Raw genomic sequence first — 54,222 nt, forward strand, 5'->3', positions numbered from 1 at the left:
GAGCCAGGGTTAAACATTGATACATCTCTTTTGCTAGGCAAGAACGTAATTGGTTTCTCTCACTGGGTTTATGTGTTTGTTCTCTGGTCATCTGACTGGTCTTCGGTTGTCTTATCTTATCCGTGACTGAAACCAGGCTGAACCCTTTGTCTCTCCTAGAGCGTATTCCTGATTAAATTACAGCATGACGGGGTGGGACAGAGGGGTTAGGCTTGGGTATGTTTGAGAGATTGATTGTGGACCTGCCATGTCCACAATCAATCTCCAGGTCAAGCCAGGGTTGAACAAAGTTCAAACTGAACATTATTATTTTTACATGACAGGGCTGTTATTTGTGCATGACAAAGCTTGATTGGTCACACCACCATTGTTTCCAAACTGAATACATAAGAGGAGAAGTCAGATTTCGCCACTATCATAAACTAAGGAAGTGGGCGGAGCGGTCAAGAGGTGGAAACTGGAGACAGTGGTGGTGGATCCCAAGAGGGAGGGGTTAAGCTAAAATGTATGTAAAATGACTATTAAACTGAGAGGTGGAAGGGAGATGCTTTGCAAACCACCTCAGATCTATTGCTTATGTAATAAAGTCTATCCTAATTTTTTTTTTTACTCGGAAATAATTTGGTTCTTTGTTCAGTATATTGATGAATTTGCCACAACAAGCCCCGTGACAAAATTTGTAGAATTTCAGGAAACTAGCTTCAAAACTGTAAAATGTTCTCTCTGCCCCATGGCAAAATGTGGAGAATTTCAGGAAATTAGCTTTAAAAGAGCAACATTTTGTCCTAGGTGAAACACTGCAGTGCAGACATGATGCTGGTGCTTTATTTAAAGGAATGGGAAATTGGAAAAGCTGCAATACATTTATAAATACCAGTAGGCTCAACTCAGATACACATCCTTTTGAGCTAAACTGTTACCCACTGCTGGTCACATCTCATTTCAAAAACCATATGGATTTTACAGGTTGATAGTCCAACTGTATAAACTCTCATTGAAATGTAATGTAGTAGTCTGTAGTGTAATATGGACAGGAAAACTGAAGTACACTCAAGGAAATAATCTTGTGGTTAAAGCACCTAAGTGCTTTTGACCAAAGGGTTTTAGTGTGGTTACAATATTTATACGGTAGAAGTTGATCTTCCTGAATAATTAGAAATGATAGAGAGATGGCAGCAGGTATAACAAGTGTGTAGGAAATATACACTCAGGAGGACATAAGTAATCCAATTGGGTCAATATAGCATGCAATTAAATATTTCTTAATGTCAGTGCAGTATCATACGAACAGCTTTCCTGATACCCCATCTGGGTTCTCTCTCACACACACACCCCTACCTTTAAAGTATAGTACAACAGTCCTCTCTCACACACAAAACATATTAAGGGCTGGATTCAATCCATATCGCAGAAGTATAGCGGAAGATCTGCAATAAATATAAAAGGTCATTTCCGATTGAGCCGACACAGCGTTTATAGTGAATGCAGTCTCCGCGAACACGGGAAAATAGCCTATAATTGTCAATCGCACTATAAAGCGGATCTTCAGCGCTACAGACTGAATAGAGCCCCAAATTCACACAATCACTTGAAACAGACGGTGATAGCCAGGAGGTAAGATAGATGAGCTAACCTGAAAATACAGGAGTTTGCATCCTGAGAGAGCAAGAGAGAGAAAGGCTTGGGTATTGATCTGTGTAAGAATGCCGTTTTACGCCATACGTTCTCTCAGCAGGTAAAAAAAAAAAAAACATCCTTATGTACTGGAAATGTATTGCTACACAGTGTTGCCCCTTTTGACTAGGCCTATATGATGTACATTAGGTTCATCATTTAAACATGAAAAAGTTATGCTCAGTTCAGTTATGACATCTCTATATTTCTAACACTTAATTTATACCATAGTTTATGAGAAAAGGGCAGTCTCCAAAGGGCAGATGCTAGATTCAGTGAGTGCTAAGCCTGGAGAAGTGCACGCTGAAGATGTCACAGTCAACTCCATAACCTTTCACAGGAGCTGGTTGCAGCACAGAGCAGTGATCATGTAGTAGGTAAATTAATTTGTTAAGCAGATGACATCAAATATTTTTGGGGGACCTTGTGCTGTTATTGCTACACATCTGAACATGGTTGTGGTGCAATACAAGTCCTGTTTACATTGGATTGCTATAAAGAAATATCTAAAAATTGAACACAATCATGGCCAAGAGATAATTCCCTTTTTTCATCAGAACACACAGACAGACATCAAACAATAAGATGGCATCCTCTAATTTCTTCTCAACTGTCTTCAGTTGGTTATTTTCCTTTTAATAATGTAGGTAGGTAGAGGTTGTTTCTCTATCAGCTTCCAAGCGGGCGGGGGCACCTCTGGTTGCTATGACAACCAGGTCAGAGGTCAGGGAATCGACTGGGGTCCTCCTTGTAGTTTGCTGGGATGGAGAAGAAGGACTCCTCAAAGTCATCGTAGCGGAACTCTTGGAAGGTGACCGTCGCTGTGATAGTGGGGAACACAGGGATGTCTGGAACACAGAAATAGGAGGGGTTGTTTCCAGCGTTTAATATTTGTCAGTTTCTTAATAATTTCACTTTATTTTTTACTTAGAAATAAAATCAGCCACACCCCTTGACTTTTTCCACATTTTGTTACGTTTCAGCCTTATTCTAAAATGGATTTAAAAAAATAATCATCATCATCAATCGACGCACAATACCCCATAATGACAAAGCAAAAACAGGTTTATAGAAATGTTTGCAAATTTGTAACAAAAAAATAATGGATACACATTTACATAAGTATTCAGACCCTTTACACAGTACTTTGTTAAAGCACCTTTGGCAGCGATTACAGCCTCGAGTCTTCTTGGGTATGACGATTGGCACACCTGTATTTGGGGAGTTTCTTCCATTCTTCTCTGCAGAGCCTCAAGCTCTGTCAGGTTGGATGGGGAGCGTCGCTGCACAGCTATTTTCAGGTTTCTCCAGAGATGTTCGATCGGGTTCAAGTCCCGGCTCTGGCTGGGCCACTCAAGGACATTCAGAGACTTGATCCGAAGCCACTCCTGCGTTGTCTTGGCTGTGTGCTTAGGGTCTTTGTCCTGTTGGAAGGTGAACCTTCACCCCAGTCTGAGGTCCTAAGCACTCTGGAGCAGGTTTTCATCAAGGATCTCTCTGTACTTTGCTCCATTCATCTTTCCCTCGATCCTGACTAGTCTCCCAGTCCCTGCCGCTGAAAAACATCCCCACAGCATGACGCTGCCACCACCATGCTTCACCGTAGGGATGGTGCCAGGTTTCCTCCAGACGTGATGCTTGGCATTCAGGCCAAAGAGTTCAATCTTGGTTTCATCAGACCAAAGAATCTTGTTTCTCATGGCCTGAGAGTCCTTTAGGTGCCTTTTGGCAAACTCCAAGCGGGCTGTCATGTGCCTTTTACTGAGGAGTGGCTTCCGTCTGGCCACTCTACCATAAAGGCCTGATTGATGGAGTGCTGCAGACTTGGTTGTCCTTCTGTAAGGTTCTCCCATCTCCACAGAGGAACTCTGGAGCTCTGTCAGAGTGACCATCGGGTTCTTGGTCACCTCCCTGACCAAGGCCCTTCTCCCCTGATTGCTCAGTTTGACCGGGCGGCCTGCTCTAGGAAGAGTCTTGTTGGTTCCAAACTTCTTCAATTTAAGAATGATGGAGGCCACTGTGTTCTTGGGGACCTTCGATGCTGTAGAAATGTTTTGGTACCCTTCCCCAGATCTGTGCTTCGACACAATCCTGTCTCGGAGCTCTACGGACAATTCCTTCGACCTCGTGGCTTTTTTTTGCTCTGACATGCACTGTCAATTGGTAGAGCATGGCGCTTGTAACGCCAGGGTAGTGGGTTCGATCCCCGGGACCACCCATACGTAAAATTGTATGCACACATGACTGTAAGTCGCTTTGGATAAAAGCGTCTGCTAAATGTCATATTATTATTATATATTATTATATTAATTTAGAGACTCATAGCAAAGGTTCTGAATACTTATGTAAATAAGGTGTTTTAGTTTTTTATAAATTTACAAACATTTCTAAAAACCTGTTTTCACTTTGTTATTATTGTGTGTAGATTTATATATATATATATATATATATATATATATATATATATATATATATATATATATATATATATATATATATAAAATTTTATCCATTTTAGAATAATGCTGTAACGTAACAAAATGTGGAAAAAGTCAAGGGGTTTGAATACTTTCCGAATGCCTAATGAATTTATTTCAATTGACTGATTTCCTTATATGAACTGTAACTCAGTAAAATCTTTGAAATTATTGCATGTTTCGTACATATTTCAGTGTACAATAGATTCATACCAAGCTTGACTGGAAACCCAGGAGGAAGCTTCATTTGAACAAATTCTCTGAGTTTGTTGAAATGCTTGAATGGGGCTATGACCTCCAACACATTCAGTAACCTGGAAAATGACAGAAAAAAGGGTCAGTGCCAAACCCTTATTTTCAATTTATGTATAAATTTTTCTAACAGTACATTACTAGCTTAGATCCTATTCAATCAAACTTAAAATGTATCTACATTTAAATCAGAACCTGTGTGCACAATAATGATAAATACATGGACGCTTCCAATAGCACTGCAGTCAGTGGTGAGACTGATGAGAGATTACTAGCCAATAAGAGGAGGGATTCTACTCACGACTCAATGCCCAGAGGGAAATCCTGGCTCATGGCTACAGTCGCTTTGAAGTTCTTCTTGCTCTCCTTACACACAAGCTCTCTCCCAAGATGAGGTGCCCTGGGGATGAACACACACACTTATCCACTAAGTCAGCATCATTGGCGTATACGTTTGGAGGTAACGATCTTCAATGAAATAACTTATCAATAACTCAATAATAAACAGTGGTTTGAAATTCATCCGTACATTAGCGTCATCTGTGACCTTTCCTAAAAGGAATAAAGCAGGGCTTACTTTCCGTGCTCTGCAGAGATGTACTCCTCCCAGGAGATAGTGTTGGGGTCTGGAGCCGTGAGGGACAGCCTTCTCTGAGGCTGAGGGAAAGACAGAGAGGAAGAAGATCACATGTAGGCTTTCTTTTATGCATCATAACCACATATCCATATTATTTGGTATTTGGTATTTTATTAGGATCCCCATTAGCTGTTGCAAAAGCAGCAGCTACTCTTCCTGGGGTCCACACAAAACATGAAACATGACATAATACAGAACATCTTGAATTTGTTCTGGATTTGGGGACTGTGAAAAGACTCCTGGTGGCATGTCTGGTGGGGTAAGTGTGTGTGTCAGAGCTGTGTGTAATTTGACTATGCAAACAATTTGGGATTTTCAACACATTCATGTTTCTTATAAAAAGAAGAAGTGATGCAGTCAGTCTCTCCTCAACTCTTAGCCAAGAGAGACTGGCATGCATAGTATTTATATCAAACCTCTGATTACAATGAAGAGCAAGATGTGCCGCTCTGTTTTGGGCCAGCTGCAGTTTAACTAGGTCTTTCCTTGCAGCACTGGACCACACGACTGGACAATAATCAAGATTAGACTAAACTAGAGCCTGCAGAACTTGCTTTTTGGAGTGTGGTGTCAAAAAAGCAGAGCATCTCTTTATTATGGACAGACCTCTCCCCATCTTTACAACCATTGAATCTATATGTTTTGACCATGATAGTTTACAATCTAAGGTAACGCCAAGTAATTTAGTCTTCTCAACTTGTTCAACAGCCACAGCATTCATTACCAGATTCAGCTGAGGTCTAGAACTTAGGGAATGATTTGTACCAAATACAATGCTCTTAGTTTTAGAGATGTTCAGCACCAGTTTATTAGTGGACACCCACTCCAAAACAGACTGCAACTCTTTGTTAAGGGTTTCGGTGACTTCATTAACTGTGGTTGCTGATGCGTATATGGTTGAATCATCAGCATACACGGACACACATGCTTTGTTTAATGCCAGTGGCAGGTCATTGGTAAAAATAGAAAAGAGTAGTGGGCCTAGAGAGTTGCCCTGTGGTACACCACATTTTACATGTTTGACATTCGAGAAGCTTCCATTAAAGAAAACTATTTGAGTTCAATTAGATAGATAGCTCTGAATACACGATATGGCAGAGGTTGAAAAGCCATAACACATACACTACCGTTCAAAAGTTTGTAGTAGTACCTGCAAAACACCAGTCTCAACATCAACAGTGAAGAGATGACTCCGGGATGCTGACCTTCTAGGCAGAGTTGCAAAGAAAAAGCCATATCTCAGATTGGCCAATAAAAATAAAAGATTAAGATGGGCAGTCTGAGATATGGCTTTTTCTTTGCAGCTCTGCCTAGAAGGTCAGCATCCCGGAGTTGTCTCTTCACTGTTGACGTTGAGACTGGTGTTTTGCAGGTACTATTTAATGAAGCTGCCAGTTGAGGACCTGTGAGGTGCCTGTTTTTCAAACTAGACACTAATGTATTTGTCCTCTTGCTCAGTTGTGCACCGGGGCCTCCCACTCCTCTTTCTATTCTGGTTAGAGCCAGTTTGCGCTGTTCTGTGAAGGGAGTAGTACACAGCGTTGTACGAGATCTTCAGTTTCTTGGCAATTTCTCGCATGGAATAGCCTAATTTCTCAGAACAAGAATAGACTGACGAGTTTCAGAAGAAAGTTATTTGTTTCTGGCCATTTTGAGCCTGTAATCGAACCCACAATTGCTGATGCTCCAGATACTCAACTAGCCTCAAGAAGGCCCGTTTTATTGCTTCTTTAAATCAGCACAACAGTTTTCAGCTGTGCTAACATAATTGCAAAAGGGTTTTCTGATTATCAATTATCCTTTTAAAATGATCAACTTGGATTAGCAAACACAACGTGCCATTGGAACACAGGACTGATGGTTGCTGATAATGGGCCTCTGTACGCCTATGTAGATATTCCATTAAAGATCAGCCGGTTCAAGCTACAATAGCCATTTACAACATTAACAATGTCTACACTGTATTTCTGATCAATTTGATGTTATTTTAATGGACAAAAAAATTGCTTTTCTTTCGAAAACAAGGACATTTCTAAGTGACCCCAAACTTTTGAACGGTAGTGTACGTTTTTTCAACAACAGGTTATGGTCAATAATATAAAAGGCTGCACTGAACAGTGCAGCTCCCACAATCTTCTTATTATCAATTTCTTTCAACCAATCATCAGTAATTTGTGTCAGTGCAGTACATGTTGAGTGCCCTTCTCTATAAGCATGCTGAAAGTATGTTGTTAATTTGTTTACAGAGAAATAGCATTGTATTTGGTCAAACACCATTTTTTCCAACTGTTTGCTAAGAGCTGGCAGCAAGCTTATAGGTCTACTGTTAGAACCAGTAAAGGTCACTTTACCATTATTGGGTAGCGGAATTACTTTGGCTTCCCTCCAGTCCTGAGGACAAAGACTTTCCTCTAGGCTCAGATTAAAGATATGACAGATAGGAGTGGCTATAGAGTCACCTCAGTAGCTTTCCATCTAAGTTGTCAATGCCAGGAGGTTTGATAACAATAATTGTTCCACCTCTCCCACACTAACTTTACAAAATTCAAACTTGCAATGCTTTTTTTTCCATTATTTGTTTTTTTATGCATGAATACGATGGCTCAGTGTTCATTGTTGGCATTTCCTGCCTAAGTTTGCCCACTTTGCCAATTAAGTAATCATTAAAATAATTGTCAACATCAAATGGTTTTGTGATGAATAAGCCATCTGATTTGATGAAAGATGGAGTTGAATTTGTCTTTCTACTCATAATTTCATTTAAAGTACTCCAAAGTTTTTTTCCATCATTCTTTACAGTTAGGGAAAAAAGTATTTGATCCCCTGCTGATTTTGTACGTTTGCCCACTGACAAAGAAATGATCAGTCTATAATTTTAATGGTAGGTTTATTTGAACAGTGAGAGACTGAATAACAACAAAAAATTCCAGAAAACGCATGTCAAAAATGTTATAAATTGATTTGCATTTTAATGAGGGAAATAAGTATTTGACCCCCTCTCAATCAGAAAGATTTCTGGCTCCCAGGTGTCTTTTATACAGGTAACGAGCTGAGATTAGGAGCACACTCTTAAAGGGAGTGCTCCTAATCTCAGCTTGTTACCTGTATAAAAGATACCTGTCCACAGAAGCAATCAATCAATCAGATTCCAAACTCTCCACCATGGCCAAGACCAAAGAGCTCTCCAAGGATGTCAGGGACAAGATTGTAGACCTACACAAGGCTGGAATGGGCTACAAGACCATCGCCAAGCAGCTTGGTGAGAAGGTGACAACGGTGCGATTATTCGCAAATGGAAGAAACACAAAATAACTGTCAATCTCCCTCGGCCTGGGGCTCCATGCAAGATCTCACCTCGTGGAGTTGCAATGATCATGAGAACGGTGAGGAATCAGCCCAGAACTACACGGGAGGATCTTGTCAATGATCTCAAGGCAGCTGGGACCATAGTCACCAAGAAAACAATTGGTAACACACTACGCCGTGAAGGACTGAAATCCTGCAGCGCCCGCAAGGTCCCCCTGCTCAAGAAAGCACATACAGTGGGGAGAACAAGTATTTGATACACTGCCGATTTTGCAGGTTTTCCTACTTACAAAGCATGTAGAGGTCTGTCATTTTTATCATAGGTACACTTCAACTTTGAGAGACAGAATCTAAAACAAAAATCCAGAAAATCACATTGTATGATTTTTAAGTAATTAATTTGCATTTTATTGCATGACATAAGTATTTGATCACCTACCAACCAGTAAGAATTCCGGCTCTCACAGACCTGTTAGTTTTTCTTTAAGAAGCCCTCCTGTTCTCCACTCATTAACTGTATTAACTGCACCTATTTGAACTCGTTACCTGTATAAAAGACACCTGTCCACACACTCAATCAAACAGACTCCAACCTCTCCACAATGGCCAAGACCAGAGAGCTGTGTAAGGACATCAGGGATAAAATTGTAGACCTGCACAAGGCTGGGATGGGCTACAGGACAATAGGCAAGCAGCTTGGTGAGAAGGCAACAACTGTTGGCGCAATTATTAGAAAATGGAAGAAGTTCAAGATGATGGTCAATCACCCTCGGTCTGGGGCTCCATGCAAGATCTCACCTCGTGGGGCATCAATGATCATGAGGAAGGTGAGGGATCAGCCCAGAACTACACGGCAGGACCTGGTCAATGACCTGAAGAGAGCTGGGACCACAGTCTCAAAGAAAACCATTAGTAACACACTATGCCATCATGGATTAAAATCCTGCAGTGCACGCAAGGTCCCCCTGCTCAAGCCAGTGCATGTCCAGGCCCGTCTGAAGTTTGCCAATGACCATCTGGATGATCCAGAGGAGGAATGGGAGAAGGTCATGTGGTCTGATGAGACAAAAATAGAGCTTTTTGGTCTAAACTCCACTCGCCATGTTTGGAGGAAGAAGAAGGATGAGTACAACCCCAAGAACACCATCCCAACCGTGAAGCATGGAGGTGGAAACATCATTCTTTGGGGATGCTTTTCTGCAAAGGGGACAGGACGACTGCACCGTATTGAGGGGAGGATGGATAACAACAAAAAGTTCTACAGTATTAGTAAAATTGTGATCGATACATGTGGATGATCTTGTTCCTGTAGTGTTTGTAAACTCCCTGGTAGGTTGATTAATAACCTGATAATAGCTAGCAGCTAGGCTAGCTGCAACGCCAAATAGTTCCTCAGACCCGTCCTTGGTCGGCAGGATCACTGGACAGAGACTAGCAATCCCAGCAATTGATGCCAACTGTGTCGCGGGATTATGTGTACCAAAACCACACCTACTCCTGAAGAAGAGACTAAAGACCCAAAGCCTCCCTCCCTCCATCCAAGTCCCTCCCTCACCTCATAGTTCTGCTCCACCAGGTTCCCTCCTTTGCTCAGGCTCTCCATGATGGCCTTGTTCCTCAGGATGTCCTCCTCACTCAGATGCTCCCGGCGCTTCCTGGACTCCAGCACCAGGCCATTCACAGAGTAGAAGTCAGCCAGGAAGTTACCAACCCTCTCCTGCAGAGACAGACACAAGCCAGATGTTTAATAAACTCTGGTGGCTGCGTTATAAACGACACCCTATTCCCTATACAGTACACAGCTTATGATCAGAGATCAACTGTATTATTCCCTCTATATTCCACTGAACAGGACCCAGGACTGGGAAGGGTGCTTACGGTCTTGTCCTCCCTGAAGAGCCAGCCGATCTGACTGCGGGAGAAAGTGATGGACTTGGTGGACAGGGTGGCAGAATAAACGTCGCTGCTCATCAGGATGTCCACCTCCTCCTCAGTCTCCATCTCAGACTCCTGCAGGGACACATCAGTGAATTCTCATGATCATCATCACCATCATAATGACATCACAGAAATCAATAGGTCCCATCTTTATGGGTGACATGGTGAAAGGAGAACTTCTACACACTTTAGATTCCAGATTTTTTTTTGGATCTATTGTGACAATAGCTGAGCTTTCAATCAACCTTTGCCAGGGCAATACAAACATTTGTGTGAGGTTGATTGGCTTGGAGGACATGGTACCAGACCATATAGCTCACCTCGTGGTGTATCCGCTGGTACACCTTCTGCTCGTTGTCCAGGACATAGAAGGACTTAGAGGACGGAGCGTCTCCGTTGAAGATGAAGCTGAGGTCTCCTCTCTGACACTTCATATCTGAGAAGTCTATCAGAGTGGTGTCCAGTCTGTCAAAGGAGAAGAGAGAGAGAGGAGAGAGAAGGAGAGGGATAAAGAGTAATGGGTTAACTCTGGGAGGTGAGTGGTTGCACACACCAGCTATAATCCTCACAACTTGTAGCTGGCGTCTGTGTCAGACGTGTATTTGATTCCATACCTGATGTTGAGCCCCTGCTTGTAGATCTTGCAGTTATCAGATGGCAGAATCCGGGAGAGCAAGGGCACTATGAGACAGGAGAAAGATAATGTAATGATCCACAGTAGTTTACGGATAAGATTAATTAAGATAAACTGCATAGATAATATGTGGTATCATTATGTGGTATATAAATGAACATGGCCGTGGCTAGGCCCTGCATGGTTTTAAAGGGATAGTTATCTACTTCCCCAAAGTCAGATGAACTCATGGATACAATTGTTATGTCTCTGCGTCCAGTATGAAGGAAGTTAGAGGTAGTTCCGCGAGCCAATGATAACTAGCTTAAGGCAAAGACTGGAAGTCTTTGGGTACAGCTTTACTTCCAGTCTTTGCGCTAAGTGTGGGGCACGTCCTGAGGGATCAGCAGGGGGGTCCCCTGTGCTAAGCCTGCGCTAATGCCAGTTAGCATTGGCTCGTAAAACTACCTCTAACTTCTTTCATAATGGACGCAGAGACATTAAAAAACAAAATCCCAAACTATCCCTTTAACAAATCCCTTAGCCGGGACAGCGCCACAAACCCTCTAAGCAATTAACACACCACACTCACAGCCAGGATAGAATGGGAACAGAACAGACTAATTAGATTGGAGAATGAAACTACTTGGTTAAGGTGTCCTCCACTAAGAATAACAATGAATAGAGAGCGTGTGAAAGGAGATGTAGGCTCGATGCAGCTTGTTATTTTAATGTATTGCATATCATGTACCGTCGACTCACCCCAACTTTGAAAGTCCCAGTGAAGCTCCAAGTAGAAGTCACCAAGCTATGAAGATTTTTTTAACAAACTTTGTACATTATTATCTTGTCATGCAAGCCACACACTATCAAACAAAATGCACAATATTCCTTTATAGCTGTAAATTGTTAAAAACATTTAAAAAAGGGGACACATTTATTTTGGTGAGAAGTAGGTGCTGTTATTTTGGACAGATGCTGAGGTTGGAGAGAAAGGGTAAAGAAAGGTATGGACAGATAGTGGTAGTGAACTGATACTACTACTAGGTACGGATCAAACATACAGTGGGGTCCGAAATTATTGACACCCTTGATAAAGATGAGCAATAATGAGTTTATAAAATAAATAAATTCAAATACTGAGATATACTGTATGCAACAAAAAAAACTGAAATGATATTCTTTTATACTAATTAAATTGTTGAGAGAAAGAGATTTTGTTTAACAAGTAATATTTCTTACCTCAAAAAGGTAGGGGTCCAAATTATTGACAGCCTTAAAGATTCTTATAAATGAAGTTGTCAAAAGTTTAGTATTTGGTCCCATATTCCTAGCACGCAATGTCTAGATCAAGCTTGTGACTACAAACTTTGAGAAAAAAAGTATTACTTGTTAAACAAAATCTCTTTCTCTGAGCAATTGTATTAGTATAAAATAATATAATTTCCCAATTGTTTGGAGCATACAATATATCTCAGTATTTGTATTATTTATTTTATACAGTCATTATTGCTCATCTTTATCAAGGGGGTCAATAATTTCGAACCTCACTGTATGTCAAATAGGTTCAGACACTTTTGGAAATATTGAATTTATTCCACTGTACCGGCAAAACTAAATTTAGCGCAGCTCAAGTACTTTGACATAATGTATGGAGTGCACAGATCCTATGTATAACCGGATGCTGTAGTAGGCTAGCCCAGTTGGCTGTCAAAGCCTCACCTCCTTCAGCGCTCTCAGCAGCTTGGGCCTCTTGTCCGCCACACTCTCTCTGGACTGCTGCTTCAGCTTCCGCAGTATGGCTGTGACTGAGGATGGGAGAAGAGGGAGATCACAACAAAGCCATAGCAAGGTACTGATATACAACACCATACAAGACATAGCCAATATATTCCATAGCCTAGATATTCTATATGTGCAAGTTTCTACCCTGAGACCACACACACAGCAGAAGGGATTACACTGGCAGATGATCTTGCAAAAAGCAACTTTCAAAAGCGTTACACAACACTAAACCTAAAAGAAGATGAGCTTTGTAAACCCACGCGTCAATGACAGTGAGAGTTGTGAGCCAGAGAAGAAAAAGGAGATACCCAGCCAGTCAATGACAGAGTGATAAATCATTCAACCAAGTGATTTACTGTAACAGTAATCCGATGGGTTTTTGCCTGATACTACCTGTTGCACACAACAAGCTTCCATTCCTCCTGTCACAAGGGGATTGATGGCTGATTTAAGATTAAATCTTCAACCCTGTTACAGTCAACCCTGTTACTTTATTTGGCACTTAATAGACACTTACTATAGTCATGTTTTATGTAACCTCTTGAGATGGGAAAGTTGAACATGTGCTCTTCATGACAGAATGTTACAATTATGTGAGAAAACATATTTTTCCACCAAGTTACACTAACCAAAAGGGACTCCTTTCGTGGAACGACACCTCTCTCTTTCTGCATCTGTCTCTTATACTGAACAAATATATAAAAACGGAACAATTTCAACGGTTTTACTGAGTTACAGTTCATATAAGGAAATAAATAAATTAGGCCCTAATCTATGGATATCACATGACTGGGCAGCGGTGCAGCCATGGGTGGGCCTGGGAGGGCTTAGGGCCACCCACTGGGGTGCCAGGCCCAGCCAATAAACATTTGTTTTTCCCCACCAAAGGGCTTTATTACAGACAGAAATACTCAGATTCATCAGCTGTCCAGGTGGCTGGTCTTAGATGATCCCGCAAGTGAAGAAGCTGGATGTGGAGGTCCTGGGCTGGCGTGGTTACACGTGGTCTGCGTTTGTGAGACCGGTTGGACATACTGCCATATTCTCTAAAACGACGTTGGAGGCGGCTTATGGTAGAAAAATGAACATTAAATTATCTGGCAACAGCTCTGGTGGACATTCCTGCAGTCAGCATGCCAATTGCACGCTCTGTGGCATTGTGTTGTGTGACAAAACTGCACATTTTAGAGTGGCCTTTTATTGTCCCCAGCACAAGGTGCACCTGTGTAAAGATCATGCTGTTTAATCAGCTTCTTGATATGCCACACCTGTCAGGTGGATGGATTATTTTAGCAAAGGATAAATGCTCACTAACAGGGATGTAAACAAATGTGTGAACAAAATTGGAGAGAAATAAGCATTTTGTGCGTATGGGAAAATTACTGGGATCTTTTATTTCAGCTCATGAAACATGGGACCAACACATTACATGTTACGTTTATATTTTTTGTTCAATATAATAAGCCCTAGTATTCTCTCTTTTTTTTTAACCATTTCTTATTGTTGTTGGATTGTCGAGAAGGAACCTGCAAGTAAGCATTTCGTTGGATGATGTATACCATGCGTATCCCATACATACGACTAATACAGTGAGGGAAAAAAGTATTTGATCCCCTGCTGATTTTGTACGTTTGCCCACTGACAAAGACATGATCAGTCTGTAATTTTAATGGTAGGTTTATTTGAACAGTGAGAGACAGAATAACAACAACAAAATCCTGAAAAACGCATTTGTCAAACATTTTATAAATTGATTTGCATTTTAATGAGGAAAATAAGTATTTGACCCTACTGCAAAACATGACTTAGTACTTGGTGGCAAAACCCTTGTTGGCAATCAGAGGTCAGACGTTTCTTGTAGTTGGCCACCAGGTTTGCACACATCTCAGGAAGGATTTTGTCCCACTCTTCTTTGCAGATCTTCTCCAAGTCATTAAGGTTTCGAGACTGACGTTTGGCAACTCGAACCTTCAGCTCCCTCCACAGATTTTCTATGGGATTAAGGTCTGGAGACTGGCTAGGCCACTCCAAGACCTTAATGTGCTTCTTCTTGAGCCACTCCTTTGTTGCCTTGGCCGTGTGCTTTGGGTCATTGTCATGCTGGAATACCCATCCACGACCCATTTTCAATGCCCTGGCTGAGGGAAGGAGGTTCTCACCCAAGATTTGATGGTACATGGCCCCGTCCATCGTCCCTTTGATGCGGTGAAGTTGTCCTGTCCCTTAGCAGAAAAACACCCCCAAAGCATAATGTTTCCACCTCCATGTTTGACGGTGGGGATGGTGTTCTTGGGGTCATAGGCAGCATTCCTCCTCCTCCAAACACGGCGAGTTGAGTTGATGCCAAAGAGCTCAATTTTGGTCTCATCTGACCACAACACTTTCACCCAGTTCTCCTCTGAATCATTCAGATGTTCATTGGCAAACTTCAGACGGGCATGTATATGTGCTTTCTTGAGCAGGGGGACCTTGCGGGCGCTGCAGGATTTCAGTCCTTCACGGCGTAGTGTGTTAACAATTGTTTTCTTGGTGACTATGGTCCCAGCTGCCTTGAGATCATTGACAAGATCCTCCCGTGTAGTTCTGGGCTGATTCCTCACCATTCTCATGATCATTGCAACTCCACGAGGTGAGATCTTGCATGGAGCCCCAGGCTGAGGGAGATTGACAGGTCTTTTGTGTTTCTTCCATTTGCGAATAATCGCACCAACTGTTGTCACCTTCTCACCAAGCTGCTTGGCGATGGTCTTGTAGCCCATTCCAGCCTTGTGTAGGTCTACAATCTTGTCCCTGACATCCTTGGAGAGCTCTTTGGTCTTGGTCATGGTGGAGAGTTTGGAATCTGATTGATTGATTGCTTCTGTGGACAGGTGTCTTTTATACAGGTAACAAACTGAGATTAGGAGCACTCCCTTTAAGAGTGTGCTCCTAATCTCAGCTCGTTACCTGTATAAAAGACACCTGGGAGCCAGAAATCTTTCTGATTGAGAGGGGGTCAAATACTTATTTTCCTCATTAAAATGCAAATCAATTAATAACATTTTTGACAAATGCATTTTTCAGGATTTTGTTGTTGTTATTCTGTCTCTCACTGTTCAAATAAACCTACCATTAAAATTATAGACTACTAGACTATTAGTACTGCCCCAGTCACACTGGTCAGAGTTTGGCTGACTTTGCGTGTCCTTGCTGTACTGTGTGGATGGAGCCAAGCTACTGTCTCCTCCGCTCCCCTCCCCGCCCACTGCGATCTGACCTTCCCATCCCTGACCTCTGTCCCCAGTCTGCCAAAGCATCCCTACTGCAGGACTGGAGCCGCATACTAATACATGCTGGGGTGACAGGGTCATAGCTCTAACCCGCTCAACATTTAACAGGGAATTTAATAGAAGGGAAATAAAGATTTGTACATTTCTTTTCAGTATCTTTGGGTAATATATTTTGAGGTATATGATTTGCCTAACATTTACAATTACTTGCTTTGGATTTATTATAAACTAGCCCATTTATAATATTATTTCATATTATGCAGCTTATGATTTTTCTTTTGCTAACAAGGCATTAAACAGAAAAAACTGAGCAAGCTAGTAAAGCCCATTCAATCCTCTACACTACTCCCACCATTAAAAAAAACAAAAACAGGGACACTCCACTTTACATTTACATTTTTACATTTTAGTCATTTAGCAGACGCTCTTATCCAGAGCGACTTACAGTTAGTGAATACATATATATATATATATTTTTTTATACTGGCCCCCCATGGGAATCGAACCCACAACCCTGGCGTTGCAAACGCCATGCTCTATCAACTGAGCTACATCCCTCCCGGCCATTCCCTCCTCTACCCTGGACGACGCTGGGCCAATTGTGCGCTGCCCATGAGTCTCCCGGTCGCGGCCGGCTGCGACAGAGCCTGGATTCGAACCAGGATCTCTAGTGGCACAGTTAGCACTGCGATGCAGTGCCTTAGACCAATGCGCCACTCAGGAGACATCGCTTAACTGGCATTCCTAACAAATCCACATAAACAATACACATAAAATGTAACCTATATTAAGACCTCTAGTTTACAGTGCTGTGTTAAATGCATTAGAAGCATGGGCATTAAAGTGAACAGACAGAGAGCCAGGGCGCCAGCCAGCTGTAGAGCTGCTCAGTGCCCCCTCAGTCACACTAAGCCCTGGGCCAGGCTGGGTTCCAGGACGTCTGGAAGCAGACAGAGCGTGCAGAGAAAATCCCCTGCTCCCTGCATGGCTTTGGCTGGCTAGCTGGGCCAGCCTACAACCCAACTGCTCAACAGCATCAGAGAGCAATCGGTCAGTCTACAGCCTAACAGGACCCGGTTTTCATGAGCTGAAATAAAATATCCTAGACATTTTTCAAACGCACAAAAAGCTTATTTCTCAAAAATATTGTGCAAAAATGTGTTTCCATCCCTGTTAGTGAGCGGGGCCATGTACCATCAAATCTTGGGTGAGAACCTCCTTCCCTCAGCCAGGGCATTGAAAATGGGTCGTGGATGGGTATTCCAGCATGACAATGACCCAAAACACACGGCCAAGGCAACAAAGGAGTGGCTCAAGAAGAAGCACATTAAGGTCTTGGAGTGGCCTAGCCAGTCTCCAGACCTTAATCCCATAGAAAATCTGTGGAGGGAGCTGAAGGTTTGAGTTGCCAAACGTCAGTCTCGAAACCTTAATGACTTGGAGAAGATCTGCAAAGAAGAGTGGGACAAAATCCCTCCTGAGATGTGTGCAAACCTGGTGGCCAACTACAAGAAACGTCTGACCTCTGATTGCCAACAAGGGTTTTGCCACCAAGTACTAAGTCATGTTTTGCAGAAGGGTCAAATACTTATTTTCCTCATTAAAATGCAAATCAATTTATAAAATGTTTGACAAATGCGTTTTTCAGGATTTTGTTGTTGTTATTCTGTCTCTCACTGTTCAAATAAACCTACCATTAAAATTACAGACTGATCATGTCTTTGTCAGTGGGCAAACGTACAAAATCAGCAGGGGATCAAATACTTTTTTCCCTCACTGTATTAGTCGTATGTATGGGATACGCATGGTATACATCATCCAACGAAATGCTTACTTGCAGGTTCCTTCTCGACAATCCAACAACAATAAGAAATGGTTAAAAAAAAAGAGAGAATACTAGGGCTTATTATATTGAACAAAAAATATAAACGTAACATGTAATGTGTTGGTCCCATGTTTCATGAGCTGAAATAAAAGATCCCAGTAATTTTCCCATACGCACAAAATGCTTATTTCTCTCCAATTTTGTTCACACATTTGTTTACATCCCTGTTAGTGAGCATTTATCCTTTGCTAAAATAATCCATCCACCTGACAGGTGTGGCATATCAAGAAGCTGATTAAACAGCATGATCATTACACAGGTGCACCTTGTGCTGGGGACAATAAAAGGCAGTTTTGTCACAACACAATGCCACAGATGTCTCATGTTTTGAAGGAGCGTGCAATTGGCATGCTGACTGCAGGAATGTCCACCAGAGCGGTTGCCAGAGAATTGAATGTTAATTAACCATAAGCCGCCTCCAACGTCGTTTTAGAGAATTTGGCAGTACGTCCAACCGACCTCACAACCGCAGACCACGTGTAACCATGCCAGCCCAGGACTTCACATCCGGCTTCTTCACCTGCAGGATCGTCTGAGACCAGCCACCCGATGAAGCTGTGGGTTTGCACAACCAAAGAATTTCTGCACAAACTGTCAGAAACAGTCTCAGGGAAGCTCATCTGCCTGCTCTTCTTCCTCACCAGGGTCTTGACCTGACTGCAGTTTGGCGTCGTAACCGACTTCAGTGGGCAAATGCTCATCTTCAATGGCAACTGGCAGGCTGGAGAAGTGTGCTCTTCACGGATAAATCCCGGTTTCTACTGTACCGGGCAAATGGTAGACAGCATGTATGGCGTCGTGTGGGTGAGCGGTTTCCTGATGTCAACATTGTGAACAGAGTGCCCCATGGTGGTGGTGGGGTTATGGTATGGGCAGGAATAAGCTACGGACAACGAACACAATTGCATTTTATTGATGGCAATTTGAACGCACAGAGATACCGTAACGACATCCTGAGGCCCATTCATCCGCCACCATCTCATCATGTTTCAGCATGATAATGCACGGCCCCATGTCGCAATGATTTGTACACAATTCCTGGAAGCTGAAAATGTCCCAGTTCTTCCATCCATGGCCTGCATACTCACCAGACATGTCACCTATTAAGCATGTTTGGTATGCTCTGGATCGACGTGTATGACAGCATGTTCCAGTTCCCGCCAATATCCAGCAATTTCGCACAGCCATTGAAGAGAAGTGGGACAACATTTCACAGGCCACAATCAACAGCCTGATCAACTCAATGCGAAGAAGATGTGTCGCGCTGCATGAGGCAAATGGTGGTCACACCAGATCCTGACTGGTTTTCTGAGCCACGCCCCTACCTTTTTTATTAAGGTATCTGTAACCAACATATTCATATCTGTATTCCCATTCATGTGAAATCCATAGATTAGGGCCTAATGAATTTATTTCAATTGACTGATTTCCTTATATGAAATGTAACTCAGTCAAATATTTTTAATTGTTGCATGTTGCGTTTATATTTTTGTTCAGTGTATAATACGGTATAAAACCATAGTTTGTCTGTCCCTGACGAGAGGGATCATAGTCCCGGTATAAAAAAGGTTGAAAAACACTGCTTCAGATAGAAAATACCCCAGATCCTTACTCATCTGTCGGTCTCCATAGCTGATGGCCTCTGCCAGGGGGCTCCAGCCCTGGGCATTCTTCACCTTCACAGGGGCATTATGCGCCAGGAGCAGGAGGGCACACTCTGCAGCACAAAAAAACACACACAAACATTACAATTTATCAAACATCAACACGCTACTTTTAGATTAATTAATTGTTTTTGTTTTCAAGTCTAAGCCAATCACCCACCTCCATGGTCTTTGTACTTGGACGGTGAATTCTCAATACTGTAGTTAATGATAACAGTATATCACGTCAAGTAACGAGACGTCTACTGACCCAAAGGGCGTTCGATATGGGACCAGCCGCTGCCATGCTACTATGAGACTACTAGAATATGTAACACTGCAATCTGCAGAGGTCAGACAGGATGAGCTCAGTACAGCAGGACAGACAGGGAATTTATCCCAGAAGAAACCCACATGGAGGATTTACTAGAGGAGAGCTGGAGAAAATGTTGATTATGTAAAAAAAAAAAAAAAAACCTGGCAGGTAGGATGACTTGGTGACATGCCAGATGTGGGGCATCATGCCCTGCAACATGGCACATTTTCCATGTCATTTCCTGGCCTTAGGCTTATGGTGCTTTCAAGCTAACTGGGAACTCAGAAAAAAACTAGGTCAAATCATGACATCAGTGATCTTCAGGTTGGAGCTCTAGAAAGATTCCAGAGTTTCCGACTTCATTCTGAGTTGGATGACCGTTCGAATAGATTTTTCCCAATCTGAGCTGTTTTTTATTCCTAGTTCCCAGTTGTCTTGAACACACTTAAGTCGGAGATTTCCAAATTCCCAGTTGTTTTGAATGCGGCATTAGGCCAGAGATGAGAGTATGAGCAAAAAAATCCTGTCAAACTCTGGTGTCATGTAGATGTTTAGAGGAAAGTAGTACAGAAGTACTAGTCAGTCTGCTCCCAATGGGAAACAGTTGTTTGCATGTCTCGGTCCTGTTCAAATAGGTCTATGTATGTTATTCTCCATATCAGATATTCTTGATCACAGAAGTCAAAGCCCTTACCTTTGTGACCCATCATCACAGCTAAGTGAAGAGGTGTGTTTCCTAGAAAGAGAGAAATCGACCAGTTATGAGATTATTGATGTCACAGCTAGTGCAGGTGCACATGGACAACACAGGTTTGGTAAGCAAGTGCTGACTATGTTGGTCACAAAATTGTCAACTAAAATGTAATGGATGCAAAAGTAGAAGTGATAACCTATGTGATTTCCTAACTCAATTCCATGTACTAAGTTTGGGTTACCATGCACACTCACCATGCACATCTTTCTGGGAGATGTTCTGGGTCCGAATGAGTGAGGACAAGCGACGCACATCTCCTCTGAACACGCATTCGTGAACAGGAATTTCCAAATTCAAGTCCTCATTACCATTGGTCAGAATGATGGGGTTCTTGTTATAGTCATCGATGATGGTGCCAACTGATTGATTGGCATTGATGTTGTTTGCATTGATATTCGATAGCTGCTGCTGCAGTACCATAGGTTTCACCGTCTTGTTATGGTTCTTGTTTGATTTGTACGTGATAGTGGTACCGTTGGGTGTTGAAGAGGTTATTGTCCCATTTGTAGATTCATCATATGTTTCCATTAACGTTATATCCCCATCCTTACTAGGCTTGTTGTTATGGTCTTTCCGCAATGTGCGAATCTTTTCTCCGGTCATGATTTAACGTTACTAGCTACCTAAGATTAATATTGTATTATGTTGACTGGTTGTCAATGACAGCTGCAATATCTACCTTACTAGCTAGCTATTTACCTAACCTAGATAGCAGTTTTTGTAGCATATAATGGATGTGGGTGCGGTGTTACAACAACAGAAACAACACACGTAAAAACAAAACAAATGGAAAATATACTCTCACGATTGTTAACATTCGATTAAGAATGGAAATACCAAATTATTCGGCTACATCCTCGATAACACTCGTTTCAAAATGTCCCCATTGCATCTTGCAGTGCGGTAGTTTGCTTGCTAACGTTAGCTAGCAAGATTAGAAACCTTCCGATTGAAAAGCGTTCTTATTATATTTCAGTGGTGAAAAGACCATCTGCCATCTTCCGCTTAGTATCTCGCGAGAATGACAAGCATCAAAACCACATTGCCTTAGGTATCGCGATAATTAGTTGAATAGCGTCTTTTATTTTCTAGAAACACTAAATAAATATTTAACGAACACAAAATATATTGTAATAAACTCGTGATGATACATGCAATGTAAAATGACCACCGTAAGGTATAATTTACAGTATTTGTTCTCAAACTTGAATCTGGCAATATTTTCGACGCCTACTAGGGGTCTTGTATTAACACATCTACGTCATCTAGACGCGCCATGTTTTTGTTGTTTGCCAAGCTTTCAGAAATTTTCTTTTGAAACGCAATGAAATAATGCCTCCAAAGAATAAGCAGAAGAAAGTGATAAATCAAGATGAACTGCGTCGGTTAATGAGAGAGAAACAAAGGCAAACGATAGATAAGAAGAAGCGTGTCGAATCCCCTTATGCCAAGTACAACAGTCTTGATCACCTTAGCTGCGTACTCTGCAACGAGCGGGTAAAGAATGAAATATTGTGGCAGACTCACGTTCTTGGAAGACAGCACAAGGAGAAAGTTGCCGAGCTCAAGGGGTCTAAACAAAGTCCTACAAGTCAAGGACCCCAGCCATCGCTGAAAAGGAAAGCATTGGATTCTGAAGACACGAATGGGAGGAAGTCTAAACCAGTGGCAGGTAACGAGCAGGCATCGACATCCGGGCTGCCTGATGATTTCTTTGCGAAACCTGCCCCGCCGGGGCCGAAGAAACTAACTGGGATTTTGAAAAAACCGACATCTGCTGGACTGAGTCTTCTGGCCGGAGTCTATAATGAAGACGATAACGAAGAGGAGGCTGGTGACTCTTCTGACCAGAGGGCAGCCTCCAGCTCGGGTGTGCTGAAGGGGGCACCTGCCCCAGGACTCCCAGCTGATTTCTTTGACAACAGCACCATTCCAGCTGTCCCAGCTGCCTCTCATTCCGGGTCTATCCTCAAACCAGATGAAACTGAGAAGAGTGTGGAGAAGAAGGAAAATACTCCTGAAGCACTACCAGAAGGCTTCTTTGACGACCCAGTGAGAGATGCCAAAGTCCGCAATGTCGACGCTCCCAAAGATCAAATGGATAAGGAGTGGGAAGAGTTCCAAAAGGAAATGCGGCAGGTGAACACTAAATCAGAGGCCATTGTAGCCGAGGATGACGAGGAGGGACGTTTTGAGCGTCAGATTGATGAAATTGATGAGCAAATAGAATGTTACCGGAGGGTTGAGATATTGAGAGATAAGCGAGATGTGGTGAAGAAGGTTGTGAAGGAGAAGACCGAAGACCAGGAAGACTCCAGGGGAAGCGATGAGGAGGATGAAGAAGAGCTGCTCCACTTGTTGTCAAGGGACTGGAGGGCCAAAGGGGCCCTTGCTTAAAATCCCTGGGGCCTTTTGACCCTATCAGTGTCAATGTTTCTCCAGATTGTAAATAAAAGAGCAAAGTTGCAAAGGAAGCAGCTTCTTTCCTCTCTCTATGTCAATGACAAACCTTTGTTGAGGATATTGAATGTCTAAAAGTGTTGTCTTCTACAGTTACGTCTATATAACTTGCTCTTGTGGTAAATGCCATTTTTCTACTGTCACACACATGCAGAAATCACCATGTGTATGAAATACTGTACTATCATCACTCATAAAAATTTTTTTGTTGGGAGCCAAATCCTCAATTCTCATTCCTGGAGCCCTCTCGGATTACACACAGCTCAACACCAATCAACCCCATGATTAAATGCAGACTAACATAGTTTCTGCTGTGGTTGCACAACAAATATACAATCACAGCTGAGACCAAATACACAAACAAAAACCATTTACGCCTGTCTCTTCCTCCTTATCGGAACCTTGGAGCATACTGGTAGGCCTACATGATACACAATACTCTAAAACAAAAACTAGAGTCCTTTATAAAGAACCTAGACTAGAATACTATCTATATAACATTTGAAAGTATGGAAACTAAACAGATTGTCAAATCCTTGTAGTCCACATTTTCATTTAATTATTGCTCACACAACACGTTCATACAATTCCCACAGTATCCCCAACGCAAACAGCTTTATAGGGACAATATTCCTGTGGAAATCAAAATGACAATTCAAAATCTGTTTGCCCTCATTTTTTGTTCCAGAATTCCACCTGATTATCCTGCAAAACAAAATTACCCTCAAACAGTCCTTAATGTTAAATCGATAAATTAGACATTAATGTTACATTATGAGCAACATGCAAAGCACAACTTAATACAATCATTTCCCTTACAATGTACGATGCTGAGGATTTTCTACAGACCTCTAGCTATATAAAGCAGCCCCCCACCCCCACACTCCCAACAAGTCAATCTTACAGGATGCCATATTAAAAAGTCTACCATATTTACATAATACAACAGTTGAGTTGACATGTCCTGATTTGTAAATTTGCATTTTATAATGTATGAAAAATGTATGCACTCACTAACTAAGTCGCTCTGGATAAGAGCGTCTGCTAAATGACTAAAATGTAAATGTAAAGGCCCACAAAAAGTGACAAAGTTAAGAGGGACCAGTGCTTCTATAACTACCTGTTACATTATCACAGCCAGGGGTGCCTACTTTGGTCTCTTCATCTGTACTACACACAACACTAATATACAGCAAATTGAAGCTAACACTCCACTTGTATAAATCCATTAACATTGTATTATTTCTACAGTGGGGAAAATAAGTATTTAGTCAGCCACCAATTGTGCAAGTTCTCACACTTAAAAAGATGAGAGAGGCCTGTAATTTTCATCATAGGTACACGTCAACTATGACAGACAAAATGAGAAAAAATCCAGAAAATGTAGGATTTTTTATGAATTTATTTGCAAATTATGGTGGAAAATAAGTATTTGGTCAATAACCAAAGTTTCTCAATACTTTGTTATATACCCTTTGTTGGCAATGACACAGGTCAAACGTTTTCTGTAAGTCTTCACAAGGTTTCCACACACTGTTGCTGGTATTTTGGCCCATTCCTCCATGCAGATCTCCTCTAGAGCAGTGATGTTTTGGGGCTGTCGCTGGGCAACACGGACTTTCAACTCCCCTCCAAAGATTTTCTATGGGGTTGAGATCTGGAGACTGGCTAGGCCACTCCAGGACCTTAATGCTTCTTACGAAGCCACTCCTTCGTTGCCCGGGCGGTGTGTTTGGGATCATTGTCATGCTGAAAGACCCAGCCACGTTTCATCTTCAATGCCCTTGCTGATGGAAGGAGGTTTTCACTCAAATTCTCACGATACATGGCCCCATTCATTCTTTCCTTTACACGGATCAGTCGTCCTGGTCCCTTTGCAGAAAAACAGCCCCAAAGCATGATGTTTCCACCCCCATGCTTCACAGTAGGTATGGTGTTCTTTGGATGCAACTCAGCATTCTTTGTCCTCCAAACACGACGAGTTGAGTTTTTACCAAAAAGTTATATTTTGGTTTCATCTGACCATATGACATTCTCCCAATCCTCTTTTAGATCATCCAAATGCACTCTAGCAATCTTCAGACAGGCCTGGACATGTACTGGCTTAAGCAGGGGGACACGTCTGGCACTGCAGGATGAGTCCCTGGCGGCGTAGTGTGTTACTGATGGTAGGCTTTGTTACTTTGGTCCCAGCTCTCTGCAGGTCATTCACTAGGTCCCCCCGTGTGGTTCTGGGATTTTTGCTCACTGTTCTTGTGATCATTTTGACCCCACGGGTGAGATCTTGCGTGGAGCCCCAGATCGAGGGAGATTATCAGTGGTCTTGTATGTCTTCTATTTCCTAATAATTGCTCCCACAGTTGATTTCTTCAAACCAAGCTGCTTACCTATTGCAGATTCAGTCTTCCCAGCCTGGTGCAGGTCTACAATTTTGTTTCTGGTGTCCTTTGACAGCTCTTTGGTCTTGGCCATAGTGGAGTTTGGAGTGTGACTGTTTGAGGTTGTGGACAGGTGTCTTTTATACTGATAACAAGTTCAAACAGGTGCCATTAATACAGGTAACGAGTGGAGGACAGAGGAGCCTCTTAAAGAAGAAGTTACAGGTCTGTGAGAGCCATAAATCTTGCTTGTTTGTAGGTGACCAAATACTTATTTTCCACCATAATTTGCAAATAAATTCATAAAAAATCCTACAATGTGATTTTCTGGAATTTTTCTCTCTCAATTTTTCTGTCATAGTTGACGTGTACCTATGATGAAAATTACAGGCCTCTCATCTTTTTAAGTGGGAGAACTTGCACAATTGGTGGCTGACTAAATACTTTTTTCCCCCCCACTGTACAGGAGTTAATATTTCAAGGTGATTCATTCTCAACTAGTTAAAAGAGCGTGTTTATAGCCCGTCAAATCTTGCAGACTTGAAAATTGCTAAAATAAAAATACAAATTATGGTTGGGTTAAGGATACGTTTAGTCTCGGTGTTACATTAAAATTAAAATGCAGAAAATAACGCAAGACATTCAACAAAACAAGCAATAAGCAAAGACGAACTGAACTTATCTAAATGGGAAAGTTTGTGTGGTAAGTACTACATTCTGATAAGTTATATTTTGGTTAAGTCATGATGTCCCTATTCAACTATTCATTTGACATCAACTTCACTGGTCATAAATGTAAAAAAATTGTAAACTGTTTTGTCAAATAATAAGAAACATCAAACCTTGGATCTGGGTAGCTTAGGTCTGTAGGGGGGCATGCCAGTGCCCCTGTTCCACATTCAGCTTGTTATTAAATACTCTGTTCAATAAAAGTGCAGCCATCATTACTGTGAGGCACTCCACATACACACACAACAGAGATCTCCTCTCCCTGTTCAATACTGTGCTCTGCAGCCTCTGCCACTTCTTCTCACAGACCTGCAGCAGCTTTCAGTTCACCCAGTGAGAACCTCTGGTCCCCATCTTTGTCATAGCGTTCCAGGCTACGGGGGTCTGATGTTTCTGTGTCAAAGAGTTTCCTCAGGACTTGGTAAGACATTCCCTGAGAGGCGGGGTCGGTCCCTGAGCGCTCAAAGAGCTCATTGAGATCTATTGGAAATAGAAGTTTCAGGTAATTGTTAATTGGCCACAAAATAAAATGCACACATTCCTTGCTCAAGTACACTGTCAATCAGAGATTCATATCTGCATTTCTCCTTTATTGTGTACGCAGGATACTCTGTATATGACTAAGATGTCAATGTATGATAACATATATGAAACTTCATAACTAAAAGTTTATCCAATACCTTTCAAAGAGCTGACTCCAGGAAATGACACAGTCTTTAGGTTTTCTCTTCCAGACTCTCTCTTGGAGCGGTTTGGTGTCAAAAACCGTGGACGTTTCGTTGGCTTTGAACCTGTGGAGGAGAAAGAACAGGACAAAGTCATCCACAGGTAACATTTTACTTCACTATACTTATTTCTTATGAAAATGTAATTGACAAATAAGCTTTCCTGTCTGATCTTATTTATACCATGTGTAGCTTCTGAAGCTGCTGCTTTAATTCCATCTGCATTGGTGTCACTCTCTGTGACCGGGTCCTTTACTGGTACTGTTGCATCTCCACTGACGGGCACTGGTTCAACGACCTCCACAAGGTCCTTGAATAGGTTGAAAGGTAACTTTAGTTTTATATTATTTTAGTTATTTACCATGAAGTGATTTTAACATAATTGTTGGTGTGTTTAACTAGGAATCATGAATGCTACAATTTAAAATGCACATTGACCCTAGCACAATAACAACAGTACTTATCTAGGCACAGAGCCACCGAGGGTCTGTATCTTATCTTCTGTGTGCCTTGACAGAACCGTGAAACGCGAACCACTTCCATCCCATTACTCACGCTGAGTGGTGTTGTATGGGCAGAGCTCTGCTCTATAAAAGACACCCTCTGAGTGAGGTTGGACACAGCGGTCTGGAGACTGTGGATCTGGTCACTGGTCCAGGAGTGGTACAGTGTCTGGGTCTTGTTAACCTCGCTCACAACCTTGCTCAGGTCAGTTACATCCTGTAACAATACAACACAAAGACATACATATATAAAAGGTCTTCCTTCTTCATCTGATTGATGGACAGAATGGATACAGAAAATGTATGTACACTGCTCAAAAAAATAAAGGGAACACTAAAATAACACATCCTAGATCTGAATGAATGAAATAATTTTATTAAATACTTTTTTCTTTACATAGTTGAATGTGCTGACAACAAAATCACACAAAAATTATCAATGGAAATCAAATGTATCAACCCATGGAGGTCTGGATTTGGAGTCACCCTCAAAATTAAAGTGGAAAACCACACTACAGGCTGATCCAACTTTGATGTAATGTCCTTAAAACAAGTCAAAATTAGGCTCAGTAGTGTGTGTGGCCTCCAAGTGCCTGTATGACCTCCCTACAACGCCTGGGCATGCTCCTGATGAGGTGGCGGATGGTCTCCTGAGGGATCTCCTCTCAGACCTGGACTAAAGCATCCGCCAACTCCTGGACAGTCTGTGGTGCAACGTGGCGTTGGTGGATGGAGCGAGACATGATGTCCCAGATGTGCTCAATTGGATTCAGGTCTGGGGAACGGGCGGGCCAGTCCATAGCATCAATGCCTTCCTCTTGCAGGAACTGCTGACACACTCCAGCCACATGAGGTCTAGCATTGTCTTGCATTAGGAGGAACCCAGGGCCAACCGCACCAGCATATGGTCTCACAAGGGGTCTGAGGATCTCATCTCGGTACCTAATGGCAGTCAGGCTACCTCTGGCGAGCACATGGAGGGCTGTGCGGCCCCCAAAGAAATGCCACCCCACACCATGACTGACCCACCGCCAAACCGGTCATGCTGGAGGATGTTGCAGGCAGCAGAACGTTCTCCACGGCGTCTCCAGACTCTGTCACGTCTGTCACATGTGCTCAGTGTGAACCTGCTTTCATCTGTGAAGAGCACAGGGCGCCAGTGGCGAATTTGCCAATCTTGGTGTTCTCTGGCAAATGCCAAACGTCCTGCACGGTGTTGGGCTGTAAGCACAACCCCCACCTGTGGACGTTGGGCCCTCATACCACCCTCATGGAGTCTGTTTCTGACCGTTTGAGCAGACACATGCACATTTGTGGCCTGCTGGAGGTCATTTTGCAGGGCTCTGGCAGTGCTCCTCCTGCTCCTCCTTGCACAAAGGCGGAGGTAGCAGTCCTGCTGCTGGGTTGTTGCCCTCCCTACGGCCTCCTCCACGTCTCCTGATGTACTGGCCTGTCTCCTGGTAGCGCCTCCATGCTCTGGACACTACGCTGACAGACACAGCAAACCTTCTTGCCACAGCTCGCATTGATGTGCCATCCTGGATGAGCTGCACTACCTGAGCCACTTGTGTGGGTTGTAGACTCCGTCTCATGCTACCACTAGAGTGAAAGCACCGCCAGCATTCAAAAGTGACCAAAACATCAGCCAGGAAGCATAGGAACTGAGAAGTGGTCTGTGGTCACCACCTGCAAAACCAGTCCTTTATTGGGGGTGTCTTGCTAATTGCCTATAATTTCCACCTGTTGTCTATTCCATTTGCACAACAGCATGTGACATTTATTGTCAATCAGTGTTGCTTCCTAAGTGGACAGTTTGATTTCAAAGAAGTGTGATTGACTTGGAGTTACATTGTGTTGTTTAAGTGTTCCCTTTATTTTTTTGAGCAGTGTATATGTCAAAAAGGAATCATTGATCAAGGAAGAGATCGGCACACCATAGAAAATCTAATGGGAGAGAGGCTACCACCAGTCAATTTTGATTACATACAGATGTAAGAAACAACTGACTATGAATTCCTGATTTTATGAATTCCTGATTTCAGAAAGGAAATCCCATCTGAAATGAATCACCCTCTATTTCAACCCAACAAAGTACTTTGTGTGAGAAAATAAATCCATATACAAATTCCATATCAAATACTCAGTATTCCATCCTTTATAAATTAAATGTTTTGAAAGGGTATGAGAATGGAATTGATTAACAATGAGTAGTGTACCAGTACCTGGTTTAGAGCTAATGTTGATGAGCGGTTGCTTGTCTCCTTTTCAGCTGAAGCTGTCGATTTGGCATTTGATTCTTTAGCCTCAGACGCCTTTAGCACACAGAGAATAAAATATAGTCTTTAGTTCATCTGACAGAAAGTTACCCAGATTCTCTCTCTCTCACACACACACACACACACACACACATCCCTGTGACACATTGAACATGCTTCAGTTTATTCCACCTCAAATCTGCTAAAACATTAAATAGGTTCAACATAATCTATGTGGGCAGGGTTGCTGGTTCTGGCAGCTTTAAAAAAACAACACAGAAACATTTAGGTAGTTCAATGATATGACCTCGGTCACTTCTTTCTACTGGTCTATATATGGAGCGATTTCAGTGCCAACTGAAATTGTATTTGAATTCCTTAATTTAGAATTTGTATTAGGATATTGAATTTGATGGAATATTTTTGAATTTGTAATGCACAAACTGAATCATTGAATTCATAATTTGAACTTGTATTTCATGATTTGAAACTGATTCAGTTTTAATATTCAATTTCGATGTAATTGAATATTCAAATACAATATTTACTGTATATATTCAGTTTCAATATGGTAGATATTGCATTCATTGTCTGTGTATCAAGTTTACAAACTATCATTTAAAGTTAATCAAAGTTTTGTATATTAAACTTCTCAGATGCATTCAGATTCAGTTCTCTAAATTCAGATTCAAAACCAGAGACAACATCCTGGTACTTTGCCAGCCAGTTAAGGTAGAGAAGAACAGATAGATTCAAACTCTCTCTGTGGTAAACAGAAACCTCTGGCGGTTTCTGAAGCCAATGTGGCACGTTGAATTGATGTTCTTCCTATGAATTTGGCTCTAGCATTTGAACAACATTTATGATCCTATTCCTGAAAGCTAAGACTCTCTGGAACATGGCCTTGCCTTCTGTTCCCCTCTATGTTGATCACAGGCTGCGCAGGACACTTTAGAAGTCACAGAGGGTGCACGGAGGGACATGAATTTTGGCACTTTAGTAAGTATTTATTGATATAAAAAATTTGATTAATTGAATTCTCCATGTGGTCTACAGGTATATTAAAGGGCACTTCATTGAATATAACAGGCTTTTAAAATTCAACATTGGTGCACAATTTCTACTTAAAATATCAAAGGGATGCTAAAGGCTCTCATTTCGTGGAACGACCCCAGTATAGGCTTTAGCTAAGTGGGCTAACACAGTCTTGTGACATGCAGGAGACCTGGTTCGATCCCAGTCAGTCACAAGAGCAAGATTAAATAGGGAGTGGAAAGGCTATCCTTGGAAGGGCTATTCAACTATATTCTTATAGAGGCCAAATTGCGTTTTTATGTGACACTCCCTTCGAACATGTTTTACACGGCCTGTGATCATCAAAGAGGGGAACAGAAGGCACATCCATGTTCCAGAGTCTTAGCTTTTAGGAATGGGGTCATAATAGCTTATAGCCAAAACGGTTAAAACACTAGAGCCAAATTCATAGGTAGAAAATACATTCATGATGCCACATTGGCTTCAGAAACCACCAGAAGCATCTGTTTACCACATAGAGAGTTTGATTCTATCTGTTCGCCTCTACCTTTCCTGGCTGGCAAAGTACCAGGATGTTGTCTCTGGTTTTGAATCTGAATATAGAGAACTGCATTTGAAAACTGAATCTGAATGCAACTGAGAAGTTGAATATATGAAATAATAGTTTGTAAACTGGTTACGCACACAATGATTGCAATATCTAACATATTTAAACTGAATTTATACAAATTGAATTTGAATGTAAATTTTTATATAATTTTATAACTGAATGCAATATTCATTCAATTCAGTTTCAAATCATGAAATAAAAGTACAATTTATGAATTTAATGATTTAAGTTGTGCATTACAAATTAAAAATTATGGAATTCAAATACAATCTCTGTTGGCACTAAAATCACTCCATATGTAGAAGTTGTATATTCTCTCATCTAGATCATTCTGCAGCTCATGCATTTGGCCACTGGCACCACTAACTGGCACTCAGATGAACTTAAGGCAGGCGCAGGTTCAAGCTGAAGAGAATGGGCTGTAAAGGAAGCTAGTATTTCTATTTTCTTTACCATGGTCATCTTTAGATCGTCCATTTCTTTATTCTGGTCCGCAAGGGCTGTCTGCATTGTCTTGACATCATGCTGCACACTGGTTAACGTGCTGCCGATTGTAGCCACACTCTGCAAATTAAAAAAACATTCGACTCACTTTCCAGATACATTTGTGGTTGTGGGCAAATAATGAACAATTGGCAGTAATTACAAACAAATATGTCAAATACTTCTGAATCTGAAAACTGTTTTACCTTTTGGAGCTCTTCAACTGTAGTTGGAAGGTTGATTAAGTCTGAGGCTGATTTGATGTTGGCCTTTAGATGGTTCACTGCAGAGTCCAGCAAACTGATCTAATGGAATGAAGCAGAACATTCAATTACACTTGGCAAACACATTTCACTTCACATTCACTCTGAGCTTAGAGATGCCAACTTTTTCAAGTTGGCACTTTGAAAAATTCTTAACCTTGATTCAACCTGCCATGGTGTGGGAGGTTGCATAAGAATGGCCATGAATTATTACACTTTTGTTTGTGCAGAACGGGGGTGGCTGGGATAACAGACAGTACTGTACATTAATTAGTTCTGCTGATATTGACACTTCCCTTTACTAAAACAACTTTACCTTTCTGTTAATCTCGGTAAGGTTGGACCAGAGTTTGTTCAGACCCTTGTCTCCACTTTCAATATCCTCCAGCTTTCTCTGTTTTGTCTTCAGATCTTCACTTAGTTTTGGTAATTCATGTGATGACACTTTCTGGCTGGATTCCACTGTGGAGAGAAGGTACATAAAGTTAATAACAATGTACTAAAACTGCAGTTACTGAGTTGTTTGATTGTAAAACTCCGCAATAAGCGATGGCTGTGCTAAGGTTACCCTACTCTTTTATTGCAAGGTAAACTAGAGTAGTGTGTACTCCTGTGGCTGAATTTTTTTAAACCCTAAAGACGGTGCCTAAAGGTTGACAGGTGACAGATAGCTAAGCTTGTTAGACAACTAGCATGCTACATGCTTGGTAGTTCATGGTAGCTAACCTGTTTCATATTACAAAGTTAGCTAGCCAGGTAGCTAGCTAGTTAGACTAGTTGGCTAATAATGCCTAAATAAAGGTGAAATAAAACAAGATGACAGGTTGCTTTGTTTGTGTTTCTGATGGCTTACAAGTATGCAGCTTTTCTTTGAGGGAATCAAGGTCTTCTTTCAGAGCAATCTGCATCCATAGCAGTCCGGCACAAGCCATAACACAGGCAGCCAGTATGATGAACAGGATCAAGGGATAGCAGACATTGCAACACTGCACGTAACTTATTCTATGATGAATGAGAAACACATAGTTTGCATTAATATTTTACAGTCACAAGCTTCACGCATCATTGATAGACATAATTCTACAGGTTTATTGAGGCTAAGTACTAGTTTGATCACTTACTTTCCGAAAGCAGCGACAGTACCAAGGTTGCTGAATTCCTCATAATCTGAACTTGATTCGGATTCTGAGTCTGGGGGTTCGGTTCGTAGGAGCCTGTGGCCGGACCCCTTCTTGGGTTTCTTCCTTTTACTGTCCCCAAGTCCGATCAATGCATTGAGCTCCTTCCTCTTTTTCATCTTCTTCTGTGGGGTCAGCGAACCCGCTGATCCCGACTTAAACCCGACCAAATCCAACGTTTTGTCCAGTTTGAAAAGTCTTGTAGCTAGCCAGTAGTGTTGATTAGCTGAATGGCTTAGCCAACTAGCCTAGTTAGCTAGCTTCCCGGCTAGCTAGCTTACTTTGTCATTTGAAACAGGCTAGCTACAATGAACTACGAATCACGTACGGTAACTAAACTTGTTAGACAGTTAGCATGCTATGTTGAAAACTCGTAGTATTAGCTAGGTCAACGTCTGAAATAGTGACCTACCCAGCTGTTAGCTAACTTCAGTTCCAGCTGAGCTAGCTAGCTAACGTTACCTACCTGACACCGGCCGCACAACCAAGTTAAAATGGCGATTTCGAGATACTACACAGCAAAAGACCGTGTACAGTAAGTATAAACTATAAATCAACTCACTTTTAGTACCACGACCAAGATAATATAAATCTTACCGAAATGGTTTACATTTATGTGCAGTCGTAAATTGATCTGACGCGCTACCTAGCTAAAACAATCTTGTTTTGATGATGGTGAACATCTTTGACAAGGCGTCTCTAAACTGGCACCTGATTGGTTGAATTCCCTTCCCTGTACTTCCATGTCTTGATACTGGGTGTGACACATCTGTCATTGTTCATAATTTCTTTACATGAGGAAATTCTCCTTGTACATTTACTACCATCTCTGTGAATACTTTCCCTGACTTGAAAAATTTCTTGAATTGAATTTGACGATTTGAAATCATATGGTTTTGAACTTACGTTTAATTACACTGGAACTTCCATGGTTGAAGTTTTCTCAACTCTTCTGCTGGTACTTGGTTGAAGATTTTTGCTGTTTCATGCTACTGCCTCTGATCTTTGCACCCAAGTAGGCCTACCCATATTTACATTTTGTGCATAGGCATTTTCTCTTCTCTGTTTATCTTCCCCGACATAGCATCAGTGGGGAACCATCAGTTCTGATTCTGAGCGTGTTGAACAGGGTCAGGACCTGACAGAGCTGAGCTGAAGCTGCCCAGGCTCTGTTGAATGAACTTTGACCTTGGCCTGACCTATCTCCACTAGAGTGGAATCCCACTGTATCCCTCTTGGCTTGATTTGCCCTGACCTTTATGCACTTGACCCTTCGGCCTACATCTATGGACTACTGAGCTATAGGCTACAGTGCACTTGTGCTAATTAGATCATATAGACCCGATGCATGTCATGTTATTCTATCAACTCACTCATTTCATTTCAGCTTGAAGATTGATACCTCTACCACACTGTTCTCTCTGTAAACCAAACCTGCAAAGCTCCTCAGGGGTAAGAGGTCAATCAAACATCTATAGGAACTCAGTAGATATGGGTGTTAAGGAAAGTCTTAATGAGGGGTACGGTAATGCTGCGGTCATCAACTCAGAAGTTGACCTTAAAGGGATAGTTCACCCAAATTACAAAATGATATATTGGTTTCCTTGCCCTGTAAGCAGTCTATGGACAAGGTATGACAACAATCCATGCTTTGGTTTAGTTTCCCTGGCACTGTTTCCACATGTTAACGTTTTAGTATTTGTGGCACAAATCCCATTCAAGTAATGGGACCGATATTAGCATTTTTCACGCATCATGTTCAAAACATCTATAAGTGGCTTAGTTGAGCTTCACAATCATTTTTAGATACTTTGATGATTTGGACATGATGCGCGAAAAATGCTAATATCGGTCCCATGACTTGAATGGGATTTGTGCCACAAATGCTCAAACGTTAGCATGTGGAAACAGTGCCAGGGAAACTAAACAAAAGGATGGATTGCTGTCATACCTTGTCCATAGACTGCTTACAAGGTAAACCAATGTGTCATTTAGAAATGTGGGTAAACTAGCCATTTAAGGCCATGGAAGGTCATGATGCCATCCCTTCAGTCAAATCTGATGTTGTTTTAGCTTGATACTCTCATACTCTGCCTTTGTACGTTAACTTGAATGAACAGGATAGAAGCTATTGTGCGAAAGCAAATATATCCAGTATAGCAAAAGAGGCATGTAGGTGGTAGAGTAAAAATTCAATCAGAGGCTCATCTCTACTTAGAACACCTGGTGAGGGGACATGCGTCACGCTGTGGGTCTGTGCTAAACCCCCAGCATGATGCTCCAATTCAAAGCATAGGGAGGATGTTTCATCTCTTCGCCAGATTTTTTTACTTTTTCATCTCAGGCCTAAGACTGAAAAGGATGCCACTTCAACCTGCCGTCTAGTCACATCGACAGCCACCAGGCATGGAGTGGGGGGTATATATTTTTTGGTTTTGATATTGTCACACCGAATAGGTGCAGTGAAATGTGTTGTTTTACAGGGTCCACCGTTTTACCATATTACCAGTCCACCGTACTCCTGATTACAATAAAACACTTGTTTTCACACTTAGTTCACAGCAGGCGTCCCCTTATTCTCATCAGGGCTGATCCCCGGCAACGCAACTGTCTGTCTGGCAACGATCTTTCTCGTGCGCTGAGAGAGAATGTAAATGGGTGGCATGATGGGAGATACTGAATAGAATTGACTACCAATTTGATGCTTTCATCTGACATGACAGACTGTTTGAATACAGATTAACAGCGTTGGTTGGAGGTGGTGCCACTCCTGGAATACAGATTCTGCTCATTACAGGCTATGTTACCCATTTATTGTGGTCGACGGACCATTATGTTTAATGGCTGTGTTCATAAATCTTCGTCAGGAATGATATTAGAGCCTGTCTTATTGTCTGTGGTACAAGGCCTAAGGGTGAAACAGTATGTGGTACTCAGTTGAATGAAGAGCTATGTGGGGCCTATAAGAACATATCTATTGAGATGATTGGTCTCTAAACAGTATGCTTCAAGTTCCTTGAAAGAGCTGGTGTATATGCCTTTGATCATTTGTTGATGGTCATATCTGTTTAATTGTTAGTCTACTGAAGTTTGAGCAATGAGACGTTTGAGGAATAACCATTCAATTGCAGTTTACTGGTGTATTAAAAACTAGTAATAATAATAATATGCCATTTAGCAGACGCTTTTATCCAAAGCGACTTACAGTCATGCGTGCATTATTTTATTTTTTTGTGAATGGGTGGTCCCGGGGATCGAACCCACTACCTTGGTGTTACAAGCGCTGTGCTCTACCAGCTGAGCTACAGAGGACCACAGAAGAGTGAATAGGCATTATGTCCTTTACCTATTCAATCACAGCTTTGGAAGACCACATCACTGCTGGTTTTCACTCGTTCCTTCTAAAGGTTCCAGTATATGGAATAAGTCCAAGGATATTTGATAGGTCCTAGGATTTGATCAGCCAATCAGACAGTTTTTTAAATGTTATTTACTCTTCTGTTTTTTGTATATAGTATTTGCTGGTGTACATCAGCAGGGGGCAATGTTCTCATATAATAGAACTGACTCCTGTCAGATATAGCAGGGTTTCCTAAATTCGGTCCTGGGTCCCCCCCATGGGTGCACATTTTGGTTTTTGCCCTAGCACTACACAGCTGATTGAAATATTCAACTCCTCATCAAGCTTTTATTATTTGAATCAGCTGTGTAGTGCTAGGGCAAAACCAAAACGTGCACCCGGGGGGGGGACCGAGTTTGGGAAACCCTGAGATAGAGCATGGCAGAGAGTTATAGCTGTCTTAAAGTGTGCAGTGTAGAGTTGACTCCCCAACAAAAAAAGGTAAAGGTTGAAGATGACAGTAATGTCCTTATGGAGGTGTCAGCAAAACCATATGACAGTTTTATATTGATTTTATTTTAATCATGTGATCATCAATAATGCATGTGCAAATATTTCAGCCTGGTCTCACAGACTAGACATAACATAGTAAAAGCAAATCCCGGATACTCAAATTAGTATGATATGTTATGTTTGGTATGGTTACATAAGACCGATGGATACTTGGTAGTTGGTCGGGGTGGATGGGTGTGCGTGTAAAGCGAACGTCTAGCAACCCAAAGGTTGCAAGTTTGAATCTCATTATGCACAAATTTAGCATTTTAGCTAATTAGCAACTTTTCAACAACTTACTACTTTTGAGCTACTTTGCAACTACTTAGCATGTTAGCTAAAACTAACCCTAACCTTAACCCTTTTAGCTAACCCTTCCCCTAACCTTAACTCTTTCCGCTAACCCTTCCTCTAACCCTAACCTGAACCCAATTCCTAAACTTAACCCTAACCCCTAGCATAGCTAAAGTTAGCCAGCTACCTAACGTTAGCCACATAGCTAGAATTCATAAGATATCATACATTTAGCAAATTCGTAACATATAATATAAATTGTAATTCGTAACATATCTTACGAAATGGATGATGGACATCCACAAATTAATACATACCATGCGAAACATAACATATCATACTAAATTGAGTGCCACGGATTTACATACAGAATAATACAAAATGCTCTGAGACCAGGTTGAATATTTACATATCTGTCCGTGGGTCTGTACTTTGAACACATCCAGTATGTGAATAAATTCTTACATACTTGTGTGCACATGAATATGCAGTTGAAGTTTACATACACCTTAGCCAAATACATTTAAACTTAGTTTTTCACAATTCCTGACATTTAATCCTAGTAAAAATTCCCTCTCTTAGGTCAGTTAGGATCACCACTTTATTTTAAGAATGTGAAATGTCAGAATAATAGTAGAGAGAATGATTTATTTCAGCTTTGATTTCTTTCATCACATTCCCAGTGGGTCAATTAGTATTTGGTAGCATTGCCTTTAAATTGTTTAACTTGGGTCAAACGTTTCAGTTAGCCTTCCACAAGCTTCCCACAATAAGTTGGGTGAATTTTGGCCCATTCCTCCTGACAGAGCTGGTGTAACTGAGTCAGGTTTGTAGGCCTCCTTGCTCGCACACGCTTTTTCAGTTCTGCCCACACATTTTCTATAGGATTGAGGTCAGGGCTTTGTGATGGCCACTCCAATACCTTGACTTTGTTGTCCTTAAGCCATTTTGCCACAACTTTGGAAGTATGCTTGGGGTCATTGTCCATTTGGAAAAACCATTTGCGACGAAGCTTTAACTTCCTGACTGATTTCTTGAGATGTTGCTTCAATATATCCACGTTATTTTTCCTTCCTCATGATGCCATCTATTTTGTGAAGTGCACCAGTTCCTCCTGCAGCAAAGCACCCCCACAGCATGATGCTGCCACCCAGGTGCTTCACGGTTGGGATGGTGTTCTTCGGCTTGCAAGCCTTCCCCCTTTTTCCTCCAAACATAACGATGGTCATTATGGCCAAACAGTTCTATTTTTGTTTAATCAGACCAGAGGACATTTCTCCAAAAAGTACGATATTTGTCCCCATTTTAGTTGCAAACCGTAGTCTGGCTTTTTTATGGCAGTTTTGGAGCAGTGGCCTCTTCCTTGCTGAGCGGCCTTTCAGGTTATGTCGATATAGGACTCGTTTTACTGTGTATATAGATAATTTTGTACCCGTTTCCTTCAGCATCTTCACAAGGTGCTGTTGTTCTGGGATTGATTTGCACTTTTCGCACCAAAGTACGTTCATTTCTAAGAGACAGAACATGTCTCCTTCCTGAGTGGTATGACGGCTGCGTGGTCCCATGGTGTTTATACTTGCGTATTATTGTTTGTACAGATGAACGTGGTACCTTCAGGCATTTGGAAATTGCTCCCAAGGATGAACCAGACATGTGGAGGTCTACACATTTTTTTCAGAGGTCTTGGCTGATTTCTTTTGATTTTCCCATGATGTCAAGCAAAGAGGCACTGAGTTTGAAGGTAGGCCTTGAAATACATCCACAGGTACAGCTCCAATTAAATCAAATGATGTCAATTAGCCTATTAGAAGCTTCTAAAGCCATGACATCATTTTCTGGAATTTTCCAAGCTGTTTAAAGGCACAGTCAACTTAGTGTATGTAAACTTCTGACCCACTGGAATTGTGATACAGTGAAATAATCTGTCTGTAAACAATTGTTTGAAAAATTACTTGTGTCATGCACAAAGTAAATGTCCTAACCGACTTGCCAAAACTATAGTTTGTTAACAAGACATTTGTGGAGTGGTTGAAAAACAAGTTTTAATGACTCCAACCTAAGTGTATGTAAACTTCCGACTTCAACTGAACGTAATATTTACAACGTTTTATAGAGTAAAACATACAAGTAACTGCCAAAATAAAGGAAGCACTTGAGTAAATGAGGAATACAAAGTATAGTGCATTCGGAAAGTTCAGACCCCTTGACTTTTTCCACATTTTGTTACGTTACAGCCTTATTCTAGAATCGATTAAATAGTTTTTTCCCCTCATACAAAATACCCCATAATGACAAAGCAAAAACAGGTCTTTAGAAATGTTGGCACATTTATTGAAAACAAACGAAATATGATAATTACATAAGCATTCAGACCCTTTACTCAGTACTTTGTTGAAGCACCTTTGACAGCAATTACAGCCTTGAGTCTTCTTGGGTATGACGCTACAAGCTTGGCACACCTGTATTTGGGGAGTTTCTCCCATTCTTCAATGCAGATCCACTCAAGCTCTGTCAGGTTGGATGGGAAGCGTCGCTGCACAGCTATTTTCAGGTCTCTCCAGAGATGTTAGATCGGGTTCAAGTCCGGGCTCTGTATGGGCCACTCAACGACATTCAGAGAATTGATTCAAAGCCACTCCCGTGTTGTCTTAGCTGTGTGCTTAGGGTCGTTGTCCTGTTGGAAGGTGAACCTTCGCCCCAGTCTGAGGTCCTGAGCGCTCTGGAGCAGGTTTTCATCAAGGATCTCTCTGTACTTTGCTCCGTTCATCTTTCCCTCGATCCTGACTAGTCTCCCAGTCCCTGCCGCTGAAAACATCACCACAGCATGATGCTGCCACCACCATGCTTCACCGTAGAGATGGTGCCAGGTTTCCTCCAGACGTGACACTTGGCATTCAGGCCAAAGAGTTGAATCTTTCTTTCATCAGACCAAAGAATCTTGTTTCTCATGGTCTGAGAGTCTTTATGTACCTTTTGGCAAACTCCAAGTGGGCTGTCAGGTGCCTTTTACTGAGGAATGGCATCTGTCTGGCCACTCTACCATAAATCCCTGATTGGTGGAGTGCTGCAGAGATGGTTGTCCTTCTGGAAGGTTCTCCCATCTCCACAGACAAACTCTGGAGCTCTGTCAGAGTGACCATCGGGTTCTTGGTCACCACCCTGACCAAGGCCCTTCTCCCCCGATTGCTCAGTTTGGCCAGGCGGCCAGCTCTAGGAAGAGTCTAGGTGGTTCCAAACTTCTTCCATTTAAGAATGATGGAGGCCATTGTGTTCTTGGGGACCTTCAATGCTGCAGACATGTTTTGGTTCCCTACCCCATATCTGTGCCTCGACAGCTCGACGGACAATTCCTTCGACCTAATGGCTTGGTTTTTGCTCTGACATGCACTGTCAACTGTGGGACCTTACATAGACAGGTGTTTGCCTTTCCAAATAATGTCCAATCAATTGAATTTACCACAGGTGGACTCCAATTAAGTTGTAGAAACATCTCAAGGATGATCAATGGAAACAGGATGCACCTGAGCTCAATTTTCAAGTCTCATAGCAAAGGGTCTGAATGTTTATATAAACAAGGTACTTCTGTTTTTTTTTTGAATAAATGTGCAAAAATGTCTAAAAACCTGTTTTCGCTTTGTCATTATGGGGTATTGTGTGTAGATTAATGAGGGAAAAAAATAATTTGAACTATTTTAGAATAAGGCTGTAACGTAACAAAATGTGGAAAAAGTCAAGGGTTTTGAATACTTTCCGAATAAAAGCAGGTGCTTCCGCACAGATGTGGTTCCTGAGTTAATTAAGCAATTAACATCCCATCATGCTTAGGGCCTTGTATAAAAATGCATTGCCCTTGTTTTGGCTACCATGGCTAGAAGAAGAGAGTGCAGTGACTTTGAAAGAGGGGTCTCAATAGAGCATGGGTGGGTGGTTGAGTGGGAGTGTATGTACAGTGGGGAGAACAAGTATTTGATACACTGCCGATTTTGCAGGTTTTCCTACTTACAAAGCATGTAGAGGTCTGTCATTTTTATCATATGTACACTTCAACTGTGAGAGACGGAATCTAAAACAAAAATCCAGAAAATCACATTGTATGATTTTTAAGTAATTAATTTGCATTTTATTGCAAGACATAAGTATTTGATACATAAGAAAAGCGGAACTTAATATTTGGTACAGAAACCTTTGTTTGCAATTACAGAGATCATACTGTTACGATCCCGGCAGTCTGAGTCGGGTCCTGTCTGTGGACTAGTTTTTCTGCTCGTGATCTCCAGTTTCCCGAGGGTTCTGGAACGCTCCGGGGAGCTCTCTTGATTTCCGCACCTGCATCCCATCAGCAATCTGCACACCTGGTCCTGATCATCACCCTTCTTAGGCTCTGGCCTAACATCCATTCCCTGCCGGATCGTTAGCCATGAACAGTAGGTTTACCAGAGTATCAGTCTTAGAGCTTCTAGCGTTAGTTTTGTTGTTTTGCACCTTGTTGGTTTGTTGTTTACTTACCTCCGTTTTGTTCCATCTGCAGTCACTCGTCCGGAACCTTCATCCAACCTCTGCCTGGTGGTCGGCGGCTGCCGAGCCATGATTGGATCAACCACTGCACCCCCAACAACTAACCAACGCCGCCCGCTCTGTTCCCTGGATTATTCAGCATCACTCTTGAATTTGTAAATAAACACTCACCTTCGTTTCAACTTACCTTGTCCTGGTCTGCTTCTGGGTTCTGGCTTTGTAACTCGTGACAGAACGATCCGGCCAGTAATGAACCCAGCGGACCTGGACTCTGTTCGCCATGCCATTTCCCATCAGGAGAAGATGTTGGGACAACATAGCACGGCACTACAGGAGATAGCGTTGTCAGTTCGGAACCTTTCTACCGGTCTGACGGAGGTCCAGAACCAGCGCAAGTTTCCGGTGGAGGATCCACTACCGGTTTCACCCATCTCGCCTGCCGCGTCTGGAGCTGTGTCCTTCCGTGAGCCCAAGGTTCCGACGCCGGATAAATATGAGGGGGAGCTGGGAAGATGCCGTTCTTTCCTTATGCAGTGTGGGTTAGTGTTCGATCTACAGCCCTACTCTTATGCCACAGACAAGGCTAGGATAGCCTTTGTGATTGAGTTGCTGCGTGGTCGAGCGCTGGAGTGGGCTTCAGCCGTTTGGGAACGACAAGACCCCTGCATGGCTTCATACCAGGGGTTCACGGCCGAGATGAGGAAGCTCTTCGACCATTCCGTCCGAGGGAGGGACGCAGCTAGGCGCCTGTTTTCGCTTCACCAAGGAACTCGCAGCGTGGCCGACTTCGTGATCGAGTTCAAGACGTTGGCTGTGGAGAGTGGGTGGAATGAGGAGTCTCTGCAAGCGGCCTTTTACCAGGGTCTGTCGGAGCAGCTCAAGGATGAGTTGATCTCCTATCCGGAGCCTAGTGACCTGGACAGCTTGGTAGCCTTGTCTATTCGGGTGGATAATCGAGTCCGAGAGCGAAGGAGGGAGAAGCAATGGGGTCCGTCCAATCGATCAGCTTCTCAGTTCCCAGTCGGGTCGGGTGGTGGACCAGAACACGGCGATCATTCTCCACCACAAAGGATTAGTGGAGAGGTCCTCTCTCCCGATTCTGAACCCATGCAAGTGGGGCGGCACGGGTTAACCAAGGAGGAGCGTCAACATAGACGTAAGACCAACTGCTGCCTCTACTGTGGTAGCTCGGGACATTACATCTCCACTTGTTCCCGGCGGTCGTCAAACTGCCCGGCTCGCTAAAGTTGGGAGGACTTTTAGCGAGCCAGTTTCAACCTCTCAGTACCTCTGTCAGACCCCGTTTCCCGGCTACCCTTGTGAACAGGAATCAGAGCTTAGCGATTAACGCTTTTATCGATTCAGGTGCCGATGGAAGCTTTCTTGATGCCGAGTTGGTGGAACAGCTGGGGCTTTCCAAGGAGCAATTGCCGGAAGCCATTGAAGCGACCACTCTGAACGGCAGTAGTCTGGCACGTATCACGATGAGGACTGAACCGGTTAAGATGCTGTTGTCGGGGAATCATTCGGAGATGATTTCATTCTTCATTCTGCCGTCTTCCCATGTTCCTCTGGTCCTTGGATACCCCTGGCTGAAGGAACACAATCCCACGTTCGATTGGGTGACGGGCAAGGTAACGAGTTGGAGCCTTGATTGTCATGCTAACTGTCTCAAGACTGCCTGTCCCCATTCGGTTCCCAGTCAGGTGATTGAGGCTAAACCCCCAGATTTGTCCCTGGTTCCCGAGACATATCACGATTTGGGGGAAGTGTTCAGTAAGCAGAAGGCTCTGTCACTCCCTCCCCACCGACCATATGATTGTGCCATCAACCTGTTCCCTGGAGCTGTCTACCCCAAGGGAAGGTTATACAGTATCTCCCGACCTGAACGTGAGGCTTTGGAGACCTACATCAAGGAGTCCCTAGCTGCTGGTCTCGTTCGTCCCTCGTCATCACCCCTGGGGGCAGGATTCTTCTTTGTGGGTAAGAAGGATGGCTCTCTTCGACCGTGTATTGATTATCGGGGGTTGAATGACATCACGGTCAAGAACAAGTATCCCCTGCCCTTGATGAGTTCTGCCTTCGACTCCTTACAGGGTGCTACGGTGTTCACCAAGCTAGACCTACGCAATGCGTATCACATGGTCCGGATCAGAGAGGGAGACGAGTGGTTGACGGGTTTCAATACACCGATGGGTCACTTCGAGTATCAGGTGATGCCGTTTGGACTGACCAATGCTCCAGCGGTATTCCAGAGTATGGTGAACGACGTCCTGAGAGATATGATCGGTCTCTTTGTGTTTGTTTACCTGGATGACATTCTGATCTTCTCGAAGGAACCTTCCGACCACGTCCAGCATGTCCGGCAGGTTCTGCAGCGATTGTTGGAGAATCGCCTGTTCGTGAAGGCCGAGAAGTGCGAGTTTCACGCCCACACGACATCCTTTCTCGGGTACATCATCTCCAGGGAGAGATTAGGATGGACCAGGAGAAGGTTAGAGCGGTTCTGGAATGGGCCCAGCCCGGTACGAGATTGCAGCTCCAGAGATTTTTGGGGTTTGCGAATTTCTACCGCAGATTCATCCGGGACTACAGCCGTGTGGCCGCTCCGTTAACGGCCTTGACTTCCAGTATCAGGAGCTTCAAGTGGAATCCGGAGGCGGATCGAGCGTTTCTGGATTTGAAGAGGCGATTCACCAACGCACCGATTCTCTCTCAACCGGACACGGCCCGTCAGTTCGTCGTTGAAGTGGACGCGTCTGATGTGGGAGTTGGCGCCATCCTGTCGCAGCGATGCTCCACGGACAGTAAACTCCATCCCTGCGCCTACTACTCTCGTCGCCTTTCGCCTGCGGAGAGGAATTACGATGTGGGTAACCGGGAGCTTCTCGCGGTGAAACTTGCCTTGGAGGAGTGGCGTCACTGGTTGGAGGGGCGGAGCAGCCGTTTATTGTCTGGACTGACCACAAGAATCTTGCTTACGTGCAATCGGCTAGACGTCTCAACTCCCGTCAGGCCAGGTGGTCGTTGTTTTTCGGACGATTCAATTTTTCCCTGACGTTCCGACCTGGATCTAAGAACGGCAAGGCGGACGCCTTGTCTCGGATGTTCTCCAAGACGGAGGAGAGTGGGTCCAAGACCGAGACAATTCTCCCCCGGAACTGCGTCGTGGGAGCTGTTAGGTGGAAGATTGAGGAGGAGGTGATGGCGGCTCTTCGGACGCAGCCCGGTCCCGGTAACGGTCCACCCGGTCGGTTGTTTGTGCCTGAGTCGGTTCGTCCTGCGGTCCTCAAATGGTCCCACGCCAGCAAGATGGCTTGTCACCCTGGCGTGGCTCGGACGATGGCGTTTCTTCGCAGACGTTTTTGGTGGCCTGCCATGGCCGAGGATACTCGGGGTTATGTTGCTGCCTGTCCAGTGTGTGCGCAGAATAAGAGTACCAATCGGCCCAGCTCTGGACTACTTCACCCCCTTCCTATTCCCCGGCGACCATGGTCGCATCTGGCCCTGGACTTTGTCACTGGGTTGCCCGCTTCTGAGGGGAACACGGTCGTTCTGACTATCGTGGACAGATTCAGCAAGTTCGCCCACTTTGTGCCAATTGCCAAGCTTCCCTCTGCCTCGGAGACGTCCGAGATCCTGGTTAGGGAGGTTTTCAGGGTCCACGGGTTGCCCAGTGATATCGTTTCCGACCGTGGCCCTCAGTTTACCTCTGCTGTCTGGAAGTCCTTCTGTTTGGCCATTGGAGCTACAGTCAGTCTCACATCTGGTTTTCACCCCCAATCTAATGGTCAGGCGGAGAGAGCCAACCAGAAGATGGAATCCACGCTACGCTGCCTGGCCTCTTCCAACCCCACCTCCTGGGTCTCTCAGTTGCCTTGGGTTGAGTATGCCCACAATACTCTCCCCTACATCTGCCACTGGGATGTCTCCCTTCCAGTGCCTGTATGGCTACCAACCTCCCTTGTTCCCTTCTCAGGAGAAGGAGCTCTCAGTGCCTTCTGTTCAGGCCCATATTCGTCGTTGCCACCGGACCTGGCATCGGGCCAGAAAGGCACTCCTTAGAGTTTCGGACCGGTATCAGCTCCAGGCGAATCGTCGCCGGATCCCCGCTCCCACCTACACCATCGGAGATAGGGTCTGGTTGGCCACACGGGATCTTCCTTTACGGACTGAGTCTAGGAAGTTGTTACCGAAGTTCATTGGTCCGTTTGTGGTGGAGAAGGTGATCAATCCGGTGGCAGTTCGACTCAAACTCCCGAGGTTGCTCAGAGTCCATCCCACCTTTCATGTCTCCTGCCTCAAGCCTGTTTTCCTCAGTCCTCTGTTGCCTCCTCCGCCTCCTCCTCCTCCTCCTCGGATGATCGGAGGTGGTCCTGCCTACACGGTGCGACGCATCATGGATTCCAGACGGCGGGGCCGGGGTTTCCAGTATCTCGTGGACTGGGAGGGGTATGGTCCTGAAGAGAGGAGTTGGATTCCGCGGCGACAGATCCTAGATGCTGACCTCATCCGTGACTTCTACCGCCTCCATCCTGGCGCTCCGGGAGTCCGCCCGGTGGCGTTCGTCGGAGGGGGGTACTGTTACGATCCCGGCAGTCTGAGTCGGGTCCTGTCTGTGGACTAGTTTTTCTGCTCGTGATCTCCAGTTTCCCGAGGGTTCTGGAACGCTCCGGGGAGCTCTCTTGATTTCCGCACCTGCATCCCATCAGCAATCTGCACACCTGGTCCTGATCATCACCCTTCTTAGGCTCTGGCCTAACATCCATTCCCCTGCCGGATCGTTAGCCATGAACAGTAGGTTTACCAGAGTATCAGTCTTAGAGCTTCTAGCGTTAGTTTTGTTGTTTTGCACCTTGTTGGTTTGTTGTTTACTTACCTCCGTTTTGTTCCATCTGCAGTCACTCGTCCGGAACCTTCATCCAACCTCTGCCTGGTGGTCGGCGGCTGCCGAGCCATGATTGGATCAACCACTGCACCCCCAACAACTAACCAACGCCGCCCGCTCTGTTCCCTGGATTATTCAGCATCACTCTTGAATTTGTAAATAAACACTCACCTTCGTTTCAACTTACCTTGTCCTGGTCTGCTTCTGGGTTCTGGCTTTGTAACTCGTGACACATACGTTTCCTGTAGGTCTTGACCAGGTTTGCACACACTGCAGCAGGGATTTTGGCCCACTCCTCCATACAGACCTTCTCCAGATCCTTCAGGTTTCGGGGCTGTCGCTGGGCAATACAGACTTTCAGCTCCCTCCAAAGATTTTCTATTGGGTTCAGTTCTGGAGACTGGCTAGGCCACTCCAGGACCTTGAGATGCTTCTTACGGAGCCACTCCTTAGTTGCCCTGGCTGTGTGTTTCGGGTCGTTGTCATGCTGAAAGACCCAGCCACGACCCATCTTCAATGCTCTTACTGAGGGAAGGAGGTTGTTGGCCAAGATCTCGCGATACGTGGCCCCATCCATCCTCCCCTCAATAAGGTGCAGTCGTCCTGTCCCCTTTGCAGAAAAGCATCCCCAAAGAATGATGTTTCCACCTCCATGCTTCACGGTTGGGATGGTGTTCTTGGAGTTGTACTCATCCTTCTTCTTCCTCCAAACACGGCGAGTGGAGTTTAGACCAAAAAGCTCTATTTTTGTCTCATCAGACCACATGACCTTCTCCCATTCCTCCTCTGGATCATCCAGATGGTCATTGGCAAACTTCAGACGGGCCTGGACATGCGCTGGCTTGAGCAGGGGGACCTTGCGTGCGCTGCAGGATTTTAATCCATGACGGCTTAGTGTGTTACTAATGGTTTTCTTTGAGACTGTGGTCCCAGCTCTCTTCAGGTCATTGACCAGGTCCTGCCGTGTAGTTCTGGGCTGATCCCTCACCTTCCTCATGATCATTGATGCCCCACGAGGTGAGATCTTGCATGGAGCCCCAGACCGAGGGTGATTGACCGTCATCTTGAACTTCTTCCATTTTCTAATAATTGCGCCAACAGTTGTTGCCTTCTCACCAAGCTGCTTGCCTATTGTCCTGTAGCCCATCCCAGCCTTGTGCAGGTCTACAATTTTATCCCTCATGTCCTTACACAGCTCTCTGGTCTTGGCCATTGTGGAGAGGTTGGAGTCTGTTTGATTGAGTGTGTGGACAGGTGTCTTTTATACAGGTAACAAGTTCAAACAGGTGCAGTTAATACAGGTAATGAGTGGAGAACAGGAGGGCTTCTTAAAGAAAAACTAACAGGTCTGTGAGAGCCGGAATTCTTACTGGTTGGTAGGTGATCAAATACTTATGTCATGCAATAAAATGCAAATTCATTACTTAAAAATCATACAATGTGATTTTCTGGATTTTTATTTTAGATTCCGTCTCTCACAGTTGAAGTGTACCTATGATAAAAATTACAGACCTCTACATGCTTTGTAAGTAGGAAAACCTGCAAAATCGGCAGTGTATCAAATACTTGTTCTCCCCACTGTGTGTGTTTGTCTCAGTCACCAGATCTCACTCACCTGAGACAGCGTTTTCCACCACCATCAACAAAACACCAAACGATGGAATTTCTCATAGAAGAATGGTGTCTCATCCCTCCAATAGAGTTCCAGACACTTGTAGAATCTATGCCAAGGTGTATTGAAGCTGTCCTGGCGGCTTTATGATGGGGTTTCCTTTATTTTGGCAGTTACCTGTAGATCGAAACAGATCGAAACAGAAAAGAGAATTACAGAGATCATTTTTAAGGAAAAGCATTGGACATGATACCTACATGAATAATACACTGAGTGTACTAAACATTAAGAACACCTATTCCTTCCATGCCATAGACTGACCAGGTGAATCCAGTCGAAAGCTATGATCCCTTATTGATGTCACTTGTTAAATCCACTTCAAATCTGTGTAGGTGAAGGGGAGGAGACAGGTTAAAGAAGGATTTTTAAGCCTTGAGACAATTGAGACATGGATTGTGTATGTGCCATATCAGAGGATGAAGGGACAAGACAAAATATTTAAGTGCCTTTGAATGGGGTATGGTAATAGGTGCCAGGCACACCGGTTTGTGTCAAGAACTGCAATGCTGCTGGGTTTTTCATGCTCAACAGTTTCCCGTTTATATCAAGAATGGTCCACCACCCAAAAGACATCCAGCCAACTTGACACAACTGTGCGAAGCATTGAAATCAACATGGGCCAGCATCCCTGTGGAACGCTTTCAACACCTTGTAGAGTCCATGCCCCAACGAATTGAGGCTGTTCTGAGGGCAAAAGGGGGTACAACTCAATAATAGGAAGGTTTTCTTAATCAGATCAAATCAAATCAAATCACATTTTATTTGTCACATACACGTGTTTAGCAGATGTTATTGCAGGTGTAGTGAAATGCTTGTGCTTCTAGCTCCGGCAGTGCAGTAATATCTAACAAGTAATATCTAACAATTTCACAACATATACCCAATACACACAAATCTAAGTAAGGAATGGAATTAAGAATATATACTTATATGGACAAGCAATGACAGAGCGGCATGGACTAAGATACAGTAGAATATTATAGAATACTGTAAATACATATGAGATGAGTAATGCAAGATATGTAAACATTATTAAAGTGACTAGTGTTCCATTTCTTAAAGTGGTCAGTGATTTCAATAGGCAGCAGCCGCCTCTAATGTGCTAGTGATGGCTATTTAACAGTCTGATGGCCTTGAGATAGAAGCTGTTTTTCATTCTCTTGGTCCCAGCTTTGATGCACCTGTACTGACCTCGCCTTCTGGATGATAGCGGGGTGAACAGGCAGTGGCTCGGGTGGTTGATGTCCTTGATGATCTTTTTCGCCTTCCTGTGACATCGGGTGCTTAGGTGTCCTGGAAGGCGGGTAGTTTGCCCCCGGTAATGCGTTCAGCAGACCGCACCACCCTCTGGAGAGCCCTGCGGTTGCGGGCGGTGCAGTTGCCGTACCAGGCGGTGATACAGCCCGACAGGATACTCTCAATTGTGCATCTGTAAAAGTTTGTGAGGGTTTTAGGTGCCAAGCCAAATTTCTTCAGCCTCCTGAGGTTGAAGAGGCTCTGTTGCGCCTTCTTCACCACACTGTCTGCATGGGTGGACCATTTCAGTTTGTCAGTGATGTGTACGCCAAGGAACTTTAAGCTTTCCACCTTCTCCACTGCGGTCCTGTCGATGTTTCCTGAAGTCCACGATCATCTCCTTTGTTTTGTTGATGGTGAGTGAGAGGTTATTTTCCTGGCACCACACTCACAGAGCCCTCACCTCCTCCCTGTAGGCTGTCTCATCATTGTTGGTAATCAAGCCTATTACTGTTGTGTCGTCTGCAAACTTGATGATTGAGTTGGAGGCGTGCTTGGCCACGCGGTCATGGGTGAACAGGGAGTACAGGAGGGGGCTGAGCATGCACCCTTGTGGGGAGGATCAGCGAAGTAGAGATGTTGTTTCCTACCTTCACCACCTGGGGGCGGCCCGTCAGAAAGTCTCGAGCTTAATGATGAGCTTGGAGGGTACTATTGTGTTGAATGCTGAGCTATAGTCAATGAACAGCATTCTTACATAGGTATTCCTCTTGTCCAGATGGGATAGGGCAGTGTGCAGTGTGATGGCGATTGCATCGTCTGTGGATTTATTGGGGCGGTAAGCAAATTTAAGTGGGTCTAGGGTGACAGGTAAGGTAGAGGTGATATGATCCTTGACTAGTCTCTCAAAGCACTTCATGATGACAGAGGTGAGTGCTACGGGGTGATAGTAATTTAGTTCAGTTACCTTTGCTTTCTTGGGTACAGGAACAATGGTGGCCATCTTGAAGCATGTGAGGACAGCAGACTGGGATAGGGAGAGATTGAATATGTCCATAAACAAACCAGCCAGCTGGTCTGTGCATGCTCTGAGGACGCGGCTTGGGATGCCGTCTGGGCCGGCCACAGAGAAGTAGAGCCCACAGTCCTTGGTAGTGGGCTGCGTCGGTGGCACTGTGTTATCCTCAAAGTGGGCGAAGAAGGTGTTTAGTTTGTCCGGAAGCGAGACGTCGGTGTCGGTGACGTGGCTGGTATTCCTTTTGTAGTCTGTGACTGTCTGTAGACCCTGCCACATACGTCTCGTGTCTGAGCCGTTGAATTGCGACTCCACTTTGTCTCTATACTGATATTTAGCTAAACTGTTTGTATTTTGACATATTCCCAGTCACATTGCTATAGTAAAATGCCATGGTTCACGCTTTTAGTTTTGCGCGAATGCTGCCATCTATCAACAGTTTCTGGTTAGGGTAGGTTTTAATGTACACTGACTGTTTTGTACAGTCAGTATACATGTACTACGCAGTGGTGTAAAGTACTTAAGTAAAAATACTTGAAAGTACTACTTAAGTCGTTTTTTTGGGTATCTGTACTTTACTTTACTATTTATATTTTTGACAACTTTTACTTTTACTCCACTACATTCCTATAGAAAATAATGTACTTTTTACTCCATACATTTTCCCTGACACCTAAAAGTACTCGTTACATTTAGAATGCTCAAGCAGGACAGAATTATGGCACCTATCAATATAACGCTTTGTCATCCCTACTTCCATACTGTGTTTGTAAATGATGTCTGAGTGTTGGAGTGTGCCCCTGTCTGTCCGTAATTAAAAATAATAAGAAAATTGTGCCGTCTGGTTTGCTTACTATAAGGAATTTGATGTAAAGCATTTACTTTTTCTACCACTGTATTTAAAAAACAAAAAATAATTAGATCAGCTTTAATATTTCAGATAGATTGTAACTTCCATCAATGTAATTGTCTGCATCACTTCCAATCACCCATATGTTTTTTTCTCGCAAATATATACAGTGAGGGAAAAAAGTATTTGATCCCCTGCTGATTTTGTACGTTTGCCCACTGACAAATAAATGATCAGTCTATAATTTTAATGGTAGGTTTATTTGAACAGTGAGAGACAGAATAACAACAAATAAATCCAGAAAAACGCATGTCAAAAATGTTATAAATTGATTTGCATTTTAATGAGGGAAATAAGTATTTGACCCCCTCTCAATCAGAAAGATTTCTGGCTCCCAGGTGTCTTTAATACAGGTAACGAGCTGAGATTAGGAGCACACTCTTAAAGGGAGTGCTCCTAATCTCAGCTTGTTACATGTATAAAAGAAACCTGTCCACAGAAGCAATCAATCAATCAGATTTCAAACTATCCACCATGGCCAAGACCAAAGAGCTCTCCAAGGATGTCAGGGACAAGATTGTAGACCTACACAAGGCTGGAATGGGCTACAAGACCATCGCCAAGCAGCTTGGTGAGAAGGTGACAACAGTTGGTGCGATTATTCGCAAATGGAAGAAACACAAAATAACTGTCAATCTCCCTCGGCCTGGGGCTCCATGCAAGATCTCACCTCATGGAGTTGCAATGATCATGAGAACGGTGAGGAATCAGCCCAGAACTACACGGGAGGATCTTGTCAATGATCTCAAGGCAGCTGGGACCATAGTCACCAAGAAAACAATTGGTAACACACTACGCCGTGAAGGACTGAAATCCTGCAGCGCCCGCAAGGTCCCCCTGCTCAAGAAAGCACATATACAGGCCCGTCTGAAGTTTGCCAATGAACATCTGAATGATTCAGAGGAGAACTGGGTGAAAGTGTTGTGGTCAGATGAGGCCAAAATCGAGCTCTTTGGCATCAACTCAACTCGCCGTATTTGGAGGAGGAGGAATGCTGCCTATGACCCCAAGAACACCATCCCCACCGTCAAACATGGAGGTGGAAACATTATGCTTTGGGGGTGTTTTACTGCTAAGGGGACAGGACAACTTCACCGCATCAAAGGGACGATGGACCATGTACTGACAATTCTTGGGTGAGAACCTCCTTCCCTCAGCCAGTGCATTGAAAATGGGTCATGGATGGGTATTCCAGCATGACAATGACCCAAAACACACGGCCAAGGCAACAAAGGAGTGGCTCAAGAAGAAGCACATTAAGGTCCTGGAGTGGCCTAGCCAGTATCCAGACCTTAATCCCATAGAAAATCTGTGTAGGAAGCTGAAGGTTCGAGTTGCCAAACGTCAGGCTCGAAACCTTAATGACTTGGAGAAGATCTGCAAAGAGGAGTGGGACAAAATCCCTCCTGAGATGTGTGCAAACCTGGTGGCCAACTACAAGAAATGTCTGACCTCTGTGATTGCCAACAAGGGTTTTGCCACCAAGTATTAAGTTTTGCAGAGGGGTCAAATACTTATTTCCCTCATTAAAATGCAAATCAATTTATAACATTTTTGACATGCGTTTTTCAGGATTTTGTTATTCTGTCTCTCACTGTTCAAATAAACCTACCATTAAAATTATAGACTGATCATGTCTTTGTCAGTGGGCAAACATACAAAATCAGCAGGGGATCAAATACTTTTTTCCCTCACTGTATACATATACACACATACACATACACATATACACATACATACACACACATACACACACATACAGTGGGGGGGAAAAGTATTTAGTCAGCCACCAATTGTGCAAGTTCTCCCACTTAAAAAGATGAGAGAGGCCTGTAATTTTCATCATAGGTACACGTCAACTATGACAGACAAAATGAGATTTTTTTTTCCAGAAAATCACATTGTAGGATTTTTAATGAATTTATTTGCAAATTATGGTGGAAAATAAGTATTTGGTCAATAACAAAAGTTTCTCAATACTTTGTTATATACCCTTTGTTGGCAATGACACAGGTCAAACGTTTTCTGTAAGTCTTCACAAGGTTTTCACACACTGTTGCTGGTATTTTGGCCCATTCCTCCATGCAGATCTCCTCTAGAGCAGTGATGTTTTGGGGCTGTCGCTGGGCAACACGGACTTTCAACTCCCTCCAAAGATTTTCTATGGGGTTGAGATCTGGAGACTGGCTAGGCCACTCCAGGACCTTGAAATGCTTCTTACGAAGGCACTCCTTCGTTTCCCGGGCGGTGTGTTTGGGATCATTGTCATGCTGAAAGACCCAGCAACGTTTCATCCTCAATGCCCTTGCTGATGGAAGGAGGTTTTCACTCAAAATCTCACGATACATGGCCCCATTCATTCTTTCCTTTATACGGATCAGTCGTCCTGGTCCCTTTGCAGAAAAACAGCCCCAAACCATGATGTTTCCACCCCCATGCTTCACAGTAGGTATGGTGTTCTTTGGATGCAACTCAGCATTCTTTGTCCTCCAAACACGACGAGTTGAGTTTTTACCAAAAAGTTCTATTTTGGTTTCATCTGACCATATGACATTCTCCCAATCCTCTTCTGGATCATCCAAATGCACTCTAGCAATCTTCAGACGGGCCTGGACATGTACTGGCTTAAGCA

The 54,222-nt window shown here is 43.3% G+C and overlaps 3 protein-coding genes across 4 annotated transcripts; 1 reads left to right on the forward strand and 2 right to left on the reverse strand.

Annotated features, from left to right (window-relative positions):
* Positions 1–807: 807 nt before the first annotated feature.
* LOC121535331 (ankyrin repeat domain-containing protein 13C) lies at positions 808–21,587 on the reverse strand. The gene is made up of 13 exons (XM_041842292.2): positions 20,744–21,587; positions 20,490–20,531; positions 19,449–19,553; positions 12,620–12,705; positions 11,660–11,705; positions 10,899–10,965; positions 10,605–10,749; positions 10,225–10,356; positions 9,902–10,063; positions 4,981–5,060; positions 4,705–4,803; positions 4,365–4,465; positions 808–2,522 (listed from the first exon to the last, which is right to left on the reverse strand). The coding sequence occupies exons 1-13, from the start codon at positions 21,150–21,152 to the stop codon at positions 2,392–2,394; spliced, it is 1,605 nt and encodes a 534-aa protein (XP_041698226.1). The 5' UTR covers positions 21,153–21,587; the 3' UTR covers positions 808–2,391.
* Positions 21,588–21,746: 159 nt separating this feature from the next.
* On the forward strand, positions 21,747–23,039 carry LOC121535332 (zinc finger protein 830-like). The gene has a single exon (XM_041842293.2). It carries the CDS (start codon positions 21,882–21,884, stop codon positions 22,944–22,946), a length of 1,065 nt encoding a protein of 354 aa, XP_041698227.1. The 5' UTR covers positions 21,747–21,881; the 3' UTR covers positions 22,947–23,039.
* Positions 23,040–25,784: 2,745 nt separating this feature from the next.
* Positions 25,785–33,867, reverse strand: LOC121534649 (EF-hand calcium-binding domain-containing protein 14). Of its 2 annotated transcripts, none has more exons than XM_041841229.2 (10): positions 33,112–33,867; positions 32,844–32,992; positions 32,307–32,452; positions 31,934–32,032; positions 31,698–31,808; positions 29,567–29,656; positions 27,397–27,561; positions 27,025–27,151; positions 26,797–26,907; positions 25,785–26,596 (listed from the first exon to the last, which is right to left on the reverse strand). In XM_041841229.2, the coding sequence occupies exons 1-10, from the start codon at positions 33,285–33,287 to the stop codon at positions 26,418–26,420; spliced, it is 1,353 nt and encodes a 450-aa protein (XP_041697163.1). In that variant the 5' UTR covers positions 33,288–33,867; the 3' UTR covers positions 25,785–26,417. The 2 variants fall into 2 exon arrangements, with proteins under 2 accessions (XP_041697163.1, XP_041697162.1); XM_041841228.2 differs by having other exon boundaries at positions 27,397–27,567.
* Between the last annotated feature and the right edge of the window lie 20,355 nt (positions 33,868–54,222).

This window comes from Coregonus clupeaformis, chromosome 21 (genome assembly GCF_020615455.1).
Source record: "Coregonus clupeaformis isolate EN_2021a chromosome 21, ASM2061545v1, whole genome shotgun sequence".
Lineage (NCBI taxonomy): Eukaryota > Metazoa > Chordata > Actinopteri > Salmoniformes > Salmonidae > Coregonus > Coregonus clupeaformis.

Bases quoted from the DNA above. Each gene is read 5' to 3' on its own strand.
- LOC121535331 (XM_041842292.2), bottom strand. From the start codon at position 21,152: ATGACCGGAGAAAAGATTCGCACATTGCGGAAAGACCATAACAACAAG. The intron at 19,554-20,489 runs GTAAGGGCTTTG...TTTGTGCTGCAG, and splicing joins TGTGATGATGGGTCACAAAG to AGTGTGCCCTCCTGCTCCTG. The intron at 10,064-10,224 runs GTAAGCACCCTT...CTGTCTCTGCAG, and splicing joins TCTTCAGGGAGGACAAGACC to GAGAGGGTTGGTAACTTCCT.
- LOC121535332 (XM_041842293.2), top strand. From the start codon at position 21,882: ATGCCTCCAAAGAATAAGCAGAAGAAAGTGATAAATCAAGATGAACTG.
- LOC121534649 (XM_041841228.2), bottom strand. From the start codon at position 33,287: ATGAAAAAGAGGAAGGAGCTCAATGCATTGATCGGACTTGGGGACAGT. The intron at 32,993-33,111 runs GTAAGTGATCAA...CATTCATCATAG, and splicing joins ACTGTCGCTGCTTTCGGAAA to AATAAGTTACGTGCAGTGTT. The intron at 27,568-29,566 runs GTACTGGTACAC...TGTGTTGTATTG, and splicing joins CAACATTAGCTCTAAACCAG to TTACAGGATGTAACTGACCT.